Genomic DNA, 72,089 nt, shown 5'->3' on the forward strand with positions numbered 1-72,089 from the left:
CCTGAACCTGACTCCATCAGCACCCTACCTTGAAGAAAGGAAGGTGAGGTGCTGGCAGCAGTGTTCCTTCACCCTCACATTTCCTTTGGCGTTCCCTTTGCAGCACCACATTGCATGGGGCTCTAGGCTTGCTCTGATTCCTAACCCTAACCCTAACCCTAACCCTAACCCTAACCCTAATCTAAGGCAATCCTGAACCTGACCCCACCAGTGACCTTCCTCGAAGAAAGGAAGAAGAGGTGCTGGCAACAATGTTCCTTCACCCTCATATTTCCTTTGGCGTTCCCTTTGCAGCACCACATTGCATGGGGCTCTAGGCTTGCTCTGATTCCTAACCCTAACCCTAACCCTAACCCTAATCTCAGGCAATCCTGAACCTGACTCCATCAGCACCCTACCTTGAAGAAAGGAAGGTGAGGTGCTGGCAGCAGTGTCCCTTCACCCTCACATTTCCTTTGGCATGCCCTTTGCAGCACCACATCCCTTTGGGCTTTAGACTTGGTCTTTTTCTTAACCCTAACCCTAATCCTGACCCTAACCCTAACCCTAATCTAAGGCAATCCTGAAAGAGACCCCCCAGTGACCTTCCTCGAAGAAAGGAAGAAGAGGTGCTGGCAACAATGTTCCTTCACCCTCACATTTCCTTTGGCGTTCCCTTTGCAGCACCACATTGCATGGGGCTCTAGGCTTGCTCTGTTTCCTAACCCTAACCCTAACCCTAACCCTAACCCTAACCCTAACCCTAATCTCAGGCAATCCTGAACTTGACCCCACCAGTGACCTTCCTCAAAGAACGGAAGAAGAATTGCTGGCAAGAATGCTCCTTCACTCTCACATTTCCTTTGGCGTTCCCTTTGCAGCACCACATCGCATGGGGCTCTAGGCTTGCTCGGTTTCCTAACCCTAACCCTAACCCTAACCCTACCCTAATCTCAGGCAATCCTGAACCTGACCCCACCAGTCACCTTCCTTGGAGAAAGGAAGAAGAGGTGCTGACAACAATGTTCCTTCACCCTCACATTTCCTTTGGCGTTCCCTTTGTAGCACCACATTACATGGGGCTCTAGGCTTGCTCTGATTCCTAACCCTAACCCTAAGCCTAACCCTAATCTCAGGCAATCCTGAACCTGACTCCATCAGCGCCCTACCTTGAAGAAAGGAAGGTGAGGTTCTGGCAACAATGTTCCTTCACCCTCACATTTCCTTTGGCATGCCCTTTGCAGCACCACATTGCATGGGGCTCTAGGCTTGCTCTGATTCCTAACCATAACCCTAACCCTAACCCTAATCTCAGGCAATCCTGAACCTGACTCCATCAGCGCCCTACCTTGAAGAAAGGAAGGTGAGGTGCTGGCAACAATGTTCCTTCACCCTCACATTTCCTTTGGCATGCCCTTTGCAGCACCACATCCCTTTGGGCTCTAGGCTTGCTCTGTTTCCTAACCCTAACCCTAACCCTAACCCTAACCCTAATCTCAGGCAATCCTGAACCTGACTCCATCAGCGCCCTACCTTGCAGAAAGGAAGAAGAGGTGCTGGCAACAATGTTCCTTCACCCTCACATTTCCTTTGGCGTTCCCTTTGCAGCACCACATTGCATGGGGCTCTAGGCTTGCTCTGATTCCTAACCCTAACCCTAACCCTACCCTAATCTCAGGCAATCCTGAACCTGACCCCACCAGTCACCTTCCTTGAAGAAAGGAAGAAGAGGTGCTGACAACAATGTTGCTTCACCCTCACATTTCCTTTGGCGTTCCCTTTGCAGCATCACATCCCATGGGGCTCTAGGCTTGCTCTGTTTCCTAACCCTAACCCTAACCCTAACCCTACCCTAATCTCAGGCAATCCTGAACCTGACCCCACCAGTCACCTTCCTTGAAGAAAGGAAGAAGAGGTGCTGACAACAATGTTGCTTCACCCTCACATTTCCTTTGGCGTTCCCTTTGCAGCACCACATTGCATGGGGCTCTAGGCTTGCTCTGTTTCCTAACCCTAACCCTAACCCTAACCCAAACCCTAACTCAGGCAATCCTGAACCTGACTCCATCAGCGCCCTACCTTGCAGAAAGGAAGAAGAGGTGCTGGCAACAATGTTCCTTCACCCTCACATTTCCTTTGGCATGCCCTTTGCAGCACCACATCCCTTTGGGCTCTAGGCTTGGTCTGTTTCTTAACCCTAACCCTAATCCTGACCCTAACCCTAACCCTAACCTAAGGCAATCCTGAAAGAGACCCCCCAGTGACCTTCCTCGAAGAAAGGAAGAAGAGGTGTTGGTAACAATGTTCCTTCACTCTCACATTTCCTTTGGCGTTCCCTTTGCAGCACCACATTGCATGGGGCTCTAGGCTTGCTCTGTTTCCTAACCCTAACCCTAACCCTAACCCTAATCTCAGGCAATCCTCAACCTGACCCCACCAGTGACCTTCCTCGAAGAAATTAAGAAGAGGTGTTGGCAACAATGTTCCTTCACCCTCAAATTTCCTTTGGCGTTCCCTTTGCAGCACCACATTGCATGGGGCTCTAGGCTTGCTCTGATTCCTAACCCTAACCCTAACCCTAACCCTAATCTCAGGCAATCCTGAACCTGACTCCATCAGCGCCCTACCTTGAAGAAAGGAAGGTGAGGTGCTGGCAGCAGTGTTCCTTCACCCTCACATTTCCTTTGGCATGCCCTTTGCAGCACCACATCCCTTTGGGCTCTAGGCTTGCTCTGTTTCCTAACCCTAACCCTAACCCTAACCCTAACCCTAATCTCAGGCAATCCTGAACCTGACTCCATCAGCGCCCTACCTTGCAGAAAGGAAGAAGAGGTGCTGGCAACAATGTTCCTTCACCCTCACATTTCCTTTGGCGTTCCCTTTGCAGCATCACATCCCATGGGGCTCTAGGCTTGCTCTGTTTCCTAACCCTAACCCTAACCCTAATCTCAGGCAATCCTGAACCTGACTCCATCAGCGCCCTACCTTGCAGAAAGGAAGAAGAGGTGCTGGCAACAATGTTCCTTCACCCTCACATTTCCTTTGGCGTTCCCTTTGCAGCACCACATTGCATGGGGCTCTAGGCTTGCTCTGATTCCTAACCCTAACCCTAACCCTACCCTAATCTCAGGCAATCCTGAACCTGACCCCACCAGTCACCTTCCTTGAAGAAAGGAAGAAGAGGTGCTGACAACAATGTTGCTTCACCCTCACATTTCCTTTGGCGTTCCCTTTGCAGCATCACATCCCATGGGGCTCTAGGCTTGCTCTGTTTCCTAACCCTAACCCTAACCCTAACCCTACCCTAATCTCAGGCAATCCTGAACCTGACCCCACCAGTCACCTTCCTTGAAGAAAGGAAGAAGAGGTGCTGACAACAATGTTGCTTCACCCTCACATTTCCTTTGGCGTTCCCTTTGCAGCACCACATTGCATGGGGCTCTAGGCTTGCTCTGATTCCTAACCCTAACCCTAACCCTAACCCTAACCCTAACTCAGGCAATCCTGAACCTGACTCCATCAGCGCCCTACCTTGCAGAAAGGAAGAAGAGGTGCTGGCAACAATGTTCCTTCACCCTCACATTTCCTTTGGCATGCCCTTTGCAGCACCACATCCCTTTGGGCTCTAGGCTTGGTCTGTTTCTTAACCCTAACCCTAATCCTGACCCTAACCCTAACCCTAACCTAAGGCAATCCTGAAAGAGACCCCCCAGTGACCTTCCTCGAAGAAAGGAAGAAGAGGTGCTGGCAACAATGTTCCTTCACTCTCACATTTCCTTTGGCGTTCCCTTTGCAGCACCACATTGCATGGGGCTCTAGGCTTGCTCTGTTTCCTAACCCTAACCCTAACCCTAACCCTAACCCTAATCTCAGGCAATCCTGAACCTGACCCCACCAGTGACCTTCCTCGAAGAAATTAAGAAGAGGTGTTGGCAACAATGTTCCTTCACCCTCACATTTCCTTTCGCGTTCCCTTTGCAGCACCACATTGCATGGGGCTCTAGGCTTGCTCTGATTCCTAACCCTAACCCTAACCCTAACCCTAATCTCAGGCAATCCTGAACCTGACTCCATCAGCGCCCTACCTTGAAGAAAGGAAGGTGAGGTGCTGGCAACAATGTTCCTTCACCCTCACATTTCCTTTGGCGTTCCCTTTGCAGCACCACATACCTTTGGGCTCTAGGCTTGCTCTGATTCCTAACCCTAACACTAACCCTAACCCTAACCCTAATCTCAGGCAATCCTGAAAGAGACCCCACCAGTGACCTTCCTCGAAGAAAGGAAGAAGAGGTGTTGGAAACAATGTTCCTTCACCCTCACATTTCCTTTGGCGTTCCCTTTGCACCACCACATTACATGGGGCTCTAGGCTTGCTCTGTTTCCTAACCCTAACCCTAACCCTAACCCTAACCCTAACCCTAACCCTAACCCTAACCCTAATCTCAGGCAACCCTGAACCTGACTCCATCAGCGCCCTACCTTGCAGAAAGGAAGGTGAGGTGCTGGCAACAATGTTCCTTCACCCTCACATTTCCTTTGGCATGCCCTTTGCAGCACCACATCCCTTTGGGCTCTAGGCTTGCTCTGTTTCCTAACCCTAACCCTAACCCTAACCCTAATATCAGGCAATCGTGGATTTGACCCCACCAGCGACCTTCCTCAAAGAACGGAAAAAGAATTGCTGGCAATAATGCTCCTTCACTCTCACATTTCCTTTGGCGTTCCCTTTGCAGCACCACATTGCATGGGGCTCTAGGCTTGCTCTGATTCCTAACCCTAACCCTAACCCTAACCCTAACCCTAATCTCAGGCAATCCTGAACCTGACCCCACCAGTGACCTTCCTCGAAGAAAGGAAGAAGAGGTGCTGGCAACAATGTTCCTTCACCCTCACATTTCCTTTGGCGTTTCCTTTGCAGCACCACATTGCATGGGGCTCTAGGCTTGCTCTGTTTCCTAACCCTAACCCTAACCGTAACCCTAATCTCAGGAAATCCTGAGCCTGATCCCACCGGTCACCTTCCTCGAAGAACGGAAGAAGAGGTGCTGGCAACAATGTTCCTTCACTCTCACATTTCCTTTGGCGTTCCCTTTGCAGCACCACATTGCATGGGGCTCTAGGCTTGCTCTGATTCCTAACCCTAACCCTAACCCTAATCTCAGGCAATCTTGAACCTGACCACATCAGCGCCCTACCTTGCAGAAAGGAAGAAGAGGTTCTGGCAACAATGTTCCTTCACTCTCACATTTCCTTTGGCATTCCCTTTGCAGCACCACATTGCATGGGGCTCTAGGCTTGCTCTGATTACTAACCCTAACCCTAACCCTAACCCTAATCTCAGGCAATCCTGAACCTCACTCCATCAGCGCCCTACCTTGAAGAAAGGAAGAAGAGGTGCTGGCAACAATGTTCCTTCACTCTCACATTTCCTTTGGCATTCCCTTTGCAGCACCACATTGCATGGGGTTCTAGGCTTGCTCTGATTCCTAACCCTAACCCTAACCCTAACCCTAATCTCAGGCAATCCTGAACCTCACTCCATCAGCGCCCTACCTTGAAGAAAGGAAGAAGAGGTGCTGGCAACAATGTTCCTTCACTCTCACATTTCCTTTGGCATTCCCTTTGCAGCACCACATTGCATGGGGCTCTAGGCTTGCTCTGTTTCCTAACCCTAACCCTAACCCTAATCTCAGGCAATCCTGAACCTGACTCCATCAGCGCCCTACCTTGCAGAAAGGAAGAAGAGGTGCTGGCAACAATGTTCCTTCACCCTCACATTTCCTTTGGCGTTCCCTTTGCAGCACCACATTGCATGGGGCTCTAGGCTTGCTCTGATTCCTAACCCTAACCCTAACCCTACCCTAATCTCAGGCAATCCTGAACCTGACCCCACCAGTCACCTTCCTTGAAGAAAGGAAGAAGAGGTGCTGACAACAATGTTGCTTCACCCTCACATTTCCTTTGGCGTTCCCTTTGCAGCATCACATCCCATGGGGCTCTAGGCTTGCTCTGTTTCCTAACCCTAACCCTAACCCTAACCCTACCCTAATCTCAGGCAATCCTGAACCTGACCCCACCAGTCACCTTCCTTGAAGAAAGGAAGAAGAGGTGCTGACAACAATGTTGCTTCACCCTCACATTTCCTTTGGCGTTCCCTTTGCAGCACCACATTGCATGGGGCTCTAGGCTTGCTCTGTTTCCTAACCCTAACCCTAACCCTAACCCTAACCCTAACTCAGGCAATCCTGAACCTGACTCCATCAGCGCCCTACCTTGCAGAAAGGAAGAAGAGGTGCTGGCAACAATGTTCCTTCACCCTCACATTTCCTTTGGCATGCCCTTTGCAGCACCACATCCCTTTGGGCTCTAGGCTTGGTCTGTTTCTTAACCCTAACCCTAATCCTGACCCTAACCCTAACCCTAACCTAAGGCAATCCTGAAAGAGACCCCCCAGTGACCTTCCTCGAAGAAAGGAAGAAGAGGTGCTGGCAACAATGTTCCTTCACTCTCACATTTCCTTTGGCGTTCCCTTTGCAGCACCACATTGCATGGGGCTCTAGGCTTGCTCTGTTTCCTAACCCTAACCCTAACCCTAACCCTAACCCTAATCTCAGGCAATCCTGAACCTGACCCCACCAGTGACCTTCCTCGAAGAAATTAAGAAGAGGTGTTGGCAACAATGTTCCTTCACCCTCACATTTCCTTTGGCGTTCCCTTTGCAGCACCACATTGCATGGGGCTCTAGGCTTGCTCTGATTCCTAACCCTAACCCTAACCCTAACCCTAATCTCAGGCAATCCTGAACCTGACTCCATCAGCGCCCTACCTTGAAGAAAGGAAGGTGAGGTGCTGGCAACAATGTTCCTTCACCCTCACATTTCCTTTGGCGTTCCCTTTGCAGCACCACATCCCTTTGGGCTCTAGGCTTGCTCTGATTCCTAACCCTAACACTAACCCTAACCCTAACCCTAATCTCAGGCAATCCTGAAAGAGACCCCACCAGTGACCTTCCTCGAAGAAAGGAAGAAGAGGTGTTGGAAACAATGTTCCTTCACCCTCACATTTCCTTTGGCGTTCCCTTTGCACCACCACATTACATGGGGCTCTAGGCTTGCTCTGTTTCCTAACCCTAACCCTAACCCTAACCCTAACCCTAACCCTAACCCTAACCCTAATCTCAGGCAACCCTGAACCTGACTCCATCAGCGCCCTACCTTGCAGAAAGGAAGGTGAGGTGCTGGCAACAATGTTCCTTCACCCTCACATTTCCTTTGGCATGCCCTTTGCAGCACCACATCCCTTTGGGCTCTAGGCTTGCTCTGTTTCCTAACCCTAACCCTAACCCTAACACTAATCTCAGGCAATCGTGGATTTGACCCCACCAGCGACCTTCCTCAAAGAACGGAAAAAGAATTGCTGGCAACAATGCTCCTTCACTCTCACATTTCCTTTGGCGTTCCCTTTGCAGCACCACATTGCATGGGGCTCTAGGCTTGCTCTGATTCCTAACCCTAACCCTAACCCTAACCCTAACCCTAATCTCAGGCAATCCTGAACCTGACCCCACCAGTGACCTTCCTCGAAGAAAGGAAGAAGAGGTGCTGGCAACAATGTTCCTTCACCCTCACATTTCCTTTGGCGTTCCCTTTGCAGCACCACATTGCATGGGGCTCTAGGCTTGCTCTGTTTCCTAACCCTAACCCTAACCGTAACCCTAATCTCAGGAAATCCTGAGCCTGATCCCACCGGTCACCTTCCTCGAAGAACGGAAGAAGAGGTGCTGGCAACAATGTTCCTTCACTCTCACATTTCCTTTGGCGTTCCCTTTGCAGCACCACATTGCATGGGGCTCTAGGCTTGCTCTGATTCCTAACCCTAACCCTAACCCTAATCTCAGGCAATCTTGAACCTGACCACATCAGCGCCCTACCTTGCAGAAAGGAAGAAGAGGTTCTGGCAACAATGTTCCTTCACTCTCACATTTCCTTTGGCATTCCCTTTGCAGCACCACATTGCATGGGGCTCTAGGCTTGCTCTGATTACTAACCCTAACCCTAACCCTAACCCTAATCTCAGGCAATCCTGAACCTCACTCCATCAGCGCCCTACCTTGAAGAAAGGAAGAAGAGGTGCTGGCAACAATGTTCCTTCACTCTCACATTTCCTTTGGCATTCCCTTTGCAGCACCACATTGCATGGGGTTCTAGGCTTGCTCTGATTCCTAACCCTAACCCTAACCCTAACCCTAATCTCAGGCAATCCTGAACCTCACTCCATCAGCGCCCTACCTTGAAGAAAGGAAGAAGAGGTGCTGGCAACAATGTTCCTTCACTCTCACATTTCCTTTGGCGTTCCCTTTGCAGCACCACATTGCATGGGGCTCTAGGCTTGCTCTGTTTCCTAACCCTGACCCTAACCCTAACCCTAATCTCAGGCAATCCTGAACCTGACCCCACCAGTGACCTTCCTCGAAGAAAGGAAGAAGAGGTGCTGGCAACAATGTTCCTTCACTCTCACATTTCCTTTGGCGTTCCCTTTGCAGCACCACATTACATGGGGCTCTAGGCTTGCTCTGTTTCCTAACCCTAACCCTAACCCTAACCCTAATCTCAGGCAATCCTGAACCTGACCCCACCAGTGACCTTCCTCGAAGAAAGGAAGAAGAGGTGCTGGCAACAATGTTCCTTCACCCTCACATTTCCTTTGGCGTTCCCTTTGCAGCACCACATTACATGGGGCTCTAGGCTTGCTCTGATTCCTAACCCTAACCCTAACCCTAACCCTAACCCTAACCCTAATCTCAGGAAATCCTGAACCTGACCCCACCAGTGACCTTCCTCGAAGAAAGGAAGAAGAGGTGCTGGCAACAATGTTCCTTCACCCTCACATTTCCTTTGGCATTCCCTTTGCAGCACCACATTACATGGGGCTGTAGGCTTGCTCTGATTCCTAACCCTAACCCTAACCCTAACCCTAATCTCAGGCAATCCTGAACCTGACTCCATCAGCGCCCTACCTTGAAGAAAGGAAGGTGAGGTGCTGGCAGCAGTGTTCCTTCACCCTCACATTTCCTTTGGCATGCCCTTTGCAGCACCACATCCCTTTGGGCTCTAGGCTTGCTCTGTTTCCTAATCCTAACCCTAACCTAAGACAATTCTGAAAGAGACACCCCAGTGACCTTTCTCGAAGAAAGGAAGAAAAGTTGCTGGCAACAATGTTCCTTCACTCTCACATTTCCTTTGGCGTTCCCTTTGCAGCACCACATTGCATGGGGCTCTAGGCTTGCTCTGTTTCCTAACCCTAACCCTAACCCTAACCCTAACCCTAATCTCAGGCAATGCTGAACCTGACACCACCAGTGACCTTCCTCGAAGAAAGGAAGAAGAGGTGCTGGCAACAATGTTCCTTCACTCTCACATTTCCTTTGGCGTTCCCTTTGCAGCACCACATTGCATGGGGCTCTAGGCTTGCTCTGATTCCTAACCCTAACCCTAACCCAAACCCTAATCTAAGGCAATCGTGGATTTGACCCCCCAGTGACCTTCCTCAAAGAACGGAAAAAGAATTGCTGGCAACAATGCTCCACAATGCTCCTTCACTCTCACATTTCCTTTGGCGTTCCCTTTGCAGCACCACATTGCATGGGGCTCTAGGCTTGCTCTGATTCCTAACCCTAACCCTAACCCTAACCCTAACCCTAATCTCAGGCAATCCTGAACCTGACCCCACCAGTGACCTTCCTCGAAGAAAGGAAGAAGAGGTGCTGGCAACAATGTTCCTTCACCCTCACATTTCCTTTGGCGTTCCCTTTGCAGCACCACATTGCATGGGGCTCTAGGCTTGCTCTGTTTCCTAACCCTAACCCTAACCGTAACCCTAATCTCAGGAAATCCTGAGCCTGATCCCACCGGTCACCTTCCTCGAAGAACGGAAGAAGAGGTGCTGGCAACAATGTTCCTTCACTCTCACATTTCCTTTGGCGTTCCCTTTGCAGCACCACATTGCATGGGGCTCTAGGCTTGCTCTGATTCCTAACCCTAACCCTAACCCTAACCCTAACCCTAATCTCAGGCTATCCTGAACCTGACCACATCAGCGCCCTACCTTGCAGAAAGGAAGAAGAGGTTCTGGCAACAATGTTCCTTCACTCTCACATTTCCTTTGGCGTTCCCTTTGCAGCACCACATTGCATGGGGTTCTAGGCTTGCTCTGATTCCTAACCCTAACCCTAAACCTAACCCTAATCTCAGGCAATCCTGAACCTCACTCCATCAGCGCCCTACCTTGAAGAAAGGAAGAAGAGGTGCTGGCAACAATGTTCCTTCACTCTCACATTTCCTTTGGCATTCCCTTTGCAGCACCACATTGCATGGGGCTCTAGGCTTGCTCTGATTCCTAACCCTAACCCTAACCCTAACCCTAATCTCAGGCAATCCTGAACCTAACCCCACCAGTGACCTTCCTCGAAGAACGGAAGAAAAGGTGCTGGCAACAATGTTCCTTCACCCTCACATTTCCTTTGGCGTTCCCTTTGCAGCACCACATTACATGGGGCTCTAGGCTTGCTCTGATTCCTAACCGTAACCCTAACCCTAACCCTAATCTCAGCCAATCCTGAACCTGACTCCATCAGTGCCCTACCTTGAAGAAAGGAAGGTGAGGTGCTGGCAGCAGTGTTCCTTCACCCTCACATTTCCCTTGGCATGCCCTTTGCAGCACCACATCCCTTTGGGCTCTAGGCTTGCTCTGTTTCCTAACCCTAACCCTAACCCTAACCCTAACCCTAATCCTAACCCTAACCTAAGCCAGTTCTGAAAGAGACACCCCGGTGACCTTCCTCGAAGAAAGGAAGAAGAGGTGCTGGCAACAATGTTCCTTCACTCTCACATTTCCTTTGGCGTTCCCTTTGCAGCACCACATTGCATGGGGCTCTAGGCTTGCTCTGTTTCCTAACCCTAACCCTAACCCTAACCCTAACCCTAATCTCAGGCAATCCTGAACCTGACACCACCAGTGACCTTCCTCGAAGAAAGGAAGAAGAGGTGCTGGCAACAATGTTCCTTCACTCTCACATTTCCTTTGGCGTTCCCTTTGCAGCACCACATTGCATGGGGCTCTAGGCTTGCTCTGTTTCCTAACCCTAACCCTAACCCTAACCCTAACCCTAATCTCAGGCAATCGTGGATTTGACCCCACCAGTGACCTTCCTCGAAGAAAGGAAGAAGAATTGCTGGCAACAATGCTCCTTCACTCTCACATTTCCTTTGGCGTTCCCTTTGCAGCACCACATTGCATGGGGTTCTAGGCTTGCTCTGATTCCTAACCCTAACCCTAACCCTAATCTCAGGCAATCCTGAACCTCACTCCATCAGCACCCTACCTTGAAGAAAGGAAGAAGAGGTGCTGGAAACAATGTTCCTTCACCCTCACATTTCCTTTGGCGTTCCCTTTGCAGCACCACATTGCATGGGGCTCTAGGCTTGCTCTGTTTCCTAACCCTAACCGTAACCCTAATCTCAGGAAATCCTGAGCCTGATCCCACCGGTCACCTTCCTCGAAGAACGGAAGAAGAGGTGCTGGCAACAATGTTCCTTCACTCTCACATTTCCTTTGGCTTTCCCTTTGCAGCACCACATTGCATGGGGCTCTAGGCTTGCTCTGATTCCTAACCCTAACCCTAACCCTAACCCTAACCCTAACCCTAATCTCAGGCAATCCTGAACCTGACCCCATCAGCGCCCTACCTTGCAGAAAGGAAGAAGAGGTTCTGGCAACAATGTTCCTTCACTCTCACATTTCCTTTGGCGTTCCCTTTGCAGCACCACATCCCTTTGGGCTCTAGGCTTGCTCTGTTTCCTAATCCTAACCCTAACCTAAGACAATTCTGAAAGAGACACCCCAGTGACCTTTCTCGAAGAAAGGAAGAAAAGGTGCTGGCAACAATGTTCCTTCACTCTCACATTTCCTTTGGCGTTCCCTTTGCAGCACCACATTGCATGGGGCTCTAGGCTTGCTCTGTTTCCTAACCCTGACCCTAACCCTAACCCTAATCTCAGGCAATGCTGAACCTGACACCACCAGTGACCTTCCTCGAAGAAAGGAAGAAGAGGTGCTGGCAACAATGTTCCTTCACTCTCACATTTCCTTTGGCGTTCCCTTTGCAGCACCACATTGCATGGGGCTCTAGGCTTGCTCTGTTTCCTAACCCTATCCCTAACCCTAACCCTAACCCTAATCTCAGGCAATCCTGAACCTGACCCCACCAGTGACCTTCCTCGAAGAAAGGAAGAAGAGGTGCTGGCAACAATGTTCCTTCACCCTCACATTTCCTTTGGCGTTCCCTTTGCAGCACCACATTACATGGGGCTGTAGGCTTCCTCTGATTCCTAACCCTAACCCTAACCCTAACCCTAACCCTAACCCTAATCTCAGGAAATCCTGAACCTGACCCCACCAGTGACCTTCCTCGAAGAAAGGAAGAAGAGGTGCTGGCAACAATGTTCCTTCACCCTCACATTTCCTTTGGCGTTCCCTTTGCAGCACCACATCCCTTTGGGCTCTAGGCTTGCTCTGTTTCCTAACCCTAACCTTAACCCTAACCCTAACCCTAATCTCAGGCAATCCTGAACCTGACTCCATCAGCGCCCTACCTTGCAGAAAGGAAGAAGAGGTGCTGGCAACAATGTTCCTTCACCCTCACATTTCCTTTGGCGTTCCCTTTGCAGCATCACATCCCATGGGGCTCTAGGCTTGCTCTGTTTCCTAACCCTAACCCTAACCCTAATCTCAGGCAATCCTGAACCTGACTCCATCAGCGCCCTACCTTGCAGAAAGGAAGAAGAGGTGCTGGCAACAATGTTCCTTCACCCTCACATTTCCTTTGGCGTTCCCTTTGCAGCACCACATTGCATGGGGCTCTAGGCTTGCTCTGATTCCTAACCCTAACCCTAACCCTACCCTAATCTCAGGCAATCCTGAACCTGACCCCACCAGTCACCTTCCTTGAAGAAAGGAAGAAGAGGTGCTGACAACAATGTTGCTTCACCCTCACATTTCCTTTGGCGTTCCCTTTGCAGCATCACATCCCATGGGGCTCTAGGCTTGCTCTGTTTCCTAACCCTAACCCTAACCCTAACCCTACCCTAATCTCAGGCAATCCTGAACCTGACCCCACCAGTCACCTTCCTTGAAGAAAGGAAGAAGAGGTGCTGACAACAATGTTGCTTCACCCTCACATTTCCTTTGGCGTTCCCTTTGCAGCACCACATTGCATGGGGCTCTAGGCTTGCTCTGTTTCCTAACCCTAACCCTAACCCTAACCCTAACCCTAACTCAGGCAATCCTGAACCTGACTCCATCAGCGCCCTACCTTGCAGAAAGGAAGAAGAGGTGCTGGCAACAATGTTCCTTCACCCTCACATTTCCTTTGGCGTTTCCTTTGCAGCACCACATTGCATGGGGCTCTAGGCTTGCTCTGTTTCCTAACCCTAACCCTAACCCTAACCCTAATCTCAGGAAATCCTGAGCCTGATCCCACCGGTCACCTTCCTCGAAGAACGGAAGAAGAGGTGCTGGCAACAATGTTCCTTCACTCTCACATTTCCTTTGGCGTTCCCTTTGCAGCACCACATTGCATGGGGCTCTAGGCTTGCTCTGATTCCTAACCCTAACCCTAACCCTAATCTCAGGCAATCTTGAACCTGACCACATCAGCACCCTACCTTGCAGAAAGGAAGAAGAGGTTCTGGCAACAATGTTCCTTCACTCTCACATTTCCTTTGGCATTCCCTTTGCAGCACCACATTGCATGGGGCTCTAGGCTTGCTCTGATTCCTAACCCTAACCCTAACCCTAACCCTAATCTCAGGCAATCCTGAACCTCACTCCATCAGCGCCCTACCTTGAAGAAAGGAATAAGAGGTGCTGGCAACAATGTTCCTTCACCCTCACATTTCCTTTGGCGTTCCCTTTGCAGCACCACATTACATGGGGCTGTAGGCTTCCTCTGATTCCTAACCCTAACCCTAACCCTAACCCTAACCCTAACCCTAATCTCAGGAAATCCTGAACCTGACCCCACCAGTGACCTTCCTCGAAGAAAGGAAGAAGAGGTGCTGGCAACAATGTTCCTTCACCCTCACATTTCCTTTGGCGTTCCCTTTGCAGCACCACATCCCTTTGGGCTCTAGGCTTGCTCTGTTTCCTAACCCTAACCTTAACCCTAACCCTAACCCTAATCTCAGGCAATCCTGAACCTGACTCCATCAGCGCCCTACCTTGCAGAAAGGAAGAAGAGGTGCTGGCAACAATGTTCCTTCACCCTCACATTTCCTTTGGCGTTCCCTTTGCAGCATCACATCCCATGGGGCTCTAGGCTTGCTCTGTTTCCTAACCCTAACCCTAACCCTAATCTCAGGCAATCCTGAACCTGACTCCATCAGCGCCCTACCTTGCAGAAAGGAAGAAGAGGTGCTGGCAACAATGTTCCTTCACCCTCACATTTCCTTTGGCGTTCCCTTTGCAGCACCACATTGCATGGGGCTCTAGGCTTGCTCTGATTCCTAACCCTAACCCTAACCCTACCCTAATCTCAGGCAATCCTGAACCTGACCCCACCAGTCACCTTCCTTGAAGAAAGGAAGAAGAGGTGCTGACAACAATGTTGCTTCACCCTCACATTTCCTTTGGCGTTCCCTTTGCAGCATCACATCCCATGGGGCTCTAGGCTTGCTCTGTTTCCTAACCCTAACCCTAACCCTAACCCTACCCTAATCTCAGGCAATCCTGAACCTGACCCCACCAGTCACCTTCCTTGAAGAAAGGAAGAAGAGGTGCTGACAACAATGTTGCTTCACCCTCACATTTCCTTTGGCGTTCCCTTTGCAGCACCACATTGCATGGGGCTCTAGGCTTGCTCTGTTTCCTAACCCTAACCCTAACCCTAACCCTAACCCTAACCCTAACTCAGGCAATCCTGAACCTGACTCCATCAGCGCCCTACCTTGCAGAAAGGAAGAAGAGGTGCTGGCAACAATGTTCCTTCACCCTCACATTTCCTTTGGCATGCCCTTTGCAGCACCACATCCCTTTGGGCTCTAGGCTTAGTCTGTTTCTTAACCCTAACCCTAATCCTGACCCTAACCCTAACCCTAACCTAAGGCAATCCTGAAAGAGACCCCCCAGTGACCTTCCTCGAAGAAAGGAAGAAGAGGTGCTGGCAACAATGTTCCTTCACTCTCACATTTCCTTTGGCGTTCCCTTTGCAGCACCACATTGCATGGGGCTCTAGGCTTGCTCTGTTTCCTAACCCTAACCCTAACCCTAACCCTAACCCTAATCTCAGGCAATCCTGAACCTGACCCCACCAGTGACCTTCCTCGAAGAAATTAAGAAGAGGTGTTGGCAACAATGTTCCTTCACCCTCACATTTCCTTTGGCGTTCCCTTTGCAGCACCACATTGCATGGGGCTCTAGGCTTGCTCTGATTCCTAACCCTAACCCTAACCCTAACCCTAATCTCAGGCAATCCTGAACCTGACTCCATCAGCGCCCTACCTTGAAGAAAGGAAGGTGAGGTGCTGGCAACAATGTTCCTTCACCCTCACATTTCCTTTGGCGTTCCCTTTGCAGCACCACATCCCTTTGGGCTCTAGGCTTGCTCTGATTCCTAACCCTAACACTAACCCTAACCCTAACCCTAATCTCAGGCAATCCTGAAAGAGACCCCACCAGTGACCTTCCTCGAAGAAAGGAAGAAGAGGTGTTGGAAACAATGTTCCTTCACCCTCACATTTCCTTTGGCGTTCCCTTTGCACCACCACATTACATGGGGCTCTAGGCTTGCTCTGTTTCCTAACCCTAACCCTAACCCTAACCCTAACCCTAACCCTAACCCTAACCCTAACCCTAACCCTAATCTCAGGCAACCCTGAACCTGACTCCATCAGCGCCCTACCTTGCAGAAAGGAAGGTGAGGTGCTGGCAACAATGTTCCTTCACCCTCACATTTCCTTTGGCATGCCCTTTGCAGCACCACATCCCTTTGGGCTCTAGGCTTGCTCTGTTTCCTAACCCTAACCCTAACCCTAACCCTAATATCAGGCAATCGTGGATTTGACCCCACCAGCGACCTTCCTCAAAGAACGGAAAAAGAATTGCTGGCAACAATGCTCCTTCACTCTCACATTTCCTTTGGCGTTCCCTTTGCAGCACCACATTGCATGGGGCTCTAGGCTTGCTCTGATTCCTAACCCTAACCCTAACCCTAACCCTAACCCTAATCTCAGGCAATCCTGAACCTGACCCCACCAGTGACCTTCCTCGAAGAAAGGAAGAAGAGGTGCTGGCAACAATGTTCCTTCACCCTCACATTTCCTTTGGCGTTTCCTTTGCAGCACCACATTGCATGGGGCTCTAGGCTTGCTCTGTTTCCTAACCCTAACCCTAACCCTAACCCTAATCTCAGGAAATCCTGAGCCTGATCCCACCGGTCACCTTCCTCGAAGAACGGAAGAAGAGGTGCTGGCAACAATGTTCCTTCACTCTCACATTTCCTTTGGCGTTCCCTTTGCAGCACCACATTGCATGGGGCTCTAGGCTTGCTCTGATTCCTAACCCTAACCCTAACCCTAATCTCAGGCAATCTTGAACCTGACCACATCAGCGCCCTACCTTGCAGAAAGGAAGAAGAGGTTCTGGCAACAATGTTCCTTCACTCTCACATTTCCTTTGGCATTCCCTTTGCAGCACCACATTGCATGGGGCTCTAGGCTTGCTCTGATTCCTAACCCTAACCCTAACCCTAACCCTAATCTCAGGCAATCCTGAACCTCACTCCATCAGCGCCCTACCTTGAAGAAAGGAATAAGAGGTGCTGGCAACAATGTTCCTTCACTCTCACATTTCCTTTGGCATTCCCTTTGCAGCACCACATTGCATGGGGTTCTAGGCTTGCTCTGATTCCTAACCCTAACCCTAACCCTAACCCTAATCTCAGGCAATCCTGAACCTCACTCCATCAGCGCCCTACCTTGAAGAAAGGAAGAAGAGGTGCTGGCAACAATGTTCCTTCACTCTCACATTTCCTTTGGCATTCCCTTTGCAGCACCACATTGCATGGGGCTCTAGGCTTGCTCTGATTCCTAACCCTAACCCTAACCCTAACCCTAACCTCAGGCAATCCTGAACCTGACCCCACCAGTGACCTTCCTCGAAGAAAGGAAGAAGAGGTGCTGGCAACAATGTTCCTTCACCCTCACATTTCCTTTGGCGTTCCCTTTGCAGCACCACATTGCATGGGGCTCTAGGCTTGCTCTGATTCCTAACCCTAACCCTAACCCTAACCCTAATCTCAGGCAATCCTGAACCTGACTCCATCAGCGCCCTACCTTGAAGAAAGGAAGGTGAGGTGCTGGCAGCAGTGTTCCTTCACCCTCACATTTCCTTTGGCATCCCCTTTGCAGCACCACATCCCTTTGGGCTCTAAGCTTGCTCTGTTTCCCAATCCTAACCCTAACCTAAGACAATTCTGAAAGAGACACCCCAGTGACCTTTCTCGAAGAAAGGAAGAAAAGGTGCTGGCAACAATGTTCCTTCACTCTCACATTTCCTTTGGCGTTCCCTTTGCAGCACCACATTGCATGGGGCTCTAGGCTTGCTCTGTTTCCTAACCCTGACCCTAACCCTAACCCTAATCTCAGGCAATCCTGAACCTGACCCCACCAGTGACCTTCCTCAAAGAAAGGAAGAAGAGGTGCTGGCAACAATGTTCCTTCACTCTCACATTTCCTTTGGCGTTCCCTTTGCAGCACCACATTACATGGGGCTCTAGGCTTGCTCTGTTTCCTAACCCTATCCCTAACCCTAACCCTAACCCTAATCTCAGGCAATCCTGAACCTGACCCCACCAGTGACCTTCCTCGAAGAAAGGAAGAAGAGGTGCTGGCAACAATGTTCCTTCACCCTCACATTTCCTTTGGCGTTCCCTTTGCAGCACCACATTACATGGGGCTCTAGGCTTGCTCTGATTCCTAACCCTAACCCTAACCCTAACCCTAACCCTAACCCTAATCTCAGGAAATCCTGAACCTGACCCCACCAGTGACCTTCCTCGAAGAAAGGAAGAAGAGGTGCTGGCAACAATGTTCCTTCACTCTCACATTTCCTTTGGCGTTCCCTTTGCAGCACCACATTGCATGGGGCTCTAGGCTTGCTCTGATTCCTAACCCTAACCCTAACCCTAACCCTAACCCTAATCTCAGGCTATCCTGAACCTGACCACATCAGCGCCCTACCTTGCAGAAAGGAAGAAGAGGTTCTGGCAACAATGTTCCTTCACTCTCACATTTCCTTTGGCGTTCCCTTTGCAGCACCACATTGCATGGGGTTCTAGGCTTGCTCTGATTCCTAACCCTAACCCTAAACCTAACCCTAATCTCAGGCAATCCTGAACCTCACTCCATCAGCGCCCTACCTTGAAGAAAGGAAGAAGAGGTGCTGGCAACAATGTTCCTTCACTCTCACATTTCCTTTGGCATTCCCTTTGCAGCACCACATTGCATGGGGCTCTAGGCTTGCTCTGATTCCTAACCCTAACCCTAACCCTAACCCTAATCTCAGGCAATCCTGAACCTAACCCCACCAGTGACCTTCCTCGAAGAACGGAAGAAAAGGTGCTGGCAACAATGTTCCTTCACCCTCACATTTCCTTTGGCGTTCCCTTTGCAGCACCACATTACATGGGGCTCTAGGCTTGCTCTGATTCCTAACCGTAACCCTAACCCTAACCCTAATCTCAGCCAATCCTGAACCTGACTCCATCAGTGCCCTACCTTGAAGAAAGGAAGGTGAGGTGCTGGCAGCAGTGTTCCTTCACCCTCACATTTCCCTTGGCATGCCCTTTGCAGCACCACATCCCTTTGGGCTCTAGGCTTGCTCTGTTTCCTAACCCTAACCCTAACCCTAACCCTAACCCTAATCCTAACCCTAACCTAAGCCAGTTCTGAAAGAGACACCCCGGTGACCTTCCTCGAAGAAAGGAAGAAGAGGTGCTGGCAACAATGTTCCTTCACTCTCACATTTCCTTTGGCGTTCCCTTTGCAGCACCACATTGCATGGGGCTCTAGGCTTGCTCTGTTTCCTAACCCTAACCCTAACCCTAACCCTAACCCTAATCTCAGGCAATCCTGAACCTGACACCACCAGTGACCTTCCTCGAAGAAAGGAAGAAGAGGTGCTGGCAACAATGTTCCTTCACTCTCACATTTCCTTTGGCGTTCCCTTTGCAGCACCACATTGCATGGGGCTCTAGGCTTGCTCTGTTTCCTAACCCTAACCCTAACCCTAACCCTAACCCTAATCTCAGGCAATCGTGGATTTGACCCCACCAGTGACCTTCCTCGAAGAAAGGAAGAAGAATTGCTGGCAACAATGCTCCTTCACTCTCACATTTCCTTTGGCGTTCCCTTTGCAGCACCACATTGCATGGGGCTCTAGGCTTGCTCTGATTCCTAACCCTAACCCTAACCCTAACCCTAACCCTAATCTCAGGCAATCCTGAACCTGACCCCATCAGCGCCCTACCTTGCAGAAAGGAAGAAGAGGTGCTGGCAACAATGTTCCTTCACTCTCACATTTCCTTTGGCGTTCCCTTTGCAGCACCACATTGCATGGGGTTCTAGGCTTGCTCTGATTCCTAACCCTAACCCTAACCCTAATCTCAGGCAATCCTGAACCTCACTCCATCAGCACCCTACCTTGAAGAAAGGAAGAAGAGGTGCTGGCAACAATGTTCCTTCACCCTCACATTTCCTTTGGCGTTCCCTTTGCAGCACCACATTGCATGGGGCTCTAGGCTTGCTCTGTTTCCTAACCCTAACCGTAACCCTAATCTCAGGAAATCCTGAGCCTGATCCCACCGGTCACCTTCCTCGAAGAACGGAAGAAGAGGTGCTGGCAACAATGTTCCTTCACTCTCACATTTCCTTTGGCTTTCCCTTTGCAGCACCACATTGCATGGGGCTCTAGGCTTGCTCTGATTCCTAACCCTAACCCTAACCCTAACCCTAACCCTAACCCTAATCTCAGGCAATCCTGAACCTGACCCCATCAGCGCCCTACCTTGCAGAAAGGAAGAAGAGGTTCTGGCAACAATGTTCCTTCACTCTCACATTTCCTTTGGCGTTCCCTTTGCAGCACCACATCCCTTTGGGCTCTAGGCTTGCTCTGTTTCCTAATCCTAACCCTAACCTAAGACAATTCTGAAAGAGACACCCCAGTGACCTTTCTCGAAGAAAGGAAGAAAAGGTGCTGGCAACAATGTTCCTTCACTCTCACATTTCCTTTGGCGTTCCCTTTGCAGCACCACATTGCATGGGGCTCTAGGCTTGCTCTGTTTCCTAACCCTGACCCTAACCCTAACCCTAATCTCAGGCAATGCTGAACCTGACACCACCAGTGACCTTCCTCGAAGAAAGGAAGAAGAGGTGCTGGCAACAATGTTCCTTCACTCTCACATTTCCTTTGGCGTTCCCTTTGCAGCACCACATTGCATGGGGCTCTAGGCTTGCTCTGTTTCCTAACCCTATCCCTAACCCTAACCCTAACCCTAATCTCAGGCAATCCTGAACCTGACCCCACCAGTGACCTTCCTCGAAGAAAGGAAGAAGAGGTTCTGGCAACAATGTTCCTTCACCCTCACATTTCCTTTGGCGTTCGCTTTGCAGCACCACATTACATGGGGCTGTAGGCTTCCTCTGATTCCTAACCCTAACCCTAACCCTAACCCTAACCCTAACCCTAATCTCAGGAAATCCTGAACCTGACCCCACCAGTGACCTTCCTCGAAGAAAGGAAGAAGAGGTGCTGGCAACAATGTTCCTTCACCCTCACATTTCCTTTGGCGTTCCCTTTGCAGCACCACATCCCTTTGGGCTCTAGGCTTGCTCTGTTTCCTAACCCTAACCTTAACCCTAACCCTAACCCTAATCTCAGGCAATCCTGAACCTGACTCCATCAGCGCCCTACCTTGCAGAAAGGAAGAAGAGGTGCTGGCAACAATGTTCCTTCACCCTCACATTTCCTTTGGCGTTCCCTTTGCAGCATCACATCCCATGGGGCTCTAGGCTTGCTCTGTTTCCTAACCCTAACCCTAACCCTAATCTCAGGCAATCCTGAACCTGACTCCATCAGCGCCCTACCTTGCAGAAAGGAAGAAGAGGTGCTGGCAACAATGTTCCTTCACCCTCACATTTCCTTTGGCGTTCCCTTTGCAGCACCACATTGCATGGGGCTCTAGGCTTGCTCTGATTCCTAACCCTAACCCTAACCCTACCCTAATCTCAGGCAATCCTGAACCTGACCCCACCAGTCACCTTCCTTGAAGAAAGGAAGAAGAGGTGCTGACAACAATGTTGCTTCACCCTCACATTTCCTTTGGCGTTCCCTTTGCAGCATCACATCCCATGGGGCTCTAGGCTTGCTCTGTTTCCTAACCCTAACCCTAACCCTAACCCTACCCTAATCTCAGGCAATCCTGAACCTGACCCCACCAGTCACCTTCCTTGAAGAAAGGAAGAAGAGGTGCTGACAACAATGTTGCTTCACCCTCACATTTCCTTTGGCGTTCCCTTTGCAGCACCACATTGCATGGGGCTCTAGGCTTGCTCTGTTTCCTAACCCTAACCCTAACCCTAACCCTAACCCTAACTCAGGCAATCCTGAACCTGACTCCATCAGCGCCCTACCTTGCAGAAAGGAAGAAGAGGTGCTGGCAACAATGTTCCTTCACCCTCACATTTCCTTTGGCATGCCCTTTGCAGCACCACATCCCTTTGGGCTCTAGGCTTAGTCTGTTTCTTAACCCTAACCCTAATCCTGACCCTAACCCTAACCCTAACCTAAGGCAATCCTGAAAGAGACCCCCCAGTGACCTTCCTCGAAGAAAGGAAGAAGAGGTGCTGGCAACAATGTTCCTTCACTCTCACATTTCCTTTGGCGTTCCCTTTGCAGCACCACATTGCATGGGGCTCTAGGCTTGCTCTGTTTCCTAACCCTAACCCTAACCCTAACCCTAACCCTAATCTCAGGCAATCCTGAACCTGACCCCACCAGTGACCTTCCTCGAAGAAATTAAGAAGAGGTGTTGGCAACAATGTTCCTTCACCCTCACATTTCCTTTGGCGTTCCCTTTGCAGCACCACATTGCATGGGGCTCTAGGCTTGCTCTGATTCCTAACCCTAACCCTAACCCTAACCCTAATCTCAGGCAATCCTGAACCTGACTCCATCAGCGCCCTACCTTGAAGAAAGGAAGGTGAGGTGCTGGCAACAATGTTCCTTCACCCTCACATTTCCTTTGGCGTTCCCTTTGCAGCACCACATCCCTTTGGGCTCTAGGCTTGCTCTGATTCCTAACCCTAACACTAACCCTAACCCTAACCCTAATCTCAGGCAATCCTGAAAGAGACCCCACCAGTGACCTTCCTCGAAGAAAGGAAGAAGAGGTGTTGGAAACAATGTTCCTTCACCCTCACATTTCCTTTGGCGTTCCCTTTGCACCACCACATTACATGGGGCTCTAGGCTTGCTCTGTTTCCTAACCCTAACCCTAACCCTAACCCTAACCCTAACCCTAACCCTAACCCTAACCCTAACCCTAATCTCAGGCAACCCTGAACCTGACTCCATCAGCGCCCTACCTTGCAGAAAGGAAGGTGAGGTGCTGGCAACAATGTTCCTTCACCCTCACATTTCCTTTGGCATGCCCTTTGCAGCACCACATCCCTTTGGGCTCTAGGCTTGCTCTGTTTCCTAACCCTAACCCTAACCCTAACCCTAATATCAGGCAATCGTGGATTTGACCCCACCAGCGACCTTCCTCAAAGAACGGAAAAAGAATTGCTGGCAACAATGCTCCTTCACTCTCACATTTCCTTTGGCGTTCCCTTTGCAGCACCACATTGCATGGGGCTCTAGGCTTGCTCTGATTCCTAACCCTAACCCTAACCCTAACCCTAACCCTAATCTCAGGCAATCCTGAACCTGACCCCACCAGTGACCTTCCTCGAAGAAAGGAAGAAGAGGTGCTGGCAACAATGTTCCTTCACCCTCACATTTCCTTTGGCGTTTCCTTTGCAGCACCACATTGCATGGGGCTCTAGGCTTGCTCTGTTTCCTAACCCTAACCCTAACCCTAACCCTAATCTCAGGAAATCCTGAGCCTGATCCCACCGGTCACCTTCCTCGAAGAACGGAAGAAGAGGTGCTGGCAACAATGTTCCTTCACTCTCACATTTCCTTTGGCGTTCCCTTTGCAGCACCACATTGCATGGGGCTCTAGGCTTGCTCTGATTCCTAACCCTAACCCTAACCCTAATCTCAGGCAATCTTGAACCTGACCACATCAGCGCCCTACCTTGCAGAAAGGAAGAAGAGGTTCTGGCAACAATGTTCCTTCACTCTCACATTTCCTTTGGCATTCCCTTTGCAGCACCACATTGCATGGGGCTCTAGGCTTGCTCTGATTCCTAACCCTAACCCTAACCCTAACCCTAATCTCAGGCAATCCTGAACCTCACTCCATCAGCGCCCTACCTTGAAGAAAGGAATAAGAGGTGCTGGCAACAATGTTCCTTCACTCTCACATTTCCTTTGGCATTCCCTTTGCAGCACCACATTGCATGGGGTTCTAGGCTTGCTCTGATTCCTAACCCTAACCCTAACCCTAACCCTAATCTCAGGCAATCCTGAACCTCACTCCATCAGCGCCCTACCTTGAAGAAAGGAAGAAGAGGTGCTGGCAACAATGTTCCTTCACTCTCACATTTCCTTTGGCATTCCCTTTGCAGCACCACATTGCATGGGGCTCTAGGCTTGCTCTGATTCCTAACCCTAACCCTAACCCTAACCCTAATCTCAGGCAATCCTGAACCTGACCCCACCAGTGACCTTCCTCGAAGAAAGGAAGAAGAGGTGCTGGCAACAATGTTCCTTCACCCTCACATTTCCTTTGGCGTTCCCTTTGCAGCACCACATTGCATGGGGCTCTAGGCTTGCTCTGATTCCTAACCCTAACCCTAACCCTAACCCTAATCTCAGGCAATCCTGAACCTGACTCCATCAGCGCCCTACCTTGAAGAAAGGAAGGTGAGGTGCTGGCAGCAGTGTTCCTTCACCCTCACATTTCCTTTGGCATCCCCTTTGCAGCACCACATCCCTTTGGGCTCTAAGCTTGCTCTGTTTCCCAATCCTAACCCTAACCTAAGACAATTCTGAAAGAGACACCCCAGTGACCTTTCTCGAAGAAAGGAAGAAAAGGTGCTGGCAACAATGTTCCTTCACTCTCACATTTCCTTTGGCGTTCCCTTTGCAGCACCACATTGCATGGGGCTCTAGGCTTGCTCTGTTTCCTAACCCTGACCCTAACCCTAACCCTAATCTCAGGCAATCCTGAACCTGACCCCACCAGTGACCTTCCTCGAAGAAAGGAAGAAGAGGTGCTGGCAACAATGTTCCTTCACTCTCACATTTCCTTTGGCGTTCCCTTTGCAGCACCACATTACATGGGGCTCTAGGCTTGCTCTGTTTCCTAACCCTATCCCTAACCCTAACCCTAACCCTAATCTCAGGCAATCCTGAACCTGACCCCACCAGTGACCTTCCTCGAAGAAAGGAAGAAGAGGTGCTGGCAACAATGTTCCTTCACCCTCACATTTCCTTTGGCGTTCCCTTTGCAGCACCACATTACATGGGGCTCTAGGCTTGCTCTGATTCCTAACCCTAACCCTAACCCTAACCCTAACCCTAACCCTAATCTCAGGAAATCCTGAACCTGACCCCACCAGTGACCTTCCTCGAAGAAAGGAAGAAGAGGTGCTGGCAACAATGTTCCTTCACCCTCACATTTCCTTTGGCGTTCCCTTTGCAGCACCACATTACATGGGGCTGTAGGCTTGCTCTGATTCCTAACCCTAACCCTAACCCTAACCCTAATCTCAGGCAATCCTGAACCTGACTCCATCAGCGCCCTACCTTGAAGAAAGGAAGGTGAGGTGCTGGCAGCAGTGTTCCTTCACCCTCACATTTCCTTTGGCATGCCCTTTGCAGCACCACATCCCTTTGGGCTCTAGGCTTGCTCTGTTTCCTAATCCTAACCCTAACCTAAGACAATTCTGAAAGAGACACCCCAGTGACCTTTCTCGAAGAAAGGAAGAAAAGTTGCTGGCAACAATGTTCCTTCACTCTCACATTTCCTTTGGCGTTCCCTTTGCAGCACCACATTGCATGGGGCTCTAGGCTTGCTCTGTTTCCTAACCCTAACCCTAACCCTAACCCTAATCTCAGGCAATGCTGAACCTGACACCACCAGTGACCTTCCTCGAAGAAAGGAAGAAGAGGTGCTGGCAACAATGTTCCTTCACTCTCACATTTCCTTTGGCGTTCCCTTTGCAGCACCACATTGCATGGGGCTCTAGGCTTGCTCTGATTCCTAACCCTGACCCTAACCCTAACCCTAATCTCAGGCAATCCTGAACCTGACCCCACCAGTGACCTTCCTCGAAGAAAGGAAGAAGAGGTGCTGGCAACAATGTTCCTTCACTCTCACATTTCCTTTGGCGTTCCCTTTGCAGCACCACATTACATGGGGCTCTAGGCTTGCTCTGATTCCTAACCCTATCCCTAACCCTAACCCTAACCCTAATCTCAGGAAATCCTGAGCCTGATCCCACCGGTCACCTTCCTCGAAGAACGGAAGAAGAGGTGCTGGCAACAATGTTCCTTCACTCTCACATTTCCTTTGGCGTTCCCTTTGCAGCACCACATTGCATGGGGCTCTAGGCTTGCTCTGTTTCCTAACCCTAACCCTAACCCTAACCCTAACCCTAATCTCAGGCAATCCTGAACTTGACCCCACCAGTGACCTTCCTCGAAGAAAGGAAGAAGAATTGCTGGCAACAATGCTCCTTCACTCTCACATTTCCTTTGGCGTTCCCTTTGCAGCACCACATTGCATGGGGCTCTAGGCTTGCTCTGATTCCTAACCCTAACCCTAACCCTAATCTCAGGCAATCCTGAACCTGACCCCATCAGCACCCTACCTTGCAGAAAGGAAGAAGAGGTTCTGACAACACTGTTCCTTCACTCTCACATTTCCTTTGGCGTTCCCTTTGCAGCACCACATTGCATGGGGTTCTAGGCTTGCTCTGATTCCTAACCCTAACCCTAACCCTAATCTCAGGCAATCCTGAACCTGACTCCATCAGCGCCCTACCTTGAAGAAAGGAAGAAGAGGTGCTGGCAACAATGTTCCTTCACTCTCACATTTCCTTTGGCATTCCCTTTGCAGCACCACATTGCATGGGGCTCTAGGCTTGCTCTGATTCCTAACCCTAACCCTAACCGTAACCCTAATTTCAGGAAATCCTGAGCCTGATCCCACCGGTCACCTTCCTCGAAGAACGGAAGAAGAGGTGCTGGCAACAATGTTCCTTCACTCTCACATTTCCTTTGGCGTTCCCTTTGCAGCACCACATTGCATGGGGCTCTAGGCTTGCTCTGATTCCTAACCCTAACCCTAACCCTAACCCTAACCCTAATCTCAGGCAATCCTGAACCTGACCACATCAGCGCCCTACCTTGCAGAAAGGAAGAAGAGGTTCTGGCAACAATGTTCCTTCACTCTCACATTTCCTTTGGCATGCCCTTTGCAGCACCACATTGCATGGGGCTCTAGGCTTGCTCTGATTCCTAACCCTAACCCTAACCCTAACCCTAACCCTAATCTCAGGCAATCCTGAACCTGACCCCACCAGTGACCTTCCTCGAAGAACGGAAAAAGAATTGCTGGCAACAATGCTCCACAATGCTCCTTCACTCTCACATTTCCTTTGGCGTTCCCTTTGCAGCACCACATTGCATGGGGCTCTAGGCTTGCTCTGATTCCTAACCCTAACCCTAACCCTAACCCTAATCTCAGGCAATCCTGAACCTGACCCCACCAGTGACCTTCCTCGAAGAAAGGAAGAAGAGGTGCTGGCAACAATGTTCCTTCACCCTCACATTTCCTTTGGCGTTCCCTTTGCAGCACCACATTGCATGGGGCTCTAGGCTTGCTCTGTTTCCTACCCCTAACCCTAACCGTAACCCTAATCTCAGGAAATCCTGAGCCTGATCCCACCGGTCACCTTCCTCGAAGAACGGAAGAAGAGGTGCTGGCAACAATGTTCCTTCACTCTCACATTTCCTTTGGCGTTCCCTTTGCAGCACCACATTGCATGGGGCTCTAGGCTTGCTCTGATTCCTAACCCTAACCCTAACCCTAACCCTAACCCTAATCTCAGGCAATCCTGAACCTGACCACATCAGCGCCCTACCTTGCAGAAAGGAAGAAGAGGTTCTGGCAACAATGTTCCTACACTCTCACATTTCCTTTGGCGTTCCCTTTGCAGCACCACATTGCATGGGGTTCTAGGCTTGCTCTGATTCCTAACCCTAACCCTAAACCTAACCCTAATCTCAGGCAATCCTGAACCTGACCCCATCAGCGCCCTACCTTGAAGAAAGGAAGAAGAGGTGCTGGCAACAATGTTCCTTCACTCTCACATTTCCTTTGGCGTTCCCTTTGCAGCACCACATTGCATGGGGCTCTAGGCTTGCTCTGATTCCTAACCCTAACCCTAACCCTAACCCTAACCCTAATCTCAGGCAATCCTGAACCTGACCCCACCAGTGACCTTCCTCGAAGAAAGGAAGAAGAGGTGCTGGCAACAATGTTCCTTCACTCTCACATTTCCTTTGGCGTTCCCTTTGCAGCACCACATTGCATGGGGCTCTAGGCTTGCTCTGTTTCCTAACCCTAACCCTAACCCTAACCCTAACCCTAATCTCAGGCAATCCTGAACTTGACCCCACCAGTGACCTTCCTCGAAGAAAGGAAGAAGAATTGCTGGCAACAATGCTCCTTCACTCTCACATTTCCTTTGGCGTTCCCTTTGCAGCACCACATTGCATGGGGCTCTAGGCTTGCTCTGATTCCTAACCCTAACCCTAACCCTAACACTAATCTCAGGCAATCCTGAACCTGACCCCATCAGCACCCTACCTTGCAGAAAGGAAGAAGAGGTTCTGACAACACTGTTCCTTCACTCTCACATTTCCTTTGGCGTTCCCTTTGCAGCACCACATTGCATGGGGTTCTAGGCTTGCTCTGATTCCTAACCCTAACCCTAACCCTAATCTCAGGCAATCCTGAACCTGACTCCATCAGCGCCCTACCTTGAAGAAAGGAAGAAGAGGTGCTGGCAACAATGTTCCTTCACTCTCACATTTCCTTTGGCATTCCCTTTGCAGCACCACATTGCATGGGGCTCTAGGCTTGCTCTGATTCCTAACCCTAACCCTAACCGTAACCCTAATTTCAGGAAATCCTGAGCCTGATCCCACCGGTCACCTTCCTCGAAGAACGGAAGAAGAGGTGCTGGCAACAATGTTCCTTCACTCTCACATTTCCTTTGGCGTTCCCTTTGCAGCACCACATTGCATGGGGCTCTAGGCTTGCTCTGATTCCTAACCCTAATCCTAACCCTAACCCTAACCCTAATCTCAGGCAATCCTGAACCTGACCACATCAGCGCCCTACCTTGCAGAAAGGAAGAAGAGGTTCTGGCAACAATGTTCCTTCACTCTCACATTTCCTTTGGCATGCCCTTTGCAGCACCACATTGCATGGGGCTCTAGGCTTGCTCTGATTCCTAACCCTAACCCTAACCCTAACCCTAACCCTAATCTCAGGCAATCCTGAACCTGACCCCACCAGTGACCTTCCTCGAAGAACGGAAAAAGAATTGCTGGCAACAATGCTCCACAATGCTCCTTCACTCTCACATTTCCTTTGGCGTTCCCTTTGCAGCACCACATTGCATGGGGCTCTAGGCTTGCTCTGATTCCTAACCCTAACCCTAACCCTAACCCTAATCTCAGGCAATCCTGAACCTGACCCCACCAGTGACCTTCCTCGAAGAAAGGAAGAAGAGGTGCTGGCAACAATGTTCCTTCACCCTCACATTTCCTTTGGCGTTCCCTTTGCAGCACCACATTGCATGGGGCTCTAGGCTTGCTCTGTTTCCTAACCCTAACCCTAACCGTAACCCTAATCTCAGGAAATCCTGAGCCTGATCCCACCGGTCACCTTCCTCGAAGAACGGAAGAAGAGGTGCTGGCAACAATGTTCCTTCACTCTCACATTTCCTTTGGCGTTCCCTTTGCAGCACCACATTGCATGGGGCTCTAGGCTTGCTCTGATTCCTAACCCTAACCCTAACCCTAACCCTAACCCTAATCTCAGGCAATCCTGAACCTGACCACATCAGCGCCCTACCTTGCAGAAAGGAAGAAGAGGTTCTGGCAACAATGTTCCTACACTCTCACATTTCCTTTGGCGTTCCCTTTGCAGCACCACATTGCATGGGGTTCTAGGCTTGCTCTGATTCCTAACCCTAACCCTAAACCTAACCCTAATCTCAGGCAATCCTGAACCTCACTCCATCAGCGCCCTACCTTGAAGAAAGGAAGAAGAGGTGCTGGCAACAATGTTCCTTCACTCTCACATTTCCTTTGGCGTTCCCTTTGCAGCACCACATTGCATGGGGCTCTAGGCTTGCTCTGATTCCTAACCCTAACCCTAACCCTAACCCTAACCCTAATCTCAGGCAATCCTGAACCTGACCCCACCAGTGACCTTCCTCGAAGAAAGGAAGAAGAGGTGCTGGCAACAATGTTCCTTCACTCTCACATTTCCTTTGGCGTTCCCTTTGCAGCACCACATTGCATGGGGCTCTAGGCTTGCTCTGATTCCTAACCCTAACCCTAACCCTAACCCTAACCCTAATCTCAGGCAATCCTGAACCTGACCCCATCAGCGCCCTACCTTGCAGAAAGGAAGAAGAGGTTCTGACAACAATGTTCCTTCACTCTCACATTTCCTTTGGCGTTCCCTTTGCAGCACCACATTGCATGGGGTTCTAGGCTTGCTCTGATTCCTAACCCTAACCCTAACCCTAATCTCAGGCAATCCTGAACCTCACTCCATCAGCGCCCTACCTTGAAGAAAGGAAGAAGAGGTGCTGGCAACAATGTTCCTTCACTCTCACATTTCCTTTGGCATTCCCTTTGCAGCACCACATTGCATGGGGCTCTAGGCTTGCTCTGATTCCTAACCCTAACCCTAACCCTAACCCTAACCCTAACCCTAATCTCAGGCAATCCTGAACCTGACCCCAACAGTCACCTTCCTCGAAGAACGGAAGAAGAGGTGCTGGCAACAATGTTCCTTCACCCTCACATTTCCTTTGGCGTTCCCTTTGCAGCACCACATTACATGGGGCTCTAGGCTTGCTCTGATTCCTAACCCTAACCCTAACCCTAACCCTAACCCTAATCTCAGGCAATCGTGGACTTGACCCCACCAGTGACCTTCCTCAAAGAACGGAAGAAGAATTGCTGGCAACAATGCTCCTTCACTCTCACATTTCCTTTGGCGTTCCCTTTGCAGCACCACATCCCTTTGGGCTCTAGGCTTGCTCTGATTCCTAACCCTAACCCTAACCCTAACCGTAACCCTAATCTCAGGCAATCCTGAACCTGACTCCATCAGCGCCCTACCTTGAAGAAAGGAAGGTGAGGTGCTGGCAGCAGTGTTCCTTCACCCTCACATTTCCTTTGGCATGCCCTTTGCAGCACCACATCCCTTTTGGCTCTAGGCTTGCTCTGTTTCCTAATCCTAACCCTAACCTAAGACAATTCTGAAAGAGACACCCCAGTGACCTTTCTCGAAGAAAGGAAGAAAAGGTGCTGGCAACAATGTTCCTTCACTCTCACATTTCCTTTGGCGTTCCCTTTGCAGCACCACATTGCATGGGGCTCTAGGCTTGCTCTGATTCCTAACCCTAACCGTAACCCTAATCTCAGGAAATCCTGAGCCTGATCCCACCGGTCACCTTCCTCGAAGAACGGAAGAAGAGGTGCTGGCAACAATGTTCCTTCACTCTCACATTTCCTTTGGCGTTCCCTTTGCAGCACCACATTGCATGGGGCTCTAGGCTTGCTCTGATTCCTAACCCTAACCCTAACCCTAACCCTAACCCTAACCCTAATCTCAGGCAATCCTGAACCTGACCCCATCAGCGCCCTACCTTGCAGAAAGGAAGAAGAGGTTCTGGCAACAATGTTCCTTCACTCTCACATTTCCTTTGGCGTTCCCTTTGCAGCACCACATTGCATGGGGTTCTAGGCTTGCTCTGATTCCTAACCCTAACCCTAACCCTAACCCTAATCTCAGGCAATCCTGAACCTGACTCCATCAGCACCCTACCTTGAAGAAAGGAAGGTGAGGTGCTAGCAGCAGTGTTCCTTCACCCTCACATTTCCTTTGGCATGCCATTTGCAGCACCACATCCCTTTGGGCTCTAGGCTTGCTCTGTTTCCTAACCCTAACCCTAACCCTAACCCTAACCCTAATCCTAACCCTAACCTAATCCAGTTCTGAAAGAGACACCCCAGTGACCTTCCTCGAAGAAAGGAAGAAGAGGTGCTGGCAACAATGTTCCTTCACTCTCACATTTCCTTTGGCGTTCCCTTTGCAGCACCACATTACATGGGGCTCTAGGCTTGCTCTGTTTCCTAACCCTAACCCTAACCCTAACCCTAACCCTAACCCTAACCCTAACCCTAACCCTAACCCTAATCTCAGGCAATCCTGAACTTGACCCCACCAGTGACCTTCCTCGAAGAAAGGAAGAAGAATTGCTGGCAACAATGCTCCTTCACTCTCACATTTCCTTTGGCGTTCCCTTTGCAGCACCACATTACATGGGGCTCTAGGCTTGCTCTGTTTCCTAACCCTAACCCTAACCCTAACCCTAACCCTAACCCTAACCCTAACCCTAACCCTAACCCTAATCTCAGGCAATCCTGAACCTGACCCCACCAGTGACCTTCCTCGAAGAAAGGAAGAAGAGGTGCTGGCAACAATGTTCCTTCACTCTCACATTTCCTTTGGCGTTCCCTTTGCAGCACCACATTGCATGGGGCTCTAGGCTTGCTCTGTTTCCTAACCCTAACCCTAACCCTAACCCTAACCCTAATCTCAGGCAATCCTGAACCTGACCCCAACAGTGACCTTCCTCGAAGAACGGAAGAAGAGTTGCTGGCAACAATGCTTCTTCACTCTCACATTTCCTTTGGCGTTCCCTTTGCAGCACCACATTGCATGGGGCTCTAGGCTTGCTCTGATTCCTAACCCTAACCCTAACCCTAACACTAATCTCAGGCAATCCTGAACCTGACCCCATCAGCACCCTACCTTGCAGAAAGGAAGAAGAGGTTCTGACAACACTGTTCCTTCACTCTCACATTTCCTTTGGCGTTCCCTTTGCAGCACCACATTGCATGGGGTTCTAGGCTTGCTCTGATTCCTAACCCTAACCCTAACCCTAATCTCAGGCAATCCTGAACCTCACTCCATCAGCGCCCTACCTTGAAGAAAGGAAGAAGAGGTGCTGGCAACAATGTTCCTTCACTCTCACATTTCCTTTGGCATTCCCTTTGCAGCACCACATTGCATGGGGCTCTAGGCTTGCTCTGATTCCTAACCCTAACCCTAACCCTAACCCTAACCCTAACCCTAATCTCAGGCAATCCTGAACCTGACCCCACCAGTGACCTTCCTCGAAGAACGGAAGAAGAGGTGCTGGCAACAATGTTCCTTCACCCTCACATTTCCTTTGGCGTTCCCTTTGCAGCACCACATTACATGGGGCTCTAGGCTTGCTCTGATTCCTAACCCTAACCCTAACCCTAACCCTAACCCTAACCCTAATCTCAGGCAATCCTGAACCTGACCCCACCAGTGACCTTCCTCGAAGAACGGAAGAAGAGGTGCTGGCAACAATGTTCCTTCACCCTCACATTTCCTTTGGCGTTCCCTTTGCAGCACCACATTGCATGGGGCTGTAGGCTTGCTCTGATTCCTAACCCTAACCCTAACCCTAACCCTAATCTCAGGCAATCCTGAACCTGACTCCATCAGCGCCCTTCCTTGAAGAAAGGAAGGTGAGGTGCTGGCAGCAGTGTTCTTTCACCCTCACATTTCCTTTGGCATGCCCTTTGCAGCACCACATCCCTTTGGGCTCTAGGCTTGCTCTGTTTCCTAACCCTAACCCTAACCCTAACCCTAATCCTCACCCTAACCTAAGCCAGTTCTGAAAGAGACACCCCAGTGACCTTCCTCGAAGAAAGGAAGAAGAGGTGCTGGCAACAATGTTCCTTCACTCTCACATTTCCTTTGGCGTTCCCTTTGCAGCACCACATTGCATGGGGCTCTAGGCTTGCTCTGATTCCTAACCCTAACCCTAACCCTAACCCTAACCCTAACCCTAATCTCAGGCAATCCTGAACCTGACCGCACCAGTGACCTTCCTCGAAGAAAGGAAGAAGAATTGCTGGCAACAATGCTCCTTCACTCTCACATTTCCTTTGGCGTTCCCTTTGCAGCACCACATTGCATGGGGCTCTAGGCTTGCTCTGATTCCTAACCCTAACCCTAACCCTAACCCTAACCCTAATCTCAGGCAATCCTGAACCTGACCCCACCAGTGACCTTCCTCGAAGAAAGGAAGAAGAGGTGCTGGCAACAATGTTCCTTCACTCTCACATTTCCTTTGGAGTTCCCTTTGCAGCACCACATTGCATGGGGCTCTAGGCTTGCTCTGATTCCTAACCCTAACCCTAACCCTAACACTAATCTCAGGCAATCGTGGACTTGACCCCACCAGTGACCTTCCTCAAAGAACGGAAGAAGAATTGCTGGCAACAATGCTCCTTCACTCTCACATTTCCTTTGGCGTTCCCTTTGCAGCACCACATTGCATGGGGCTCTAGGCTTGCTCTGATTCCTAACCCTAACCCTAACCCTAATCTCAGGCAATCGTGGATTAGACCCCACCAGTGACCTTCCTCAAAGAACGGAAAAATAATTGCTGGCAACAATGCTCCTTCACTCTCACATTTCCTTTGGCGTTCCCTTTGCAGCACCACATTGCATGGGGTTCTAGGCTTGCTCTGATTCCTAACCCTAACCCTAACCCTAATCTCAGGCAATCCTGAACCTCACTCCATCAGCGCCCTACCTTGAAGAAAGGAAGAAGAGGTGCTGGCAACAATGTTCCTTCACTCTCACATTTCCTTTGGCATTCCCTTTGCAGCACCACATTGCATGGGGCTCTAGGCTTGCTCTGATTCCTAACCCTAACCCTAACCCTAACCCTAACCCTAACCCTAATCTCAGGCAATCCTGAACCTGACCCCACCAGTGACCTTCCTCGAAGAACGGAAGAAAAGGTGCTGACAACAATGTTCCTTCACCCTCACATTTCCTTTGGCGTTCCCTTTGCAGCACCACATTACATGGGGCTCTAGGCTTGCTCTGATTCCTAACCCTAACCCTAACCCTAACCCTAACCCTAACCCTAATCTCAGGCAATCGTGGACTTGACCCCACCAGTGACCTTCCTCAAAGAACGGAAGAAGAATTGCTGGCAACAATGCTCCTTCACTCTCACATTTCCTTTGGCGTTCCCTTTGCAGCACCACATTGCATGGGGCTCTAGGCTTGCTCTGATTCCTAACCCTAACCCTAACCCTAACCGTAACCCTAATCTCAGGCAATCCTGAACCTGACTCCATCAGCGCCCTACCTTGAAGAAAGGAAGGTGAGGTGCTGGCAGCAGTGTTCCTTCAACCTCACATTTCCTTTGGCATGCCCTTTGCAGCACCACATCCCTTTGGGCTCTAGGCTTGCTCTGTTTCCTAATCCTAACCCTAACCTAAGACAATTCTGAAAGAGACACCCCAGTGACCTTTCTCGAAGAAAGGAAGAAAAGGTGCTGGCAACAATGTACCTTCACTCTCACATTTCCTTTGGCGTTCCCTTTGCAGCACCACATTGCATGGGGCTCTAGGCTTGCTCTGATTCCTAACCCTAACCCTAACCCTAATCTCAGGCAATCGTGGATTTGACCCCACCAGTGACCTTCCTCAAAGAACGGAAAAATAATTGCTGGCAACAATGCTCCTTCACTCTCACATTTCCTTTGGCGTTCCCTTTGCAGCACCACATTGCATGGGGCTCTAGGCTTGCTCTGATTCCTAACCCTAACCCTAACCCTAACCCTAACCCTAATCTCAGGAAATCCTGAACCTGACCCCACCAGTCACCTTCCTCGAAGAACGGAAGAAGAGGTGCTGGCAACAATGTTCCTTCACTCTCACATTTCCTTTGGCGTTCCCTTTGCAGCACCACATTGCATGGGGCTCTAGGCTTGCTCTGATTCCTAACCCTAACCCTAACCCTAACCCTAACCCTAACCCTAATCTCAGGCAATCCTGAACCTGACCCCATCAGCGCCCTACCTTGCAGAAAGGAAGAAGAGGTTCTGACAACAATGTTCCTTCACTCTCACATTTCCTTTGGCGTTCCCTTTGCAGCACCACATTGCATGGGGTTCTAGGCTTGCTCTGATTCCTAACCCTAACCCTAACCCTAATCTCAGGCAATCCTGAACCTCACTCCATCAGCGCCCTACCTTGAAGAAAGGAAGAAGAGGTGCTGGCAACAATGTTCCTTCACTCTCACATTTCCTTTGGCATTCCCTTTGCAGCACCACATTGCATGGGGCTCTAGGCTTGCTCTGATTCCTAACCCTAACCCTAACCCTAACCCTAACCCTAACCCTAATCTCAGGCAATCCTGAACCTGACCCCAACAGTCACCTTCCTCGAAGAACGGAAGAAGAGGTGCTGGCAACAATGTTCCTTCACCCTCACATTTCCTTTGGCGTTCCCTTTGCAGCACCACATTACATGGGGCTCTAGGCTTGCTCTGATTCCTAACCCTAACCCTAACCCTAACCCTAACCCTAATCTCAGGCAATCGTGGACTTGACCCCACCAGTGACCTTCCTCAAAGAACGGAAGAAGAATTGCTGGCAACAATGCTCCTTCACTCTCACATTTCCTTTGGCGTTCCCTTTGCAGCACCACATCCCTTTGGGCTCTAGGCTTGCTCTGATTCCTAACCCTAACCCTAACCCTAACCGTAACCCTAATCTCAGGCAATCCTGAACCTGACTCCATCAGCGCCCTACCTTGAAGAAAGGAAGGTGAGGTGCTGGCAGCAGTGTTCCTTCACCCTCACATTTCCTTTGGCATGCCCTTTGCAGCACCACATCCCTTTTGGCTCTAGGCTTGCTCTGTTTCCTAATCCTAACCCTAACCTAAGACAATTCTGAAAGAGACACCCCAGTGACCTTTCTCGAAGAAAGGAAGAAAAGGTGCTGGCAACAATGTTCCTTCACTCTCACATTTCCTTTGGCGTTCCCTTTGCAGCACCACATTGCATGGGGCTCTAGGCTTGCTCTGATTCCTAACCCTAACCCTAACCCTAATCTCAGGAAATCCTGAGCCTGATCCCACCGGTCACCTTCCTCGAAGAACGGAAGAAGAGGTGCTGGCAACAATGTTCCTTCACTCTCACATTTCCTTTGGCGTTCCCTTTGCAGCACCACATTGCATGGGGCTCTAGGCTTGCTCTGATTCCTAACCCTAACCCTAACCCTAACCCTAACCCTAACCCTAATCTCAGGCAATCCTGAACCTGACCCCATCAGCGCCCTACCTTGCAGAAAGGAAGAAGAGGTTCTGGCAACAATGTTCCTTCACTCTCACATTTCCTTTGGCGTTCCCTTTGCAGCACCACATTGCATGGGGTTCTAGGCTTGCTCTGATTCCTAACCCTAACCCTAACCCTAACCCTAATCTCAGGCAATCCTGAACCTGACTCCATCAGCACCCTACCTTGAAGAAAGGAAGGTGAGGTGCTAGCAGCAGTGTTCCTTCACCCTCACATTTCCTTTGGCATGCCATTTGCAGCACCACATCCCTTTGGGCTCTAGGCTTGCTCTGTTTCCTAACCCTAACCCTAACCCTAACCCTAACCCTAATCCTAACCCTAACCTAATCCAGTTCTGAAAGAGACACCCCAGTGACCTTCCTCGAAGAAAGGAAGAAGAGGTGCTGGCAACAATGTTCCTTCACTCTCACATTTCCTTTGGCGTTCCCTTTGCAGCACCACATTACATGGGGCTCTAGGCTTGCTCTGTTTCCTAACCCTAACCCTAACCCTAACCCTAACCCTAACCCTAATCTCAGGCAATCCTGAACCTGACCCCACCAGTGACCTTCCTCGAAGAAAGGAAGAAGAGGTGCTGGCAACAATGTTCCTTCACTCTCACATTTCCTTTGGCGTTCCCTTTGCAGCACCACATTGCATGGGGCTCTAGGCTTGCTCTGTTTCCTAACCCTAACCCTAACCCTAACCCTAATCTCAGGCAATCCTGAACTTGACCCCACCAGTGACCTTCCTCGAAGAAAGGAAGAAGAATTGCTGGCAACAATGCTCCTTCACTCTCACATTTCCTTTGGCGTTCCCTTTGCAGCACCACATTACATGGGGCTCTAGGCTTGCTCTGTTTCCTAACCCTAACCCTAACCCTAACCCTAACCCTAACCCTAACCCTAACCCTAACCCTAACCCTAATCTCAGGCAATCCTGAACCTGACCCCACCAGTGACCTTCCTCGAAGAAAGGAAGAAGAGGTGCTGGCAACAATGTTCCTTCACTCTCACATTTCCTTTGGCATTCCCTTTGCAGCACCACATTGCATGGGGCTCTAGGCTTGCTCTGTTTCCTAACCCTAACCCTAACCCTAACCCTAACCCTAATCTCAGGCAATCCTGAACTTGACCCCACCAGTGACCTTCCTCGAAGAACGGAAGAAGAGTTGCTGGCAACAATGCTTCTTCACTCTCACATTTCCTTTGGCGTTCCCTTTGCAGCACCACATTGCATGGGGCTCTAGGCTTGCTCTGATTCCTAACCCTAACCCTAACCCTAACACTAATCTCAGGCAATCCTGAACCTGACCCCATCAGCACCCTACCTTGCAGAAAGGAAGAAGAGGTTCTGACAACACTGTTCCTTCACTCTCACATTTCCTTTGGCGTTCCCTTTGCAGCACCACATTGCATGGGGTTCTAGGCTTGCTCTGATTCCTAACCCTAACCCTAACCCTAATCTCAGGCAATCCTGAACCTCACTCCATCAGCGCCCTACCTTGAAGAAAGGAAGAAGAGGTGCTGGCAACAATGTTCCTTCACTCTCACATTTCCTTTGGCATTCCCTTTGCAGCACCACATTGCATGGGGCTCTAGGCTTGCTCTGATTCCTAACCCTAACCCTAACCCTAACCCTAACCCTAACCCTAATCTCAGGCAATCCTGAACCTGACCCCACCAGTGACCTTCCTCGAAGAACGGAAGAAGAGGTGCTGGCAACAATGTTCCTTCACCCTCACATTTCCTTTGGCGTTCCCTTTGCAGCACCACATTGCATGGGGCTGTAGGCTTGCTCTGATTCCTAACCCTAACCCTAACCCTAACCCTAATCTCAGGCAATCCTGAACCTGACTCCATCAGCGCCCTTCCTTGAAGAAAGGAAGGTGAGGTGCTGGCAGCAGTGTTCTTTCACCCTCACATTTCCTTTGGCATGCCCTTTGCAGCACCACATCCCTTTGGGCTCTAGGCTTGCTCTGTTTCCTAACCCTAACCCTAACCCTAACCCTAATCCTCACCCTAACCTAAGCCAGTTCTGAAAGAGACACCCCAGTGACCTTCCTCGAAGAAAGGAAGAAGAGGTGCTGGCAACAATGTTCCTTCACTCTCACATTTCCTTTGGCGTTCCCTTTGCAGCACCACATTGCATGGGGCTCTAGGCTTGCTCTGATTCCTAACCCTAACCCTAACCCTAACCCTAACCCTAACCCTAATCTCAGGCAATCCTGAACCTGACCGCACCAGTGACCTTCCTCGAAGAAAGGAAGAAGAATTGCTGGCAACAATGCTCCTTCACTCTCACATTTCCTTTGGCGTTCCCTTTGCAGCACCACATTGCATGGGGCTCTAGGCTTGCTCTGATTCCTAACCCTAACCCTAACCCTAACCCTAACCCTAATCTCAGGCAATCCTGAACCTGACCCCACCAGTGACCTTCCTCGAAGAAAGGAAGAAGAGGTGCTGGCAACAATGTTCCTTCACTCTCACATTTCCTTTGGAGTTCCCTTTGCAGCACCACATTGCATGGGGCTCTAGGCTTGCTCTGATTCCTAACCCTAACCCTAACCCTAACACTAATCTCAGGCAATCGTGGACTTGACCCCACCAGTGACCTTCCTCAAAGAACGGAAGAAGAATTGCTGGCAACAATGCTCCTTCACTCTCACATTTCCTTTGGCGTTCCCTTTGCAGCACCACATTGCATGGGGCTCTAGGCTTGCTCTGATTCCTAACCCTAACCCTAACCCTAATCTCAGGCAATCGTGGATTAGACCCCACCAGTGACCTTCCTCAAAGAACGGAAAAATAATTGCTGGCAACAATGCTCCTTCACTCTCACATTTCCTTTGGCGTTCCCTTTGCAGCACCACATTGCATGGGGTTCTAGGCTTGCTCTGATTCCTAACCCTAACCCTAACCCTAATCTCAGGCAATCCTGAACCTCACTCCATCAGCGCCCTACCTTGAAGAAAGGAAGAAGAGGTGCTGGCAACAATGTTCCTTCACTCTCACATTTCCTTTGGCATTCCCTTTGCAGCACCACATTGCATGGGGCTCTAGGCTTGCTCTGATTCCTAACCCTAACCCTAACCCTAACCCTAACCCTAACCCTAATCTCAGGCAATCCTGAACCTGACCCCACCAGTGACCTTCCTCGAAGAACGGAAGAAAAGGTGCTGACAACAATGTTCCTTCACCCTCACATTTCCTTTGGCGTTCCCTTTGCAGCACCACATTACATGGGGCTCTAGGCTTGCTCTGATTCCTAACCCTAACCCTAACCCTAACCCTAACCCTAACCCTAATCTCAGGCAATCGTGGACTTGACCCCACCAGTGACCTTCCTCAAAGAACGGAAGAAGAATTGCTGGCAACAATGCTCCTTCACTCTCACATTTCCTTTGGCGTTCCCTTTGCAGCACCACATTGCATGGGGCTCTAGGCTTGCTCTGATTCCTAACCCTAACCCTAACCCTAACCGTAACCCTAATCTCAGGCAATCCTGAACCTGACTCCATCAGCGCCCTACCTTGAAGAAAGGAAGGTGAGGTGCTGGCAGCAGTGTTCCTTCAACCTCACATTTCCTTTGGCATGCCCTTTGCAGCACCACATCCCTTTGGGCTCTAGGCTTGCTCTGTTTCCTAATCCTAACCCTAACCTAAGACAATTCTGAAAGAGACACCCCAGTGACCTTTCTCGAAGAAAGGAAGAAAAGGTGCTGGCAACAATGTACCTTCACTCTCACATTTCCTTTGGCGTTCCCTTTGCAGCACCACATTGCATGGGGCTCTAGGCTTGCTCTGATTCCTAACCCTAACCCTAACCCTAATCTCAGGCAATCGTGGATTTGACCCCACCAGTGACCTTCCTCAAAGAACGGAAAAATAATTGCTGGCAACAATGCTCCTTCACTCTCACATTTCCTTTGGCGTTCCCTTTGCAGCACCACATTGCATGGGGCTCTAGGCTTGCTCTGATTCCTAACCCTAACCCTAACCCTAACCCTAACCCTAATCTCAGGAAATCCTGAACCTGACCCCACCAGTCACCTTCCTCGAAGAACGGAAGAAGAGGTGCTGGCAACAATGTTCCTTCACTCTCACATTTCCTTTGGCGTTCCCTTTGCAGCACCACATTGCATGGGGCTCTAGGCTTGCTCTGATTCCTAACCCTAACCCTAACCCTAACCCTAACCCTAACCCTAATCTCAGGCAATCCTGAACCTGACCCCATCAGCGCCCTACCTTGCAGAAAGGAAGAAGAGGTTCTGGCAACAATGTTCCTTCACTCTCACATTTCCTTTGGCGTTCCCTTTGCAGCACCACATTGCATGGGGTTCTAGGCTTGCTCTGATTCCTAACCCTAACCCTAACCCTAACCCTAATCTCAGGCAATCCTGAACCTGACACCATCAGCGCCCTACCTTGAAGAAATGAAGGTGAGGTACTGGCAGCAGTGTTCCTTCACCCTCACATTTCCTTTGGCATGCCATTTGCAGCACCACATCCCTTTGGGCTCTAGGCTTGCTCTGTTTCCTAACCCTAACCCTAACCCTAACCCTAATCCTAACCCTAACCTAAGACAATTCTGAAAGAGACACCCCAGTGACCTTTCTCGAAGAAAGGAAGAAAAGGTGCTGGCAACAATGTTCCTTCACTCTCACATTTCCTTTGGCGTTCCCTTTGCAGCACCACATTGCATGGGGCTCTAGGCTTGCTCTGATTCCTAACCCTAACCCTAACCCTAATCTCAGGCAATCCTAACCTGACCCCACCAGTGACCTTCCTCGAAGAAAGGAAGAAGAGGTGCTGGCAACAATGTTCCTTCACCCTCACATTTCCTTTGGCGTTCCCTTTGCAGCACCACATTGCATGGGGCTCTAGGCTTGCTCTGTTTCCTAACCCTAACCCTAACCCTAACCCTAACCCTAACCCTAACCCTAACCCTAATCTCAGGCAATCCTGAACCTGACCCCACCAGTGACCTTCCTCGAAGAAAGGAAGAAGAGGTTCTGACAACAATGTTCCTTCACTCTCACATTTCCTTTGGCGTTCCCTTTGCAGCACCACATTGCATGGGGTTCTAGGCTTGCTCTGATTCCTAACCCTAACCCTAACCCTAATCTCAGGCAATCCTGAACCTCACTCCATCAGCGCCCTACCTTGAAGAAAGGAAGAAGAGGTGCTGGCAACAATGTTCCTTCACTCTCACATTTCCTTTGGCATTCCCTTTGCAGCACCACATTGCATGGGGCTCTAGGCTTGCTCTGATTCCTAACCCTAACCCTAACCCTAACCCTAACCCTAACCCTAATCTCAGGCAATCCTGAACCTGACCCCACCAGTGACCTTCCTTGAAGAACGGAAGAAGAGGTGCTGGCAACAATGTTCCTTCACCCTCACATTTCCTTTGGCGTTCCCTTTGCAGCACCACATTACATGGGGCTCTAGGCTTGCTCTGATTCCTAACCCTAACCCTAACCCTAACCCTAACCCTAACCCTAATCTCAGGCAATCCTGAACCTGACCCCACCAGTGACCTTCCTCGAAGAACGGAAGAAGAGGTGCTGGCAACAATGTTCCTTCACCCTCACATTTCCTTTGGCGTTCCCTTTGCAGCACCACATTGCATGGGGCTGTAGGCTTGCTCTGATTCCTAACCCTAACCCTAACCCTAACCCTAATCTCAGGCAATCCTGAACCTGACGCCATCAGCGCCCTTCCTTGAAGAAAGGAAGGTGAGGTGCTGGCAGCAGTGTTCTTTCACCCTCACATTTCCTTTGGCATGCCCTTTGCAGCACCACATCCCTTTGGGCTCTAGGCTTGCTCTGTTTCCTAACCCTAACCCTAACCCTAACCCTAATCCTCACCCTAACCTAAGCCAGTTCTGAAAGAGACACCCCAGTGACCTTCCTCGAAGAAAGGAAGAAGAGGTGCTGGCAACAATGTTCCTTCACTCTCACATTTCCTTTGGCGTTCCCTTTGCAGCACCACATTGCATGGGGCTCTAGGCTTGCTCTGTTTCCTAACCCTAACCCTAACCCTAACCCTAACCCTAACCCTAACCCTAACCCTAACCCTAATCTCAGGCAATCCTGAACCTGACCCCACCAGTGACCTTCCTCGAAGAAAGGAAGAAGAGGTGCTGGCAACAATGTTCCTTCACTCTCACATTTCCTTTGGCGTTCCCTTTGCAGCACCACATTGCATGGGGCTCTAGGCTTGCTCTGTTTCCTAACCCTAACCCTAAGCCTAACCCTAACCCTAACCCTAACCCTAATCTCAGGCAATCCTGAACTGGACCCCACCAGTGACCTTCCTCGAAGAAAGGAAGAAGAATTGCTGGCAACAATGCTCCTTCACTCTCACATTTCCTTTGGCGTTCCCTTTGCAGCACCACATTGCATGGGGCTCTAGGCTTGCTCTGATTCCTAACCCTAACCCTAACCCTAACCCTAACCCTAATCTCAGGCAATCCTGAACCTGACCCCACCAGTGACCTTCCTCGAAGAAAGGAAGAAGAGGTGTTGGCAACAATGTTCCTTCACTCTCACATTTCCTTTGGAGTTCCCTTTGCAGCACCACATTGCATGGGGCTCTAGGCTTGCTCTGTTTCCTAACCCTAACCCTAACCCTAACCCTAACCCTAATCCTAACCCTAACCTAAGACAATTCTGAAAGAGACACCCCAGTGACCTTTCTCGAAGAAAGGAAGAAAAGGTGCTGGCAACAATGTTCCTTCACTCTCACATTTCCTTTGGCGTTCCCTTTGCAGCACCACATTGCATGGGGCTCTAGGCTTGCTCTGATTCCTAACCCTAACCCTAACCCTAACACTAATCTCAGGCAATCGTGGACTTGACCCCACCAGTGACCTTCCTCAAAGAACGGAAGAAGAATTGCTGGCAACAATGCTCCTTCACTCTTACATTTCCTTTGGCGTTCCCTTTGCAGCACCACATTGCATGGGGCTCTAGGCTTGCTCTGATTCCTAACCCTAACCCTAACCCTAACCCTAATCTCAGGCAATCCTGAACCTGACCCCACCAGTCACCTTCCTCGAAGAAAGGAAGAAGAAGTGCTGGCAACAATGTTCCTTCACCCTCACATTTCCTTTGGCGTTCCCTTTGCAGCACCACATTGCATGGGGCTCTAGGCTTGCTGTTTCCTAACCCTAACCCTAACCGTAACCCTAATCTCAGGAAATCCTGAGCCTGATCCCACCGGTCACCTTCCTCGAAGAACGGAAGAAGAGGTGCTGGCAACAATGTTCCTTCACTCTCACATTTCCTTTGGCGTTCCCTTTGCAGCACCACATTACATGGGGCTCTAGGCTTGCTCTGATTCCTAACCCTAACCCTAACCCTAACCCTAATCTCAGGCAATCCTGAACCTGACTCCATCAGCGCCCTACCTTGAAGAAAGGAAGGTGAGGTGCTGGCAGCAGTGTTCCTTCACCCTCACATTTCCTTTGGCATGCCCTTTGCAGCACCACATCCCTTTGGGCTCTAGGCTTGCTCTGTTTCCTAATCCTAACCCTAACCTAAGACAATTCTGAAAGAGACACCCCAATGACCTTTCTCGAAGAAAGGAAGAAAAGGTGCTGGCAACAATGTTCCTTCACTCTCACATTTCCTTTGGCGTTCCCTTTGCAGCACCACATTGCATGGGGCTCTAGGCTTGCTCTGTTTCCTAACCCTAACCCTAACCCTAACCCTAATCTCAGGCAATCCTGAACCTGACCCCACCAGTGACCTTCCTCGAAGAAAGGAAGAAGAGGTGCTGGCAACAATGTTCCTTCACTCTCACATTTCCTTTGGCGTTCCCTTTGCAGCACCACATTGCATGGGGCTCTAGGCTTGCTCTGTTTCCTAACCCTAACCCTAACCCTAACCCTAACCCTAATCTCAGGCAATCCTGAACTTGACCCCACCAGTGACCTTCCTCGAAGAAAGGAAGAAGAATTGCTGGCAACAATGCTCCTTCACTCTCACATTTCCTTTGGCGTTCCCTTTGCAGCACCACATTGCATGGGGCTCTAGGCTTGCTCTGATTCCTAACCCTAACCCTAACCCTAACCCTAACCCTAATCTCAGGCAATCCTGAACCTGACCCCATCAGCACCCTACCTTGCAGAAAGGAAGAAGAGGTTCTGACAACAATGTTCCTTCACTCTCACATTTCCTTTGGCGTTCCCTTTGCAGCACCACATTGCATGGGGTTCTAGGCTTGCTCTGATTCCTAACCCTAACCCTAACCCTAATCTCAGGCAATCCTGAACCTCACTCCATCAGCGCCCTACCTTGAAGAAAGGAAGAAGAGGTGCTGGCAACAATGTTCCTTCACTCTCACATTTCCTTTGGCATTCCCTTTGCAGCACCACATTGCATGGGGCTCTAGGCTTGCTCTGATTCCTAACCCTAACCCTAACCCTAACCCTAACCCTAACCCTAATCTCAGGCAATCCTGAACCTGACCCCACCAGTGACCTTCCTTGAAGAACGGAAGAAGAGGTGCTGGCAACAATGTTCCTTCACCCTCACATTTCCTTTGGCGTTCCCTTTGCAGCACCACATTACATGGGGCTCTAGGCTTGCTCTGATTCCTAACCCTAACCCTAACCCTAACCCTAACCCTAACCCTAATCTCAGGCAATCCTGAACCTGACCCCACCAGTGACCTTCCTCGAAGAACGGAAGAAGAGGTGCTGGCAACAATGTTCCTTCACCCTCACATTTCCTTTGGCGTTCCCTTTGCAGCACCACATTGCATGGGGCTGTAGGCTTGCTCTGATTCCTAACCCTAACCCTAACCCTAACCCTAATCTCAGGCAATCCTGAACCTGACGCCATCAGCGCCCTTCCTTGAAGAAAGGAAGGTGAGGTGCTGGCAGCAGTGTTCTTTCACCCTCACATTTCCTTTGGCATGCCCTTTGCAGCACCACATCCCTTTGGGCTCTAGGCTTGCTCTGTTTCCTAACCCTAACCCTAACCCTAACCCTAACCCTAATCCTCACCCTAACCTAAGCCAGTTCTGAAAGAGACACCCCAGTGACCTTCCTCGAAGAAAGGAAGAAGAGGTGCTGGCAACAATGTTCCTTCACTCTCACATTTCCTTTGGCGTTCCCTTTGCAGCACCACATTGCATGGGGCTCTAGGCTTGCTCTGTTTCCTAACCCTAACCCTAACCCTAACCCTAACCCTAACCCTAATCTCAGGCAATCCTGAACCTGACCCCACCAGTGACCTTCCTCGAAGAAAGGAAGAAGAGGTGCTGGCAACAATGTTCCTTCACTCTCACATTTCCTTTGGCGTTCCCTTTGCAGCACCACATTGCATGGGGCTCTAGGCTTGCTCTGTTTCCTAACCCTAACCCTAAGCCTAACCCTAACCCTAACCCTAACCCTAATCTCAGGCAATCCTGAACTGGACCCCACCAGTGACCTTCCTCGAAGAAAGGAAGAAGAATTGCTGGCAACAATGCTCCTTCACTCTCACATTTCCTTTGGCGTTCCCTTTGCAGCACCACATTGCATGGGGCTCTAGGCTTGCTCTGATTCCTAACCCTAACCCTAACCCTAACCGTAACCCTAATCTCAGGCAATCCTGAACCTGACTCCATCAGCGCCCTACCTTGAAGAAAGGAAGGTGAGGTGCTGGCAGCAGTGTTCCTTCAACCTCACATTTCCTTTGGCATGCCCTTTGCAGCACCACATCCCTTTGGGCTCTAGGCTTGCTCTGTTTCCTAATCCTAACCCTAACCTAAGACAATTCTGAAAGAGACACCCCAGTGACCTTTCTCGAAGAAAGGAAGAAAAGGTGCTGGCAACAATGTACCTTCACTCTCACATTTCCTTTGGCGTTCCCTTTGCAGCACCACATTGCATGGGGCTCTAGGCTTGCTCTGATTCCTAACCCTAACCCTAACCCTAATCTCAGGCAATCGTGGATTTGACCCCACCAGTGACCTTCCTCAAAGAACGGAAAAATAATTGCTGGCAACAATGCTCCTTCACTCTCACATTTCCTTTGGCGTTCCCTTTGCAGCACCACATTGCATGGGGCTCTAGGCTTGCTCTGATTCCTAACCCTAACCCTAACCCTAACCCTAACCCTAATCTCAGGAAATCCTGAACCTGACCCCACCAGTCACCTTCCTCGAAGAACGGAAGAAGAGGTGCTGGCAACAATGTTCCTTCACTCTCACATTTCCTTTGGCGTTCCCTTTGCAGCACCACATTGCATGGGGCTCTAGGCTTGCTCTGATTCCTAACCCTAACCCTAACCCTAACCCTAACCCTAACCCTAATCTCAGGCAATCCTGAACCTGACCCCATCAGCGCCCTACCTTGCAGAAAGGAAGAAGAGGTTCTGGCAACAATGTTCCTTCACTCTCACATTTCCTTTGGCGTTCCCTTTGCAGCACCACATTGCATGGGGTTCTAGGCTTGCTCTGATTCCTAACCCTAACCCTAACCCTAACCCTAATCTCAGGCAATCCTGAACCTGACACCATCAGCGCCCTACCTTGAAGAAATGAAGGTGAGGTACTGGCAGCAGTGTTCCTTCACCCTCACATTTCCTTTGGCATGCCATTTGCAGCACCACATCCCTTTGGGCTCTAGGCTTGCTCTGTTTCCTAACCCTAACCCTAACCCTAACCCTAATCCTAACCCTAACCTAAGACAATTCTGAAAGAGACACCCCAGTGACCTTTCTCGAAGAAAGGAAGAAAAGGTGCTGGCAACAATGTTCCTTCACTCTCACATTTCCTTTGGCGTTCCCTTTGCAGCACCACATTGCATGGGGCTCTAGGCTTGCTCTGATTCCTAACCCTAACCCTAACCCTAATCTCAGGCAATCCTAACCTGACCCCACCAGTGACCTTCCTCGAAGAAAGGAAGAAGAGGTGCTGGCAACAATGTTCCTTCACTCTCACATTTCCTTTGGCGTTCCCTTTGCAGCACCACATTGCATGGGGCTCTAGGCTTGCTCTGTTTCCTAACCCTAACCCTAACCCTAACCCTAACCCTAACCCTAACCCTAACCCTAATCTCAGGCAATCCTGAACCTGACCCCACCAGTGACCTTCCTCGAAGAAAGGAAGAAGAGGTTCTGACAACAATGTTCCTTCACTCTCACATTTCCTTTGGCGTTCCCTTTGCAGCACCACATTGCATGGGGTTCTAGGCTTGCTCTGATTCCTAACCCTAACCCTAACCCTAATCTCAGGCAATCCTGAACCTCACTCCATCAGCGCCCTACCTTGAAGAAAGGAAGAAGAGGTGCTGGCAACAATGTTCCTTCACTCTCACATTTCCTTTGGCATTCCCTTTGCAGCACCACATTGCATGGGGCTCTAGGCTTGCTCTGATTCCTAACCCTAACCCTAACCCTAACCCTAACCCTAACCCTAATCTCAGGCAATCCTGAACCTGACCCCACCAGTGACCTTCCTTGAAGAACGGAAGAAGAGGTGCTGGCAACAATGTTCCTTCACCCTCACATTTCCTTTGGCGTTCCCTTTGCAGCACCACATTACATGGGGCTCTAGGCTTGCTCTGATTCCTAACCCTAACCCTAACCCTAACCCTAACCCTAACCCTAATCTCAGGCAATCCTGAACCTGACCCCACCAGTGACCTTCCTCGAAGAACGGAAGAAGAGGTGCTGGCAACAATGTTCCTTCACCCTCACATTTCCTTTGGCGTTCCCTTTGCAGCACCACATTGCATGGGGCTGTAGGCTTGCTCTGATTCCTAACCCTAACCCTAACCCTAACCCTAATCTCAGGCAATCCTGAACCTGACGCCATCAGCGCCCTTCCTTGAAGAAAGGAAGGTGAGGTGCTGGCAGCAGTGTTCTTTCACCCTCACATTTCCTTTGGCATGCCCTTTGCAGCACCACATCCCTTTGGGCTCTAGGCTTGCTCTGTTTCCTAACCCTAACCCTAACCCTAACCCTAATCCTCACCCTAACCTAAGCCAGTTCTGAAAGAGACACCCCAGTGACCTTCCTCGAAGAAAGGAAGAAGAGGTGCTGGCAACAATGTTCCTTCACTCTCACATTTCCTTTGGCGTTCCCTTTGCAGCACCACATTGCATGGGGCTCTAGGCTTGCTCTGTTTCCTAACCCTAACCCTAACCCTAACCCTAACCCTAACCCTAACCCTAACCCTAACCCTAATCTCAGGCAATCCTGAACCTGACCCCACCAGTGACCTTCCTCGAAGAAAGGAAGAAGAGGTGCTGGCAACAATGTTCCTTCACTCTCACATTTCCTTTGGCATTCCCTTTGCAGCACCACATTGCATGGGGCTCTAGGCTTGCTCTGTTTCCTAACCCTAACCCTAAGCCTAACCCTAACCCTAACCCTAACCCTAATCTCAGGCAATCCTGAACTGGACCCCACCAGTGACCTTCCTCGAAGAAAGGAAGAAGAATTGCTGGCAACAATGCTCCTTCACTCTCACATTTCCTTTGGCGTTCCCTTTGCAGCACCACATTGCATGGGGCTCTAGGCTTGCTCTGATTCCTAACCCTAACCCTAACCCTAACCCTAACCCTAATCTCAGGCAATCCTGAACCTGACCCCACCAGTGACCTTCCTCGAAGAAAGGAAGAAGAGGTGTTGGCAACAATGTTCCTTCACTCTCACATTTCCTTTGGAGTTCCCTTTGCAGCACCACATTGCATGGGGCTCTAGGCTTGCTCTGTTTCCTAACCCTAACCCTAACCCTAACCCTAACCCTAATCCTAACCCTAACCTAAGACAATTCTGAAAGAGACACCCCAGTGACCTTTCTCGAAGAAAGGAAGAAAAGGTGCTGGCAACAATGTTCCTTCACTCTCACATTTCCTTTGGCGTTCCCTTTGCAGCACCACATTGCATGGGGCTCTAGGCTTGCTCTGATTCCTAACCCTAACCCTAACCCTAACACTAATCTCAGGCAATCGTGGACTTGACCCCACCAGTGACCTTCCTCAAAGAACGGAAGAAGAATTGCTGGCAACAATGCTCCTTCACTCTTACATTTCCTTTGGCGTTCCCTTTGCAGCACCACATTGCATGGGGCTCTAGGCTTGCTCTGATTCCTAACCCTAACCCTAACCCTAACCCTAATCTCAGGCAATCCTGAACCTGACCCCACCAGTCACCTTCCTCGAAGAAAGGAAGAAGAAGTGCTGGCAACAATGTTCCTTCACCCTCACATTTCCTTTGGCGTTCCCTTTGCAGCACCACATTGCATGGGGCTCTAGGCTTGCTGTTTCCTAACCCTAACCCTAACCGTAACCCTAATCTCAGGAAATCCTGAGCCTGATCCCACCGGTCACCTTCCTCGAAGAACGGAAGAAGAGGTGCTGGCAACAATGTTCCTTCACTCTCACATTTCCTTTGGCGTTCCCTTTGCAGCACCACATTACATGGGGCTCTAGGCTTGCTCTGATTCCTAACCCTAACCCTAACCCTAACCCTAATCTCAGGCAATCCTGAACCTGACTCCATCAGCGCCCTACCTTGAAGAAAGGAAGGTGAGGTGCTGGCAGCAGTGTTCCTTCACCCTCACATTTCCTTTGGCATGCCCTTTGCAGCACCACATCCCTTTGGGCTCTAGGCTTGCTCTGTTTCCTAATCCTAACCCTAACCTAAGACAATTCTGAAAGAGACACCCCAATGACCTTTCTCGAAGAAAGGAAGAAAAGGTGCTGGCAACAATGTTCCTTCACTCTCACATTTCCTTTGGCGTTCCCTTTGCAGCACCACATTGCATGGGGCTCTAGGCTTGCTCTGTTTCCTAACCCTAACCCTAACCCTAACCCTAATCTCAGGCAATCCTGAACCTGACCCCACCAGTGACCTTCCTCGAAGAAAGGAAGAAGAGGTGCTGGCAACAATGTTCCTTCACTCTCACATTTCCTTTGGCGTTCCCTTTGCAGCACCACATTGCATGGGGCTCTAGGCTTGCTCTGTTTCCTAACCCTAACCCTAACCCTAACCCTAACCCTAATCTCAGGCAATCCTGAACTTGACCCCACCAGTGACCTTCCTCGAAGAAAGGAAGAAGAATTGCTGGCAACAATGCTCCTTCACTCTCACATTTCCTTTGGCGTTCCCTTTGCAGCACCACATTGCATGGGGCTCTAGGCTTGCTCTGATTCCTAACCCTAACCCTAACCCTAACCCTAACCCTAATCTCAGGCAATCCTGAACCTGACCCCATCAGCACCCTACCTTGCAGAAAGGAAGAAGAGGTTCTGACAACAATGTTCCTTCACTCTCACATTTCCTTTGGCGTTCCCTTTGCAGCACCACATTGCATGGGGTTCTAGGCTTGCTCTGATTCCTAACCCTAACCCTAACCCTAATCTCAGGCAATCCTGAACCTCACTCCATCAGCGCCCTACCTTGAAGAAAGGAAGAAGAGGTGCTGGCAACAATGTTCCTTCACTCTCACATTTCCTTTGGCATTCCCTTTGCAGCACCACATTGCATGGGGCTCTAGGCTTGCTCTGATTCCTAACCCTAACCCTAACCCTAACCCTAACCCTAACCCTAATCTCAGGCAATCCTGAACCTGACCCCACCAGTGACCTTCCTTGAAGAACGGAAGAAGAGGTGCTGGCAACAATGTTCCTTCACCCTCACATTTCCTTTGGCGTTCCCTTTGCAGCACCACATTACATGGGGCTCTAGGCTTGCTCTGATTCCTAACCCTAACCCTAACCCTAACCCTAACCCTAACCCTAATCTCAGGCAATCCTGAACCTGACCCCACCAGTGACCTTCCTCGAAGAACGGAAGAAGAGGTGCTGGCAACAATGTTCCTTCACCCTCACATTTCCTTTGGCGTTCCCTTTGCAGCACCACATTGCATGGGGCTGTAGGCTTGCTCTGATTCCTAACCCTAACCCTAACCCTAACCCTAATCTCAGGCAATCCTGAACCTGACGCCATCAGCGCCCTTCCTTGAAGAAAGGAAGGTGAGGTGCTGGCAGCAGTGTTCTTTCACCCTCACATTTCCTTTGGCATGCCCTTTGCAGCACCACATCCCTTTGGGCTCTAGGCTTGCTCTGTTTCCTAACCCTAACCCTAACCCTAACCCTAACCCTAATCCTCACCCTAACCTAAGCCAGTTCTGAAAGAGACACCCCAGTGACCTTCCTCGAAGAAAGGAAGAAGAGGTGCTGGCAACAATGTTCCTTCACTCTCACATTTCCTTTGGCGTTCCCTTTGCAGCACCACATTGCATGGGGCTCTAGGCTTGCTCTGTTTCCTAACCCTAACCCTAACCCTAACCCTAACCCTAACCCTAATCTCAGGCAATCCTGAACCTGACCCCACCAGTGACCTTCCTCGAAGAAAGGAAGAAGAGGTGCTGGCAACAATGTTCCTTCACTCTCACATTTCCTTTGGCGTTCCCTTTGCAGCACCACATTGCATGGGGCTCTAGGCTTGCTCTGATTCCTAACCCTAACCCTAAGCCTAACCCTAACCCTAACCCTAACCCTAATCTCAGGCAATCCTGAACTGGACCCCACCAGTGACCTTCCTCGAAGAAAGGAAGAAGAATTGCTGGCAACAATGCTCCTTCACTCTCACATTTCCTTTGGCGTTCCCTTTGCAGCACCACATTGCATGGGGCTCTAGGCTTGCTCTGATTCCTAACCCTAACCCTAACCCTAACCCTAACCCTAATCTCAGGCAATCCTGAACCTGACCCCACCAGTGACCTTCCTCGAAGAAAGGAAGAAGAGGTGTTGGCAACAATGTTCCTTCACTCTCACATTTCCTTTGGAGTTCCCTTTGCAGCACCACATTGCATGGGGCTCTAGGCTTGCTCTGTTTCCTAACCCTAACCCTAACCCTAACCCTAACCCTAATCCTAACCCTAACCTAAGACAATTCTGAAAGAGACACCCCAGTGACCTTTCTCGAAGAAAGGAAGAAAAGGTGCTGGCAACAATGTTCCTTCACTCTCACATTTCCTTTGGCGTTCCCTTTGCAGCACCACATTGCATGGGGCTCTAGGCTTGCTCTGATTCCTAACCCTAACCCTAACCCTAACACTAATCTCAGGCAATCGTGGACTTGACCCCACCAGTGACCTTCCTCAAAGAACGGAAGAAGAATTGCTGGCAACAATGCTCCTTCACTCTTACATTTCCTTTGGCGTTCCCTTTGCAGCACCACATTGCATGGGGCTCTAGGCTTGCTCTGATTCCTAACCCTAACCCTAACCCTAACCCTAATCTCAGGCAATCCTGAACCTGACCCCACCAGTCACCTTCCTCGAAGAAAGGAAGAAGAAGTGCTGGCAACAATGTTCCTTCACCCTCACATTTCCTTTGGCGTTCCCTTTGCAGCACCACATTGCATGGGGCTCTAGGCTTGCTGTTTCCTAACCCTAACCCTAACCGTAACCCTAATCTCAGGAAATCCTGAGCCTGATCCCACCGGTCACCTTCCTCGAAGAACGGAAGAAGAGGTGCTGGCAACAATGTTCCTTCACTCTCACATTTCCTTTGGCGTTCCCTTTGCAGCACCACATTACATGGGGCTCTAGGCTTGCTCTGATTCCTAACCCTAACCCTAACCCTAACCCTAATCTCAGGCAATCCTGAACCTGACTCCATCAGCGCCCTACCTTGAAGAAAGGAAGGTGAGGTGCTGGCAGCAGTGTTCCTTCACCCGCACATTTCCTTTGGCATGCCCTTTGCAGCACCACATCCCTTTGGGCTCTAGGCTTGCTCTGTTTCCTAATCCTAACCCTAACCTAAGACAATTCTGAAAGAGACACCCCAATGACCTTTCTCGAAGAAAGGAAGAAAAGGTGCTGGCAACAATGTTCCTTCACTCTCACATTTCCTTTGGCGTTCCCTTTGCAGCACCACATTGCATGGGGCTCTAGGCTTGCTCTGTTTCCTAACCCTAACCCTAACCCTAACCCTAATCTCAGGCAATCCTGAACCTGACCCCACCAGTGACCTTCCTCGAAGAAAGGAAGAAGAGGTGCTGGCAACAATGTTCCTTCACTCTCACATTTCCTTTGGCGTTCCCTTTGCAGCACCACATTGCATGGGGCTCTAGGCTTGCTCTGTTTCCTAACCCTAACCCTAACCCTAACCCTAACCCTAATCTCAGGCAATCCTGAACTTGACCCCACCAGTGACCTTCCTCGAAGAAAGGAAGAAGAATTGCTGGCAACAATGCTCCTTCACTCTCACATTTCCTTTGGCGTTCCCTTTGCAGCACCACATTGCATGGGGCTCTAGGCTTGCTCTGATTCCTAACCCTAACCCTAACCCTAACCCTAACCCTAATCTCAGGCAATCCTGAACCTGACCCCATCAGCACCCTACCTTGCAGAAAGGAAGAAGAGGTTCTGACAACAATGTTCCTTCACTCTCACATTTCCTTTGGCGTTCCCTTTGCAGCACCACATTGCATGGGGTTCTAGGCTTGCTCTGATTCCTAACCCTAACCCTAACCCTAATCTCAGGCAATCCTGAACCTCACTCCATCAGCGCCCTACCTTGAAGAAAGGAAGAAGAGGTGCTGGCAACAATGTTCCTTCACTCTCACATTTCCTTTGGCATTCCCTTTGCAGCACCACATTGCATGGGGCTCTAGGCTTGCTCTGATTCCTAACCCTAACCCTAACCCTAACCCTAACCCTAACCCTAATCTCAGGCAATCCTGAACCTGACCCCACCAGTGACCTTCCTTGAAGAACGGAAGAAGAGGTGCTGGCAACAATGTTCCTTCACCCTCACATTTCCTTTGGCGTTCCCTTTGCAGCACCACATTACATGGGGCTCTAGGCTTGCTCTGATTCCTAACCCTAACCCTAACCCTAACCCTAACCCTAACCCTAATCTCAGGCAATCCTGAACCTGACCCCACCAGTGACCTTCCTCGAAGAACGGAAGAAGAGGTGCTGGCAACAATGTTCCTTCACCCTCACATTTCCTTTGGCGTTCCCTTTGCAGCACCACATTGCATGGGGCTGTAGGCTTGCTCTGATTCCTAACCCTAACCCTAACCCTAACCCTAATCTCAGGCAATCCTGAACCTGACGCCATCAGCGCCCTTCCTTGAAGAAAGGAAGGTGAGGTGCTGGCAGCAGTGTTCTTTCACCCTCACATTTCCTTTGGCATGCCCTTTGCAGCACCACATCCCTTTGGGCTCTAGGCTTGCTCTGTTTCCTAACCCTAACCCTAACCCTAACCCTAACCCTAATCCTCACCCTAACCTAAGCCAGTTCTGAAAGAGACACCCCAGTGACCTTCCTCGAAGAAAGGAAGAAGAGGTGCTGGCAACAATGTTCCTTCACTCTCACATTTCCTTTGGCGTTCCCTTTGCAGCACCACATTGCATGGGGCTCTAGGCTTGCTCTGTTTCCTAACCCTAACCCTAACCCTAACCCTAACCCTAACCCTAATCTCAGGCAATCCTGAACCTGACCCCACCAGTGACCTTCCTCGAAGAAAGGAAGAAGAGGTGCTGGCAACAATGTTCCTTCACTCTCACATTTCCTTTGGCGTTCCCTTTGCAGCACCACATTGCATGGGGCTCTAGGCTTGCTCTGTTTCCTAACCCTAACCCTAAGCCTAACCCTAACCCTAACCCTAACCCTAATCTCAGGCAATCCTGAACTGGACCCCACCAGTGACCTTCCTCGAAGAAAGGAAGAAGAATTGCTGGCAACAATGCTCCTTCACTCTCACATTTCCTTTGGCGTTCCCTTTGCAGCACCACATTGCATGGGGCTCTAGGCTTGCTCTGATTCCTAACCCTAACCCTAACCCTAACCCTAACCCTAATCTCAGGCAATCCTGAACCTGACCCCACCAGTGACCTTCCTCGAAGAAAGGAAGAAGAGGTGTTGGCAACAATGTTCCTTCACTCTCACATTTCCTTTGGAGTTCCCTTTGCAGCACCACATTGCATGGGGCTCTAGGCTTGCTCTGTTTCCTAACCCTAACCCTAACCCTAACCCTAACCCTAATCCTAACCCTAACCTAAGACAATTCTGAAAGAGACACCCCAGTGACCTTTCTCGAAGAAAGGAAGAAAAGGTGCTGGCAACAATGTTCCTTCACTCTCACATTTCCTTTGGCGTTCCCTTTGCAGCACCACATTGCATGGGGCTCTAGGCTTGCTCTGATTCCTAACCCTAACCCTAACCCTAACACTAATCTCAGGCAATCGTGGACTTGACCCCACCAGTGACCTTCCTCAAAGAACGGAAGAAGAATTGCTGGCAACAATGCTCCTTCACTCTTACATTTCCTTTGGCGTTCCCTTTGCAGCACCACATTGCATGGGGCTCTAGGCTTGCTCTGATTCCTAACCCTAACCCTAACCCTAACCCTAACCCTAATCTCAGGCAATCCTGAACCTGACCCCACCAGTCACCTTCCTCGAAGAAAGGAAGAAGAAGTGCTGGCAACAATGTTCCTTCACCCTCACATTTCCTTTGGCGTTCCCTTTGCAGCACCACATTGCATGGGGCTCTAGGCTTGCTGTTTCCTAACCCTAACCCTAACCGTAACCCTAATCTCAGGAAATCCTGAGCCTGATCCCACCGGTCACCTTCCTCGAAGAACGGAAGAAGAGGTGCTGGCAACAATGTTCCTTCACTCTCACATTTCCTTTGGCGTTCCCTTTGCAGCACCACATTGCATGGGGCTCTAGGCTTGCTCTGATTCCTAACCCTAACCCTAACCCTAACCCTAACCCTAACCCTAATCTCAGGCAATCCTGAACCTGACCCCATCAGCGCCCTACCTTGCAGAAAGGAAGAAGAGGTTCTGGCAACAATGTTCCTTCACTCTCACATTTCCTTTGGCGTTCCCTTTGCAGCACCACATTGCATGGGGTTCTAGGCTTGCTCTGATTCCTAACCCTAACCCTAACCCTAACCCTAATCTCAGGCAATCCTGAACCTGACACCATCAGCGCCCTACCTTGAAGAAATGAAGGTGAGGTACTGGCAGCAGTGTTCCTTCACCCTCACATTTCCTTTGGCATGCCATTTGCAGCACCACATCCCTTTGGGCTCTAGGCTTGCTCTGTTTCCTAACCCTAACCCTAACCCTAACCCTAATCCTAACCCTAACCTAAGACAATTCTGAAAGAGACACCCCAGTGACCTTTCTCGAAGAAAGGAAGAAAAGGTGCTGGCAACAATGTTCCTTCACTCTCACATTTCCTTTGGCGTTCCCTTTGCAGCACCACATTGCATGGGGCTCTAGGCTTGCTCTGATTCCTAACCCTAACCCTAACCCTAATCTCAGGCAATCCTAACCTGACCCCACCAGTGACCTTCCTCGAAGAAAGGAAGAAGAGGTGCTGGCAACAATGTTCCTTCACTCTCACATTTCCTTTGGCGTTCCCTTTGCAGCACCACATTGCATGGGGCTCTAGGCTTGCTCTGTTTCCTAACCCTAACCCTAACCCTAACCCTAACCCTAACCCTAACCCTAACCCTAATCTCAGGCAATCCTGAACCTGACCCCACCAGTGACCTTCCTCGAAGAAAGGAAGAAGAGGTTCTGACAACAATGTTCCTTCACTCTCACATTTCCTTTGGCGTTCCCTTTGCAGCACCACATTGCATGGGGTTCTAGGCTTGCTCTGATTCCTAACCCTAACCCTAACCCTAATCTCAGGCAATCCTGAACCTCACTCCATCAGCGCCCTACCTTGAAGAAAGGAAGAAGAGGTGCTGGCAACAATGTTCCTTCACTCTCACATTTCCTTTGGCATTCCCTTTGCAGCACCACATTGCATGGGGCTCTAGGCTTGCTCTGATTCCTAACCCTAACCCTAACCCTAACCCTAACCCTAACCCTAATCTCAGGCAATCCTGAACCTGACCCCACCAGTGACCTTCCTTGAAGAACGGAAGAAGAGGTGCTGGCAACAATGTTCCTTCACCCTCACATTTCCTTTGGCGTTCCCTTTGCAGCACCACATTACATGGGGCTCTAGGCTTGCTCTGATTCCTAACCCTAACCCTAACCCTAACCCTAACCCTAACCCTAATCTCAGGCAATCCTGAACCTGACCCCACCAGTGACCTTCCTCGAAGAACGGAAGAAGAGGTGCTGGCAACAATGTTCCTTCACCCTCACATTTCCTTTGGCGTTCCCTTTGCAGCACCACATTGCATGGGGCTGTAGGCTTGCTCTGATTCCTAACCCTAACCCTAACCCTAACCCTAATCTCAGGCAATCCTGAACCTGACGCCATCAGCGCCCTTCCTTGAAGAAAGGAAGGTGAGGTGCTGGCAGCAGTGTTCTTTCACCCTCACATTTCCTTTGGCATGCCCTTTGCAGCACCACATCCCTTTGGGCTCTAGGCTTGCTCTGTTTCCTAACCCTAACCCTAACCCTAACCCTAACCCTAATCCTCACCCTAACCTAAGCCAGTTCTGAAAGAGACACCCCAGTGACCTTCCTCGAAGAAAGGAAGAAGAGGTGCTGGCAACAATGTTCCTTCACTCTCACATTTCCTTTGGCGTTCCCTTTGCAGCACCACATTGCATGGGGCTCTAGGCTTGCTCTGTTTCCTAACCCTAACCCTAACCCTAACCCTAACCCTAACCCTAATCTCAGGCAATCCTGAACCTGACCCCACCAGTGACCTTCCTCGAAGAAAGGAAGAAGAGGTGCTGGCAACAATGTTCCTTCACTCTCACATTTCCTTTGGCGTTCCCTTTGCAGCACCACATTGCATGGGGCTCTAGGCTTGCTCTGTTTCCTAACCCTAACCCTAAGCCTAACCCTAACCCTAACCCTAACCCTAATCTCAGGCAATCCTGAACTGGACCCCACCAGTGACCTTCCTCGAAGAAAGGAAGAAGAATTGCTGGCAACAATGCTCCTTCACTCTCACATTTCCTTTGGCGTTCCCTTTGCAGCACCACATTGCATGGGGCTCTAGGCTTGCTCTGATTCCTAACCCTAACCCTAACCCTAACCCTAACCCTAATCTCAGGCAATCCTGAACCTGACCCCACCAGTGACCTTCCTCGAAGAAAGGAAGAAGAGGTGTTGGCAACAATGTTCCTTCACTCTCACATTTCCTTTGGAGTTCCCTTTGCAGCACCACATTGCATGGGGCTCTAGGCTTGCTCTGTTTCCTAACCCTAACCCTAACCCTAACCCTAACCCTAATCCTAACCCTAACCTAAGACAATTCTGAAAGAGACACCCCAGTGACCTTTCTCGAAGAAAGGAAGAAAAGGTGCTGGCAACAATGTTCCTTCACTCTCACATTTCCTTTGGCGTTCCCTTTGCAGCACCACATTGCATGGGGCTCTAGGCTTGCTCTGATTCCTAACCCTAACCCTATCCCTAACACTAATCTCAGGCAATCGTGGACTTGACCCCACCAGTGACCTTCCTCAAAGAACGGAAGAAGAATTGCTGGCAACAATGCTCCTTCACTCTTACATTTCCTTTGGCGTTCCCTTTGCAGCACCACATTGCATGGGGCTCTAGGCTTGCTCTGATTCCTAACCCTAACCCTAACCCTAACCCTAACCCTAATCTCAGGCAATCCTGAACCTGACCCCACCAGTCACCTTCCTCGAAGAAAGGAAGAAGAAGTGCTGGCAACAATGTTCCTTCACCCTCACATTTCCTTTGGCGTTCCCTTTGCAGCACCACATTGCATGGGGCTCTAGGCTTGCTGTTTCCTAACCCTAACCCTAACCGTAACCCTAATCTCAGGAAATCCTGAGCCTGATCCCACCGGTCACCTTCCTCGAAGAACGGAAGAAGAGGTGCTGGCAACAATGTTCCTTCACTCTCACATTTCCTTTGGCGTTCCCTTTGCAGCACCACATTACATGGGGCTCTAGGCTTGCTCTGATTCCTAACCCTAACCCTAACCCTAACCCTAATCTCAGGCAATCCTGAACCTGACTCCATCAGCGCCCTACCTTGAAGAAAGGAAGGTGAGGTGCTGGCAGCAGTGTTCCTTCACCCTCACATTTCCTTTGGCATGCCCTTTGCAGCACCACATCCCTTTGGGCTCTAGGCTTGCTCTGTTTCCTAATCCTAACCCTAACCTAAGACAATTCTGAAAGAGACACCCCAGTGACCTTTCTCGAAGAAAGGAAGAAAAGGTGCTGGCAACAATGTTCCTTCACTCTCACATTTCCTTTGGCGTTCCCTTTGCAGCACCACATTGCATGGGGCTCTAGGCTTGCTCTGTTTCCTAACCCTAACCCTAACCCTAACCCTAATCTCAGGCAATCCTGAACCTGACACCACCAGTGACCTTCCTCGAAGAAAGGAAGAAGAGGTGCTGGCAACAATGTTCCTTCACTCTCACATTTCCTTTGGCGTTCCCTTTGCAGCACCACATTGCATGGGGCTCTAGGCTTGCTCTGATTCCTAACCCTAACCCTAATCTCAGGCAATCCTAACCTGACCCCACCAGTGACCTTCCTCGAAGAAAGGAAGAAGAGGTGCTGGCAACAATGTTCCTTCACTCTCACATTTCCTTTGGCGTTCCCTTTGCAGCACCACATTACATGGGGCTCTAGGCTTGCTCTGTTTCCTAACCCTAACCCTAACCCTAACCCTAACCCTAACCCTAACCCTAATCTCAGGCAATCCTGAACCTGACCCCACCAGTGACCTTCCTCGAAGAAAGGAAGAAGAGGTGCTGGCAACAATGTTCCTTCACTCTCACATTTCCTTTGGCGTTCCCTTTGCAGCACCACATTGCATGGGGCTCTACGCTTGCTCTGTTTCCTAACCCTAACCGTAACCCTAATCTCAGGAATTCCTGAGCCTGATCCCACCGGTCACCTTCCTCGAAGAACGGAAGAAGAGGTGCTGGCAACAATGTTCCTTCACTCTCACATTTCCTTTGGCGTTCCCTTTGCAGCACCACATTGCATGGGGCTCTAGGCTTGCTCTGATTCCTAACCCTAACCCTAACCCTAACCCTAACCCTAACCCTAATCTCAGGCAATCCTGAACCTGACCCCATCAGCGCCCTACCTTGCAGAAAAGAAGAAGAGGTTCTGGCAACAATGTTCCTTCACTCTCACATTTCCTTTGGCGTTCCCTTTGCAGCACCACATTGCATGGGGCTCTAGGCTTGCTCTGATTCCTAACCCTAACCCTAACCCTAACCCTAATCTCAGGCAATCCTGAAGCTGACTCCATCAGCGCCCTACCTTGAAGAAATGAAGGTGAGGTGCTAGCAGCAGTGTTCCTTCACCCTCACATTTCCTTTGGCATGCCATTTGCAGCACCACATCCCTTTGGGCTCTAGGCTTGCTCTGTTTCCTAACCCTAACCCTAACCCTAACACTAATCCTAACCCTAACCTAAGACAATTCTGAAAGAGACACCCCAGTGACCTTTCTCGAAGAAAGGAAGAAAAGGTGCTGGCAACAATGTTCCTTCACTCTCACATTTCCTTTGGCGTTCCCTTTGCAGCACCACATTGCATGGGGCTCTAGGCTTGCTCTGTTTCCTAACCCTAACCCTAACCCTAACCCTAACCTCAGGCAATCCTGAACCTGACACCACCAGTGACCTTCCTCGAAGAAAGGAAGAAGAGGTGCTGGCAACAATGTTCCTTCACCCTCACATTTCCTTTGGCGTTCCCTTTGCAGCACCACATTGCATGGGGCTCTAGGCTTGCTCTGATTCCTAACCCTAACCCTAACCCTAATCTAAGGCAATCCTAACCTGACCCCACCAGTGACCTTCCTCGAAGAAAGGAAGAAGAGGTGCTGGCAACAATGTTCCTTCACTCTCACATTTCCTTTGGCGTTCCCTTTGCAGCACCACATTGCATGGGGCTCTAGGCTTGCTCTGTTTCCTAACCCTAACCCTAACCCTAACCCTAACCCTAACCCTAATCTCAGGCAATCCTGAACTTGACCCCACCAGTGACCTTCCTCGAAGAAAGGAAGAAGAATTGCTGGCAACAATGCTCCTTCACTCTCACATTTCCTTTGGCGTTCCCTTTGCAGCACCACATTGCATGGGGCTCTAGGCTTGCTCTGATTCCTAACCCTAACCCTAACCCTAACCCTAACCCTAATCTCAGGCAATCCTGAACCTGACCCCATCAGCGCCCTACCTTGCAGAAAGGAAGAAGAGGTTCTGGCAACAATGTTCCTTCACTCTCACATTTCCTTTGGCGTTCCCTTTGCAGCACCACATTGCATGGGGTTCTAGGCTTGCTCTGATTCCTAACCCTAACCCTAACCCTAATCTCAGGCAATCCTGAACCTGACTCCATCAGCGCCCTACCTTGAAGAAAGGAAGAAGAGGTGCTGGCAACAATGTTCCTTCACTCTCACATTTCCTTTGGCATTCCCTTTGCAGCACCACATTGCATGGGGCTCTAGGCTTGCTCTGATTCCTAACCCTAACCCTAACCCTAACCCTAACCCTAACCCTAATCTCAGGCAATCCTGAACCTGACCCCAACAGTCACCTTCCTCGAAGAACGGAAGAAGAGGTGCTGGCAACAATGTTCCTTCACCCTCACATTTCCTTTGGCGTTCCCTTTGCAGCACCACATTACATGGGGCTCTAGGCTTGCTCTGTTTCCTAACCCTAACCCTAACCCTAACCCTAACCCCAACCCTAACCCTAATCTCAGGCAATCCTGAACCTGACCCCACCAGTGACCTTCCTCGAAGAAAGGAAGAAGAGGTGCTGGCAACAATGTTCCTTCACTCTCACATTTCCTTTGGCGTTCCCTTTGCAGCACCACATTGCATGGGGCTCTAGGCTTGCTCTGTTTCCTAACCCTAACCCTAACCCTAACCCTAACCCTAATCTCAGGCAATCCTGAACTTGACCCCACCAGTGACCTTCCTCGAAGAAAGGAAGAAGAATTGCTGGCAACAATGCTCCTTCACTCTCACATTTCCTTTGGCGTTCCCTTTGCAGCACCACATTGCATGGGGCTCTAGGCTTGCTCTGATTCCTAACCCTAACCCTAACCCTAACACTAATCTCAGGCAATCCTGAACCTGACCCCATCAGCACCCTACCTTGCAGAAAGGAAGAAGAGGTTCTGACAACACTGTTCCTTCACTCTCACATTTCCTTTGGCGTTCCCTTTGCAGCACCACATTGCATGGGGTTCTAGGCTTGCTCTGATTCCTAACCCTAACCCTAACCCTAATCTCAGGCAATCCTGAACCTGACTCCATCAGCGCCCTACCTTGAAGAAAGGAAGAAGAGGTGCTGGCAACAATGTTCCTTCACTCTCACATTTCCTTTGGCATTCCCTTTGCAGCACCACATTGCATGGGGCTCTAGGCTTGCTCTGATTCCTAACCCTAACCCTAACCGTAACCCTAATTTCAGGAAATCCTGAGCCTGATCCCACCGGTCACCTTCCTCGAAGAACGGAAGAAGAGGTGCTGGCAACAATGTTCCTTCACTCTCACATTTCCTTTGGCGTTCCCTTTGCAGCACCACATTGCATGGGGCTCTAGGCTTGCTCTGATTCCTAACCCTAACCCTAACCCTAACCCTAACCCTAATCTCAGGCAATCCTGAACCTGACCACATCAGCGCCCTACCTTGCAGAAAGGAAGAAGAGGTTCTGGCAACAATGTTCCTTCACTCTCACATTTCCTTTGGCGTTCCCTTTGCAGCACCACATTGCATGGGGCTCTAGGCTTGCTCTGATTCCTAACCCTAACCCTAACCCTAACCCTAACCCTAATCTCAGGCAATCCTGAACCTGACCCCACCAGTGACCTTCCTCGAAGAACGGAAAAAGAATTGCTGGCAACAATGCTCCACAATGCTCCTTCACTCTCACATTTCCTTTGGCGTTCCCTTTGCAGCACCACATTGCATGGGGCTCTAGGCTTGCTCTGATTCCTAACCCTAACCCTAACCCTAACCCTAATCTCAGGCAATCCTGAACCTGACCCCACCAGTGACCTTCCTCGAAGAAAGGAAGAAGAGGTGCTGGCAACAATGTTCCTTCACCCTCACATTTCCTTTGGCGTTCCCTTTGCAGCACCACATTGCATGGGGCTCTAGGCTTGCTCTGTTTCCTAACCCTAACCCTAACCGTAACCCTAATCTCAGGAAATCCTGAGCCTGATCCCACCAGTCACCTTCCTCGAAGAACGGAAGAAGAGGTGCTGGCAACAATGTTCCTTCACTCTCACATTTCCTTTGGCGTTCCCTTTGCAGCACCACATTGCATGGGGCTCTAGGCTTGCTCTGATTCCTAACCCTAACCCTAACCCTAACCCTAACCCTAATCTCAGGCAATCCTGAACCTGACCACATCAGCGCCCTACCTTGCAGAAAGGAAGAAGAGGTTCTGGCAACAATGTTCCTACACTCTCACATTTCCTTTGGCGTTCCCTTTGCAGCACCACATTGCATGGGGTTCTAGGCTTGCTCTGATTCCTAACCCTAACCCTAAACCTAACCCTAATCTCAGGCAATCCTGAACCTCACTCCATCAGCGCCCTACCTTGAAGAAAGGAAGAAGAGGTGCTGGCAACAATGTTCCTTCACTCTCACATTTCCTTTGGCGTTCCCTTTGCAGCACCACATTGCATGGGGCTCTAGGCTTGCTCTGATTCCTAACCCTAACCCTAACCCTAACCCTAACCCTAATCTCAGGCAATCCTGAACCTGACCCCACCAGTGACCTTCCTCGAAGAAAGGAAGAAGAGGTGCTGGCAACAATGTTCCTTCACTCTCACATTTCCTTTGGCGTTCCCTTTGCAGCACCACATTGCATGGGGCTCTAGGCTTGCTCTGTTTCCTAACCCTAACCCTAACCCTAACCCTAACCCTAACCCTAATCTCAGGCAATCCTGAACTTGACCCCACCAGTGACCTTCCTCGAAGAAAGGAAGAAGAATTGCTGGCAACAATGCTCCTTCACTCTCACATTTCCTTTGGCGTTCCCTTTGCAGCACCACATTGCATGGGGCTCTAGGCTTGCTCTGATTCCTAACCCTAACCCTAACCCTAACCCTAACCCTAATCTCAGGCAATCCTGAACCTGACCCCATCAGCGCCCTACCTTGCAGAAAGGAAGAAGAGGTTCTGGCAACAATGTTCCTTCACTCTCACATTTCCTTTGGCGTTCCCTTTGCAGCACCACATTGCATGGGGTTCTAGGCTTGCTCTGATTCCTAACCCTAACCCTAACCCTAATCTCAGGCAATCCTGAACCTCACTCCATCAGCGCCCTACCTTGAAGAAAGGAAGAAGAGGTGCTGGCAACAATGTTCCTTCACTCTCACATTTCCTTTGGCATTCCCTTTGCAGCACCACATTGCATGGGGCTCTAGGCTTGCTCTGATTCCTAACCCTAACCCTAACCCTAACCCTAACCCTAATCTCAGGCAATCGTGGACTTGACCCCACCAGTGACCTTCCTCAAAGAACGGAAGAAGAATTGCTGGCAACAATGCTCCTTCACTCTCACATTTCCTTTGGCGTTCCCTTTGCAGCACCACATCCCTTTGGGCTCTAGGCTTGCTCTGATTCCTAACCCTAACCCTAACCCTAACCGTAACCCTAATCTCAGGCAATCCTGAACCTGACTCCATCAGCGCCCTACCTTGAAGAAAGGAAGGTGAGGTGCTGGCAGCAGTGTTCCTTCACCCTCACATTTCCTTTGGCATGCCCTTTGCAGCACCACATCCCTTTTGGCTCTAGGCTTGCTCTGTTTCCTAATCCTAACCCTAACCTAAGACAATTCTGAAAGAGACACCCCAGTGACCTTTCTCGAAGAAAGGAAGAAAAGGTGCTGGCAACAATGTTCCTTCACTTTCACATTTCCTTTGGCGTTCCCTTTGCAGCACCACATTGCATGGGGCTCTAGGCTTGCTCTGATTCCTAACCCTAACCGTAACCCTAATCTCAGGAAATCCTGAGCCTGATCCCACCGGTCACCTTCCTCGAAGAACGGAAGAAGAGGTGCTGGCAACAATGTTCCTTCACTCTCACATTTCCTTTGGCGTTCCCTTTGCAGCACCACATTGCATGGGGCTCTAGGCTTGCTCTGATTCCTAACCCTAACCCTAACCCTAACCCTAACCCTAACCCTAATCTCAGGCAATCCTGAACCTGACCCCATCAGCGCCCTACCTTGCAGAAAGGAAGAAGAGGTTCTGGCAACAATGTTCCTTCACTCTCACATTTCCTTTGGCGTTCCCTTTGCAGCACCACATTGCATGGGGTTCTAGGCTTGCTCTGATTCCTAACCCTAACCCTAACCCTAACCCTAATCTCAGGCAATCCTGAACCTGACTCCATCAGCGCCCTACCTTGAAGAAAGGAAGGTGAGGTGCTAGCAGCAGTGTTCCTTCACCCTCACATTTCCTTTGGCATGCCATTTGCAGCACCACATCCCTTTGGGCTCTAGGCTTGCTCTGTTTCCTAACCCTAACCCTAACCCTAACCCTAACCCTAATCCTAACCCTAACCTAAGCCAGTTCTGAAAGAGACACCCCAGTGACCTTCCTCGAAGAAAGGAAGAAGAGGTGCTGGCAACAATGTTCCTTCACTCTCACATTTCCTTTGGCGTTCCCTTTGCAGCACCACATTGCATGGGGCTCTAGGCTTGCTCTGATTCCTAACCCTAACCCTAACCCTAACCCTAACCCTAACCCTAATCTCAGGCAATCCTGAACCTGACCCCATCAGCGCCCTACCTTGCAGAAAGGAAGAAGAGGTTCTGGCAACAATGTTCCTTCACTCTCACATTTCCTTTGGCGTTCCCTTTGCAGCACCACATTGCATGGGGTTCTAGGCTTGCTCTGATTCCTAACCCTAACCCTAACCCTAACCCTAATCTCAGGCAATCCTGAACCTGACTCCATCAGCGCCCTACCTTGAAGAAAGGAAGGTGAGGTGCTAGCAGCAGTGTTCCTTCACCCTCACATTTCCTTTGGCATGCCATTTGCAGCACCACATCCCTTTGGGCTCTAGGCTTGCTCTGTTTCCTAACCCTAACCCTAACCCTAACCCTAACCCTAATCCTAACCCTAACCTAAGCCAGTTCTGAAAGAGACACCCCAGTGACCTTCCTCGAAGAAAGGAAGAAGAGGTGCTGGCAACAATGTTCCTTCACTCTCACATTTCCTTTGGCGTTCCCTTTGCAGCACCACATTGCATGGGGCTCTAGGCTTGCTCTGATTCCTAACCCTAACCCTAACCCTAATCTCAGGCAATCCTAACCTGACCCCACCAGTGACCTTCCTCGAAGAAAGGAAGAAGAGGTGCTGGCAACAATGTTCCTTCACTCTCACATTTCCTTTGGCGTTCCCTTTGCAGCACCACATTACATGGGGCTCTAGGCTTGCTCTGTTTCCTAACCCTAACCCTAACCCTAACCCTAACCCTAACCCTAACCCTAACCCTAATCTCAGGCAATCCTGAACCTGACCCCACCAGTGACCTTCCTCGAAGAAAGGAAGAAGAGGTGCTGGCAACAATGTTCCTTCACTCTCACATTTCCTTTGGCGTTCCCTTTGCAGCACCACATTGCATGGGGCTCTAGGCTTGCTCTGTTTCCTAACCCTAACCCTAACCCTAACCCTAATCTCAGGCAATCCTGAACTTGACCCCACCAGTGACCTTCCTCGAAGAAAGGAAGAAGAATTGCTGGCAACAATGCTCCTTCACTCTCACATTTCCTTTGGCGTTCCCTTTGCAGCACCACATTACATGGGGCTCTAGGCTTGCTCTGTTTCCTAACCCTAACCCTAACCCTAACCCTAACCCTAACCCTAACCCTAATCTCAGGCAATCCTGAACCTGACCCCACCAGTGACCTTCCTTGAAGAAAGGAAGAAGAGGTGCTGGCAACAATGTTCCTTCACTCTCACATTTCCTTTGGCGTTCCCTTTGCAGCACCACATTGCATGGGGCTCTAGGCTTGCTCTGATTCCTAACCCTAACCCTAACCCTAATCCTAACCCTAATCTCAGGCAATCCTGAACTTGACCCCACCAGTGACCTTCCTCGAAGAACGGAAGAAGAATTGCTGGCAACAATGCTTCTTCACTCTCACATTTCCTTTGGCGTTCCCTTTGCAGCACCACATTGCATGGGGCTCTAGGCTTGCTCTGATTCCTAACCCTAACCCTAACCCTAACACTAATCTCAGGCAATCCTGAACCTGACCCCATCAGCACCCTACCTTGCAGAAAGGAAGAAGAGGTTCTGACAACACTGTTCCTTCACTCTCACATTTCCTTTGGCGTTCCCTTTGCAGCACCACATTGCATGGGGCTCTAGGCTTGCTCTGATTCCTAACCCTAACCCTAACCCTAATCTCAGGCAATCCTGAACCTCACTCCATCAGCGCCCTACCTTGAAGAAAGGAAGAAGAGGTGCTGGCAACAATGTTCCTTCACTCTCACATTTCCTTTGGCATTCCCTTTGCAGCACCACATTGCATGGGGTTCTAGGCTTGCTCTGATTCCTAACCCTAACCCTAACCCTAACCCTAACCCTAACCCTAACCCTAATCTCAGGCAATCCTGAACCTGACCCCACCAGTGACCTTCCTCGAAGAACGGAAGAAGAGGTGCTGGCAACAATGTTCCTTCACCCTCACATTTCCTTTGGCGTTCCCTTTGCAGCACCACATTACATGGGGCTCTAGGCTTGCTCTGATTCCTAACCCTAACCCTAACCCTAACCCTAACCCTAACCCTAATCTCAGGCAATCCTGAACCTGACCCCACCAGTGACCTTCCTCGAAGAACGGAAGAAGAGGTGCTGGCAACAATGTTCCTTCACCCTCACATTTCCTTTGGCGTTCCCTTTGCAGCACCACATTGCATGGGGCTGTAGGCTTGCTCTGATTCCTAACCCTAACCCTAACCCTAACCCTAATCTCAGGCAATCCTGAACCTGACTCCATCAGCGCCCTTCCTTGAAGAAAGGAAGGTGAGGTGCTGGCAGCAGTGTTCTTTCACCCTCACATTTCCTTTGGCATGCCCTTTGCAGCACCACATCCCTTTGGGCTCTAGGCTTGCTCTGTTTCCTAACCCTAACCCTAACCCTAACCCTAATCCTCACCCTAACCTAAGCCAGTTCTGAAAGAGACACCCCAGTGACCTTCCTCGAAGAAAGGAAGAAGAGGTGCTGGCAACAATGTTCCTTCACTCTCACATTTCCTTTGGCGTTCCCTTTGCAGCACCACATTGCATGGGGCTCTAGGCTTGCTCTGATTCCTAACCCTAACCCTAACCCTAACCCTAACCCTAACCCTAACCCTAATCTCAGGCAATCCTGAACCTGACCGCACCAGTGACCTTCCTCGAAGAAAGGAAGAAGAATTGCTGGCAACAATGCTCCTTCACTCTCACATTTCCTTTGGCGTTCCCTTTGCAGCACCACATTGCATGGGGCTCTAGGCTTGCTCTGATTCCTAACCCTAACCATAACCCTAACCCTAACCCTAATCTCAGGCAATCCTGAACCTGACCCCACCAGTGACCTTCCTCGAAGAAAGGAAGAAGAGGTGTTGGCAACAATGTTCCTTCACTCTCACATTTCCTTTGGAGTTCCCTTTGCAGCACCACATTGCATGGGGCTCTAGGCTTGCTCTGATTCCTAACCCTAACCCTAACCCTAACACTAATCTCAGGCAATCGTGGACTTGACCCCACCAGTGACCTTCCTCAAAGAACGGAAGAAGAATTGCTGGCAACAATGCTCCTTCACTCTCACATTTCCTTTGGCGTTCCCTTTGCAGCACCACATTGCATGGGGCTCTAGGCTTGCTCTGATTCCTAACCCTAACCCTAACCCTAATCTCAGGCAATCGTGGATTAGACCCCACCAGTGACCTTCCTCAAAGAACGGAAAAATAATTGCTGGCAACAATACTCCTTCACTCTCACATTTCCTTTGGCGTTCCCTTTGCAGCACCACATTGCATGGGGTTCTAGGCTTGCTCTGATTCCTAACCCTAACCCTAACCCTAATCTCAGGCAATCCTGAACCTCACTCCATCAGCGCCCTACCTTGAAGAAAGGAAGAAGAGGTGCTGGCAACAATGTTCCTTCACTCTCACATTTCCTTTGGCATTCCCTTTGCAGCACCACATTGCATGGGGCTCTAGGCTTGCTCTGATTCCTAACCCTAACCCTAACCCTAACCCTAACCCTAACCCTAATCTCAGGCAATCCTGAACCTGACCCCACCAGTGACCTTCCTCGAAGAACGGAAGAAAAGGTGCTGACAGCAATGTTCCTTCACCCTCACATTTCCTTTGGCGTTCCCTTTGCAGCACCACATTACATGGGGCTCTAGGCTTGCTCTGATTCCTAACCCTAACCCTAACCCTAACCCTAACCCTAACCCTAATCTCAGGCAATCGTGGACTTGACCCCACCAGTGACCTTCCTCAAAGAACGGAAGAAGAATTGCTGGCAACAATGCTCCTTCACTCTCACATTTCCTTTGGCGTTCCCTTTGCAGCACCACATTGCATGGGGCTCTAGGCTTGCTCTGATTCCTAACCCTAACCCTAACCCTAACCGTAACCCTAATCTCAGGCAATCCTGAACCTGACTCCATCAGCGCCCTACCTTGAAGAAAGGAAGGTGAGGTGCTGGCAGCAGTGTTCCTTCAACCTCACATTTCCTTTGGCATGCCCTTTGCAGCACCACATCCCTTTGGGCTCTAGGCTTGCTCTGTTTCCTAATCCTAACCCTAACCTAAGACAATTCTGAAAGAGACACCCCAGTGACCTTTCTCGAAGAAAGGAAGAAAAGGTGCTGGCAACAATGTACCTTCACTCTCACATTTCCTTTGGCGTTCCCTTTGTAGCACCACATTGCATGGGGCTCTAGGCTTGCTCTGATTCCTAACCCTAACCCTAACCCTAATCTCAGGCAATCGTGGATTTGACCCCACCAGTGACCTTCCTCAAAGAACGGAAAAATAATTGCTGGCAACAATGCTCCTTCACTCTCACATTTCCTTTGGCGTTCCCTTTGCAGCACCACATTGCATGGGGCTCTAGGCTTGCTCTGATTCCTAACCCTAACCCTAACCCTAACCCTAACCCTAATCTCAGGAAATCCTGAACCTGACCCCACCAGTCACCTTCCTCGAAGAACGGAAGAAGAGGTGCTGGCAACAATGTTCCTTCACTCTCACATTTCCTTTGGCGTTCCCTTTGCAGCACCACATTGCATGGGGCTCTAGGCTTGCTCTGATTCCTAACCCTAACCCTAACCCTAACCCTAACCCTAACCCTAATCTCAGGCAATCCTGAACCTGACCCCATCAGCGCCCTACCTTGCAGAAAGGAAGAAGAGGTTCTGGCAACAATGTTCCTTCACCCTCACATTTCCTTTGGCGTTCCCTTTGCAGCACCACATTGCATGGGGTTCTAGGCTTGCTCTGATTCCTAACCCTAACCCTAACCCTAACCCTAATCTCAGGCAATCCTGAACCTGACACCATCAGCGCCCTACCTTGAAGAAATGAAGGTGAGGTACTGGCAGCAGTGTTCCTTCACCCTCACATTTCCTTTGGCATGCCATTTGCAGCACCACATCCCTTTGGGCTCTAGGCTTGCTCTGTTTCCTAACCCTAACCCTAACCCTAACCCTAATCCTAACCCTAACCTAAGACAATTCTGAAAGAGACACCCCAGTGACCTTTCTCGAAGAAAGGAAGAAAAGGTGCTGGCAACAATGTTCCTTCACTCTCACATTTCCTTTGGCGTTCCCTTTGCAGCACCACATTGCATGGGGCTCTAGGCTTGCTCTGATTCCTAACCCTAACCCTAACCCTAATCTCAGGCAATCCTAACCTGACCCCACCAGTGACCTTCCTCGAAGAAAGGAAGAAGAGGTGCTGGCAACAATGTTCCTTCACTCTCACATTTCCTTTGGCGTTCCCTTTGCAGCACCACATTACATGGGGCTCTAGGCTTGCTCTGTTTCCTAACCCTAACCCTAACCCTAACCCTAACCCTAACCCTAACCCTAACCCTAATCTCAGGCAATCCTGAACCTGACCCCACCAGTGACCTTCCTCGAAGAAAGGAAGAAGAGGTGCTGGCAACAATGTTCCTTCACTCTCACATTTCCTTTGGCGTTCCCTTTGCAGCACCACATTGCATGGGGCTCTAGGCTTGCTCTGTTTCCTAACCCTAACCCTAACCCTAACCCTAACCCTAATCTCAGGCAATCCTGAACTTGACCCCACCAGTGACCTTCCTCGAAGAAAGGAAGAAGAATTGCTGGCAACAATGCTCCTTCACTCTCACATTTCCTTTGGCGTTCCCTTTGCAGCACCACATTGCATGGGGCTCTAGGCTTGCTCTGATTCCTAACCCTAACCCTAACCCTAACCCTAACACTAATCTC

Source organism: Rhea pennata, chromosome 3 (genome assembly GCF_028389875.1).
Source record: "Rhea pennata isolate bPtePen1 chromosome 3, bPtePen1.pri, whole genome shotgun sequence".
In the NCBI taxonomy this organism is placed as follows: Eukaryota; Metazoa; Chordata; class Aves; order Rheiformes; family Rheidae; genus Rhea; species Rhea pennata.